The following is a 72,089-nucleotide window of genomic DNA, read 5'->3' on the forward strand; positions in this document are numbered from 1 at the left end:
GATAAGTGAGTGAAATTTACAAGGTACTCTAATGGGTCATACCTTGTGTCAGTGGTGGGAGAAAAGGGTTGGCAATAATGAAGTAGGCACATAGATTAAAATATGTATCTGGGATAAGACAAGTGATATGCAATAATGAATAAAAGCCATCTTATATTGAGTAGATGGAAAGCAGAGCCTTCAGTAGAGTGAACAGGAAAGATCTGAGTTGATAATATTTGGGAAAGCTAAAGTGATGAGAAGTGAAACTCTCTGGGAGAAGAAAATCCTAAGTCCTGTGTTTGTAAAGTCTTTTGTTTTTGTTTTGTTTTGTTTTGTTTGTTTGTTTTTGCTTTTTTTTTTTTTAATATTTTGGAGAACTTCAGCAACTATAAGGCTCTGTGGGGAGATTTTATAAAGATACAGCTAGAGAGATAGCTAGCAGCATTACCTCCAGTAGTAATGACTTTGAATTTTACTACACATGCAAATGGAAGAAAATGAGAGTTTTTGTCAAATAGAGTGGCTTTAACCCATCTCTACTGATCTCAATCTCAAAAAAAGGACTTAATAATATCTATGTTTTGTGAGTTGTTTCGTGGTGGGGTGGGTGGGAATTGCTGACCATCAAGAAGAGGCTGTGTAACCCATTTGGCTCTACTCAAAGACTAAAATAAAATTAGTTTTGTAAGATAGAAAAGGAAGGAGAAAGAACAATACAAGTTAGAAATTTTACTCAGAGCTATTTTGAACTTTTGTTTTCATATTTCTTAGATTTGTGGGGTTCAATTTGACAGATGACACATGCAATACAATGAATATCTTGGTTTTTCTTCTGTTTAAAGGTGCTAGAGATGAGGTGAAGACACAAATGCAAAGTACAAACAAAAAGCTGCTTTAAATTTCTTATGATTATGAATTTTAAGAAAGGAGCCAAAATGTGAAATTAACTAATTCCTTGTACTTAAGAGTTTTAGGACTTGACAGCAAGGAAGCTAACTGGCATCTTTTCATCATGTAAATAACATTGATGATGTTTCAAAGATAGAGGCAAGGATATTCACACTAAGTCTTGTCTTCCATTTGGAGGACAGTTTCAATTATGATACATTTGGGTGCAAGTAACAGAATACCAAATCACAGTGTCTTTAATATTAAGATACATATCCCAGAAAGCAAACAATCTGGAAATAGGTGGTACTGTGAGTGATTACATAAGTCAAAAATCACATAAAAAAACAAGCTCTACCATCTTTCCATCTGCATTTTCAACATGTTACTTCTTTCTTCTTACTCACAAGATAGCTGCCATAGCTCTAGTGAACATATTCTCATAGATCCATTCAGAAAGAAGATAGCCCAAGGAATTTTTCTCTATCTCTATTTTTATCAAGAAACAAAATGTTTTCAAGGCATCATGGACTGCCCCTTACCTCTCTGCTTGAGTAGAACTGAGTGGCAGGATTTCTAGTGCTCCAACCAGAGGCAAAATGGTAACATTTTGCTATGACTTGCTCAGATACTTCCCTGGGGCATGTCATTTTAGCACCTAAGAAAAATTAGAAGTTGGTGAGGAAGGACAGGAAAGCAACTAACAGTGTCTGCCACAGTAAGTAAGAAAATAGCTATATATGAAACAAGAAATTATCTTTTTGCAGAAGGTAAAATCTGATTCCCCAAAGAAAGATTGGGAGACAATTTTCAATAAAGATGACTATCTAATTGAACATAACGTAAAGGGAGAAAACCACAATTATTGCTCTCTTCAGGGAAGAAAGCAATAAGGACATTAAGACCATTCATAGGATATAATCACTGGGAAATTTCTTGGGCAGATCACTGTAATATTTTGATATGTTCATGAAAATCAGGATTTTTGTCATATATTTTATGATTAGACAGGATTGATAAGACAGCTTTTTATGAAGAACAAACCAAAAGAACAGGAAAGTAATAGCAAGACATCAGAAAAACAATGTAATTCAAAAGAGACAACAATATTAGAATGGTTAAGACCCATAATGCTGACAATATCAAATGCTGGCTAAAAGGTAGAGCAGCAGGAACTCATTCACTGCTGGTGGGAATTCAAAATATGATAGCCACTTTGAAAGATAGCTTCATAATTTCTTATAAACAAACTATTATCATAAAGTCAGCAATTGTGCTCCTTGGTATTATCCAAATGAGTAAAAACTTGTGTCTATATAAAAACCTGCACATAGATACATAGCAGTTTATTCCTAATTGCCAAAGCTTAGAAGCCACTAGGACGTCCTTCAGTAGGTAAATAGAAAAAAAATGTGATACATCAGTACAGTGTAATATTATTCAATGTTAGAGAAATGAATTATTGAACCATGAAAAGTCATGGGGGAAATTTAAATGCATAGCACTAAGTGAAAGAAGGCAATCAGAAAAATCTACTTACTGGATCATTCCAACTACATGACATTCTAGAAAAGGCAAAACTATGGAGACAGTAAATACACTAGTGGTTATCAGCAGTTTGTGTGCAGAGAGAAATGAATAGGTAAAGAATAGGGTATTTTTAGGGGAGTAGAATTATTTTCTATGATACTATAATAGGGGTTTTCTTTGATACTATAATAGGGGATACATGTCATAATTGACTTGTCCAAAAAAAACAAAAAACAAAAAACATAGAACATGCAACACCAAGAGTGAATTCTAAGGTAAACTTTGGACTTTGGGTGATGATGATATGTTAATACAGGTATATCAATCAACTATGACAAACGTACCACGCTGGTGAGTGTATGCAGGCAGAAGATATGTTGAACTCCCTGCTTTCCATTTGATTTTGCTGTTAACTTAAAACTGCTTAAAAAATAGAAAAGTTTCACATTTTAAATTTTATGGGAATACACTTTAAAGGCATTACTCTTCAAAACTATTTCAAAATATATGCTGGCTTAAGCTAAGAATTTGGAGCATTTATACATTTAATAGTATGAGGTAGAAACTAAATGTATATATTAGAAATATCACTATTTAACACAATTATTCAATGATGAAAATTAAAAAGCTTTGTAATCCACCAACTTTAGAAATTTATGCAATCTACTATTAAAGTTAAATTAGTATTATTAACCAAAATAATGTATTGAGAATCTGATAAAATCAATGAAATAAAATAAAATATCATAGCAAGTTATTTCTATAATAACCCAAAACTTAAATGGTTGTGTCATTATATGAGTGTATGTACATGAGCTTATGTGTCTATGTATATACATACATAAAGATTACGGAACAAATCAGGTTCTTAGAAACCAAGTCTGACTTTTGCTGTTATTTCAAAAATGGAATCAATGGAAAGTTATTATTCAGTTTATAAAATCAATGAGAAGAACATTAAGCCAAGTTTGGGAAATATATAAGAATGAGGGTCATATCTCAGAGGAATTAGGATATAAAGAAGTAACTATGCTTCAGAAGTGTGCCTTTTGCACTCTGGTACTTGACACTGCCACTAACATAAATTCCAAATAATCCAATTTTATGTGTGTGTGCCTGTGCCACTTGCTCTAGATTTAAAATGCTGAATAAGAATCCAAATGGAAATAATTGAAGAATGACATTTTAACCCCCAGATTAGTTGAAGAGAATTGTACCAAAAAAAAAAAAAAAGATATATTAGAGGTGACACATCATAATAAATTAGAACAAGGGAGTATAGACCAAGAGTCTAATTTCATAGCGTGATTCTCATCAGTTTAAAGTCTTCTGACATATATTACAATGAGAGATTTCAATAAAACTTCCTTCTTTAAAAAAGAATGAGAAGTAGCTATGGTTCATAGTTTATTATATTGAATAATCAACAATACAGACAAGAATATTTCAAATTCAAAATATTATTTTAAAACTAGAAGTACAAACTTCTGCATGGCCTATTCTACCAGAGTCAATATGTTTGAGGACTTCTAGGGCAACTTGGAGTTGCCACAGGAGTCTCAAAGTCATTGGATTGAGGAGCAGAGGGAGCAGGATTCCAGACATCTGTTTTAATTAGAATAGTTCTTTTACATTTTTAGACATTGGAAGTCTCCAGAAAATGATTTTTACAAAAGGATTTTCAGGCCCCAAATTTTGAAAGTCAGTGATGTATAAAATGACACCTTCTAACTAAACTCTTTATCAAAAAATATTTTATTTATCTATTTGACAGATAGAGAGAGAGAGAACACAAGCAGAGGGAGTAGCAACTAGAGGCAGAGGGAGAAGCAGGGCCCCCTATCAAGTGGGGAGCTCAATGTGGGACTCGATCCCAGGACCCCAGGATCACGACTCAAGCCAAAGGCAGATGCTTAACCAACTGAGCCACTCAGGCACCCCTCTAACTAAACTCTGAAGAAACAATTGTGTGTATAAATATATTTTCTTCTTGAAGGAAAATGATCCTTTTTTTTCTCATATGAGCTACTATTGAGCAAGTGCTTATTATGGAACAGATATTTTGCTAGCACTTTCCGTAAGCTATTTAATTGAAATAGAGTTTATTCCTTTTAAAGATAGAAATATATACACACACATACAGACAGAGGGAGAGAGGGACAGAGAGATTGTGAGTCACTTAAAAATTCAATTTAAAAAAAACAAAATTCAGTTTTGTGTTTAGAACCTCATGGGATGTTTTGTTTTTGCCAGTTAATTTTTCTCCAGCCAAACATTCTGGTCTATACTAATCCATAAAAGCCTTGCCACAGTTGGGTTGAAACAGCAGGAGCCTCAATAGACTAGTGGGACCAATATATATTCCCCTACTGTGTTTATACAGGTGAAGTCCCTCATCATAGGACTTGGTCAGCAAGTCTATGTTTTCTTAAAAAAAAGTGTACTTGAATGCTTCATAGTATCTAAGTAGATATTATAATACTAAAAACCCCACATTTACTCCAGCCAAGATAAAAAAAACAAATGTTCACAGTAATCCCCTTATTGGCAACAAATTGCTATCACTTCCCCTTAATAGTTGTGAATTACTCATATCTAGTCTCATTTTCTCACCAAAAGAAATTAAAATGTATATAGAGTGTAAAGAATGTCCTCTTATTTCATGTTTTCTTTCCATGAAAGCTCTATAACCCGCCACAATCTTGATGTTGGTTTCCCAAAGTCTACATTTCTTCTCACTTTAAACCCTGGCATCGATTCTTTTTGGTTTAATCGTTGCTTTCTTCTTTGCCTCATTCCTGATTCCAGATAATAACAAATGCCTGACCCACTCTTTTATCTTTTGTGTGATAGCCCTGTTCATAGTTATAATGAAAAGGTTTCTAACTTTCCCAATTGCTGTCTGTGATCTGACTCTTAATTCCAATCCCTTATGCTTAAATAAAATTAAAATATTTATCATATATTTTTTCACATAAGAAAATCTGCTTTCTCTCTTGCTTTTAGCTTGTCAGAGTTGGCAGACCTATAGAATCATGAGCACCTTTTGATTATCACCTTTCATCTTTCCTCTGTCTTGTACTCTGGGACACGATCATAATAGCTAGAGATGCAGAAGCCATTTTACAAGAATGAGGATGAACACTGCACATGAAGATGGAATAGAAGGCTAAAGAAGGTAGGGTCACTGAGGACATAATGAAACTGCCATATCTTGTCTGAATAGTCTTCCCTTATGCTACTTACGTGAAGAAAGAAATTTCTATTTGATGAAGTCAAATTACTTGTTCACATAGCTTTAATGTAATTCTAGCTGATATGGCTACTATAGATATTTATTGAATTATACACAGAATTAAAAATTGAGATGAAGAAACAGATATGTGAAATGAAATAAGTTTACATTTATTCTTATTCCTACATTGACACAAATTGCTACAAACTTTCCAAACGAAAAAATGCATAGATATTCAGTATTAGATATATTAATAAAATTTTATTTAATGAATTTTTAAAACACATATCAAAATTGATTTTATATGAATTAGATGAACACATAAATGTGTTTTTCCAAGACAAAATTCATCAATATCATTCATTTAGTGAAGATAGGATATGAAAAATACTTCTCCATGTTCATTAAGTCTATATTCAACTTAAAGCAGCTCCCCTGGATTACTGGTAATGATCCAACTTGCTTATTCATCCCTTGTGGAGAAAAAAAAAGATTTTAACATTTTATATAATACATATTTATGTGGGCTTTTAACATAGCGTTAGTTCTGTAAGGATCACCTAACTGGAAATTTTGAAATTTTTCTATGAATACTGTGGAAAACACAGATCCTCTATGAGAGGAGGGAAATACAAAGCAGTGTTTTTTTCTGCTAAAGAAGTCAAACAGGATTTGTACAGTTCATTTATACAACTCATCAGTTCTTAGGTTGCCGAAGATAAGAGGACAAATACAATAATGTCTTTTAAAACTGTTTAAATTGTCACACTGTTGTGAGTCCTCCAATTAAAAACTGCACATACAAGGCTTGCAGAGAAAGACTTTTGCTCCTGCTCTGTGGCTCTGCATCTTGGGAGCGCAGCAGCTGAAATGTGATCCTGGTGGCGCACAGAGGGCAAGCAGTCACTGCATTCAGAGACAGCCACTCCGGACTGGTTGGTGGCAGGTGCAACAAGCAAGAGAACTTGCTTAAGAGGCTTTTCTTAGGCTGCCGCAAGACCAGGGGATCTCCGTGGCTGCTGCCAGCATCTTAAAGGTTTATAAGGAGAGGCCTTAACTGATTCTACAGTAGATACGTGTCCAGAGGGCCTCACACGGTCCAGAGCAACACATGGTCTCTCAAGGCTGCATCCTTGAAACTGCTCCCACCTCTGGAATGGTTGTCTGAAAGCACATTCCAAGGGGAGGGCAAGAGGAGCCTCCAATTGCCCAGATGGGCTTACAGGTCAACTGGTGGTCACGTCCTCTCAGTGACCTCCTTCAACATGCTTACTGAATAAAAATCATTACAAGAAAAAAATTCGTAACCCTGAATATGTATAGTATAAATACTAAATGAGACCTTGGCCATACCTACTTTTTCCTCCCAAGGAGGTGTTTGTTTATTAGGCACAGTTTAGGAATATACATTTTATTTAACACCATTTTTTTAACCATTAAAAATGAAAAAGCCTGAATAATATTTGAAATTGTCAAAGTGCTTATGACTATAGTATTTTTTTCACTATCAGATTACTTATCAAATATAATCATAATTTATACTTCCATAATGAAGTTTAGTCACAGTTAAGCACACACAAATATAGTCACACTATGAATATCATCATTTTTCTTGTGAAGTGTGGATCCTAATTCGTCAGTGTGATGCTAAGATTTGGGGGACCAGAAATGGCATCTTATTCTTGTCAGTTGGTGATATTTAATATTACTCAATGAGTTTACAATTTAATCAAAAGTTTATTTTAGAATTAGACTAATTCTTTTGTACTGATTTTTTTATAATTGTTTTAACATGGTAAAATACATATAATCTAAAATTTACCATTTTAACCATTTTTATAGGTAGTATTTTTATTACATTGTCAGCTGATTCAAATACATTGTTGTAAACAAAAAAGTGAGAAAAGGACATAAAAGAAATAATTAGTAAATAAGCACGGAGAAGTATTTCACATCTTATTTGATAATGAATGTGATGTACATTTATAATTCAGTAGGCACAGAGGATACATAATTAAAATAACCAATGCAGGTGATAATATATTGTTACTAGCACTTCATTTTCTCAAGGCAATAGAGACTAAAACAGTACTTTGTCATATAATTTATGAAAGGTACCTTAAGTTTATGTTCCTTGATTCAATTATTGCATATATGTATATCTAAGGAAATGATCCTATTATGCACAGCAATTCACTGAAGCTTTATCAAACTAACAGAAAAAAAAGAAGTCTCACAAAAGGACCTACAAAATATTCATTAGTAGGATATTCAGCAGCTATTTCTAATGAAGTATGTTCATATAATGTTAATTTGAAACTTGGACAGAATTAAGTGTGGATAAAACTACCTAAGAAGCATGTACAACAGGGATGGCAAAAAAAAAAAAAAAAAAAAGTAGACAGCAGTGTCAGGGTAAGAACATCAAGGTCCTGTGCTTTTACTTTTAAATTTTTTTCTGCAATGTGTTTATCATGGGAAATGTACAATTTAGTGATATTAAATGCATTCATAGTGTTGTGCTACCATCACCACCATCTAACTCCAGAACTCTTTTCAACTTGTAAAATGGAAACACTGTACCTACTAAACAATAATTCTGCAGTCTCCCTTTTCCCCAGCCCCAGTAACTACCATTCTACTTTCTAGCTATATAATTTTGGCTACTCTAGGTATTGCATATAAGTACCTAGAATCATACAATCATACAATAGCTGTTTTTTGTGACTGCCTTTATTCACTTAGCATAATGTCCATAAGTTTTATCCATGTTGTAGCATTTGTCAGAATCTCTGACCTTCTTAAAGCTGAATAATATTCCATTATGTGTATGCAGATTTTATATGTACATATATTTTGCTTATCCATTCATCCATCAAGGGATACTTGATCTGCCTCCACATTCTAGTTCTTGTGAATAATGCTGTTACATATATGAGCATACGAATATCTCCTTGAGACCTTGCTTTCAATTACTTTAGGTATATATACCTAGAAGTGTAACTGCTAGATCACATGGTAATTCTATTTTTAATTTTTGAGAAAATTTCATATTGTTTTCCCAGCTGTACCATTTTATATTCCCATCAGCCGTGCACAAGTATTTCAGTTCCTCCCCACCTTCACCAACACTTGTTATTTTGATGATGGCCATCCTAATGAATGTGCACTGCTTTGTCCTTATTCTTAATTCAAACTATCACTATGTGAGTTAATATTTTTATATAAAATGAAAAATTAGCTTTATATAGAGAATTATATGTAACACTAAAAGGACTTTCATAAGTAACAAAAATAATTATATTGTTGTATTCATTCCTTTTCCTCTGTTGGCATAAATGACCACAAATTTTCCAAGGTATTCTCACAAACATTTTTTTTTTAAGATTTTATTTATTCATTCATGAGAGACACAGAGAGATAGAGAGGCAGAGACACAGGCTGAGGGAGAAGCAGGCTCCATGCAAAGAGCCTGATGCAGGACTCGATCCCAGATCCCGGGATCATGCCCAGAGCCAAAGGCTCAATCGCTGAACCACCCAGGCATCCCTCTCACACACATTCAACATTAGATGTAATACAGAAATAATACTTTCAATTAGTTATTTTTCAGTCCATTAAAGCTCAATATATTAATTATATTGAAATGTCCCCAGGTAAAAAAAAAAAAAAAAAAAAAGTACTTAGAAAAATAGCATGTTATGTATGAATTAAGCAAACTTCAAGAAGAAAATACTTAATTTAAACCTCTGTGAACTATGTGTTCTTTTGATTGAATAGGTGATGTGAAATGCTAAAGAAATGCTTATTAAGAAAAAGATCAAATCCTTGGCTTATGCTATCAATAAGCCCAGAAACAACGTAACAGAGGATGTAGTAAAAGATGAAAGCAGTGCTATTTTTACTAATATTCTATCATAGAAAGTTTAGGTCACTAGTAACAGTATATAATAAAAGAATAAAACGATGCTGAGTTTTCACTGATATATTTTCTGTCATAGGAAGTTTAGACTATTGTTTTTCCAACACCTCAAGTGGGAAAATAAATACCTTCTAGGCAAATAAAAAGTTTCTGTAGGCCAAGGTAATTTAGTATCTGCTCTGGCAGATGACATATGCAATTTTTCATCCTCTCTGAGACCACCTGAACAGCTGTCCTTGTGTGCTTAAATAGTTATTAAAATACCACTTTGGAAGTGTTTACCTGAAGGCTATAGAAAAAGTGAGATGTCTTCTCAATTCTGGAGAAATTCAATTTAATAAAGTTGATTTTAAGCTCTATTACACCTCGACTCTATTTTCTCCATGGTCGTTTCAGATGGAAGGAATGAATGTCTCTGTTGGAAAACAGATCTGTGGTGTCAAAAGATAGTATTTGGATTCCTGTCATCATAACTGTGAAAATAATTCATGGGTAATCTGCAAAACCATCCTAAAAAAAAACCCACAAATACAAAGACTCTTTAGAAAGGGGAGATAACATAAAAATACATCTAGATTCTTGATAATATTTCAACAAAAGTAATTTCTGTTCCTTGAATATATTAGATGTTCTCCTGCTTTTTCTCTGCCTGGAGCAGTTTTCATTTAGAAATTCAAGTGCAAATCAGATTTGTTCTAATCACAGTATATGAGGCCTCTCTTACCCTACTCCCAACGCCAACATCCTTAATCCTTCTTAAGTGGTTCCATTTTTTCTTTTACCTGTAACATTTCTTTCCTTTTAATGAAATGGATGATTTACTTGCATGTTTTATTGTCTGATCTTTTACTATACTATGTAAGTTCCATAATGGCAGGTGTTTAATAAAATCTGTGGAGTTAATGAGTGAATGAATGAATAATTAGTAAATCAGGAAGTGTTTAATTAGTATATAGTATGTGCAGGTCCTGTTCAGGGCCCTAGAGGTAGACATTTTCTCTGTTTTCATGCAGAAATCCTTCTGGTGGCAAATACAGCCATTAGATAAGTTATTTTGAATGTGATCAATAAACTTAAAGCACAATGAGGAGTTATTAAAGAATATAATATCATATCAGTTGAGGTTTCAGAGTTCAACTAAGGAATTGCACTAAAATTCTATTTTTATTGATTAATAACAATTCCCAAGTTTAAGCAAAGCCTTTTGTTTTTAAAAATTATCTGAGTCACCATGTATATTGACCTAATGTTGTTTTCATACTGTAATCCACATCTTTTTTTTTTTTTTTTCAATTCATGAGAGACACACAGAGAGAGAGAGAGAGGGAGGGAGGAAGGCAGAGACACAGGCAGAGGGAGAAGCAGGCTCCATGCAGGGAGCTTGATGTGGAAACTCCATCCTGGGACTCCAGGATCACAAACTGGGCTGAAGGCAGGCACTAAACCGCTGAGCCACCCAGGGATCCCCTCCACATCTATTTTTTTTTTTTATCAGTAACTTGGCTTCATTCTTTTTTTTATGCCTCTTCCATAGTTTTCAAAATAAAAGATGGAATCATTTTATTGGTCAGAAGAGGTAGTCAAGACACTCTTACGAACAAGTGACTATTAACACATGAAATTGAGATATGTCAAATATCTCCTTAATATGCAAGTGAAGGGAAGATGGGACAACATCTTGTACAATACATTTATTATCAACAATAGTTGATTAAACCATACCCAGCAAAACATAACATGTCCCTAACTTAGAAGAAAAGATCTGCTCCTTTTCTTATAATGCTAAAGTGCAAATGTTCCATGGAACAGCAATCAGAGAGAAGGGACACAGAAGAAATGCTGTTTGAGTATCTGGATTCTCATCAGAGAGATTGTTCTTCTTTACACTCCTTTCTTCCCTGGCAGAATGAAGCAAAGGCAAGAAAAGTGAAAATTGTCTGCATTGTAGAGACAAGTACATCAGGCTTCCCGGGTTGCTTTTTAATACGATCAACAAAGGGCAAACAGCCAACCTGTGGATTCCTAGAGCCAGTTCACAGTCACTTACCACCTCTCTGGCATTCCTCACACTCACAGGATAATGTGTTTTTGACAAATATCATAACAGCCTCTCTAGCAAAATCTAGAAGATAGGTCTATGTGTACAACTGCACAGCTAATGTTCTGGTGGGAACTGTTCTGTGTATGTTGTGGAAACAAAGAAGGAGGAGGAGAAGGAGATGAGGAGGGAGGAGGGGGAGAGGAGGAAAAGGAAAAGGAAGAAAAGTCTAATGTATATGTCATTATTTGATAAAATTAAAAGATGAGAGAAGAAAATGAGGAATTCTGCTATTTCTGAGGTTTGGGTCAACTCCAAGCCAAAGGAATATGCATTCTTTATTTTTTATTTGTCTGGCATTGATGTAGGAAGACAAATTAAGAGAGAGGATAGAGGATGCGTGATCCTCCAGAGAACATGCAGAGGGCTGGTGATCCCAGAAATTGGGCATGTGGAATGTCCTTCCCAGTCCTCCATTCAATGTTGTTTAGACTTTACAGGGAGAAGACTCTCAATTAATCACCAAATATTTGGTTGCTTTTTCTCAAGATTTATATGAGACATAATTTAATGTTAAAGCTACAATTAACCCTATTAAATTTATAATATTCAACTATCTTATTCTTTTAGATTTAGGCTTTTCACTTCTATATGATGGAAGACTTGCAGAAATCATTATACATATGTAATATATTTTTTAGCAGGTAGACATCTTCTTCACCATTGAAACTCAGGTAAGTTTACTGTATTTTATTAAGAACAATACATATTTGATCTAAGGTCTGCTAACAGTTACTGTTACTTCTTAGCTGGTTTATTTTTCAACCAGTTTATGTCTGACTATGGTCTTTGTGATTCCCACCAGCTGTACACTGAAACAGCTGTGTCTCCCTCTCTTTCACTCAGAGCAATTTCCAGGGACTCGTATTTAAAGGAGAGTGAAATGTTGTCTCTAATTATAACAGCAATCTGTTCCACAGCAGTTTTCACACTCTACTTACATTCCCTACTGTGTTTTTCCAGTAGTTTTACCCTTTCTTCCATTTCTCTAATTTTGGATTTAAAACCATCAAACTGCTGGTTAACTGAATTAATTTTAAAGTACATGACTCCTAGCATACTTTTTTGAAGTGTATATGATTGCTTACACTGCTATTTAAGATTAAGTTTGAGTTATTTCTCCAAATATCAAGGACAAGGTAAACTGTTGGGTATTAGTGAGGGACAGTTAGTCTTCAGTATTTATTTATCTTCTGCCATTGGTGCTACCTGCTTTATGATGACCAAGGAAGCATGGGTGGAAGAAAAGCAGTGATTTGTGTTAGCAAAGAGGCCTTTTCAAATATGTTCTTCCAATTCTTGTGCACAATTGCCATCTTATAGAAGAAGAAAACACAACATAAAATGTTAACAAGCATCTGCTTTATTTAAGAAATGTGGCAAATTAATTAAATCTCCACTAACTTTTCAACTAAATATGTGTTCAATTCTCAAAATAGAGCAAAATGATATAATTTTGGAATTGGCTTTGTAGTTATTTAAACCTGGTTCTTAATTTTGTGATGGGTTACCAGCTAAAGAAAAAGCATTTAAACAGTCCCTGAACATGACCTAGAGCCACTTTATGCCCTTCATGCTCTGATTTTGATATATTAGTAACATAAAGATTTGAAAATAACAACCTTTGTTGATAGTCACAGGTTTAATACCCCAAACATAAAAATGTCTTATAATCTAAACATGTTTTATTGCCAACCAGATTGTTGTTTAAAAAAGAAATATAAGAATAAAAGTCCATAAATTATTTAAAATTTATTTTATATATTATTGCTTCAATATATATTTTGTTACCTAAGAGTCTAGTTACTTTATCACTCTTACTTTTCAGATTTTCATGGCAAACTGATTCGTTTTACACAAGGAAGTTAGCATATTTTGCCATTAAAAAAAAACTACCTTCTGTGGTTTGTCATTGTTTGAATAGATAATGGAAGAACTGCTGTCTTTATAGTATTTTTTTTGCCATTGAAATAGAGTATTTTCTTACAAAATATTATTTATCTTATGATAGTTTGCATATTAAAAGTTCTTGATTTTTGATTACTAATTTAACCTGCACTCTTACTTAATTTGATTATTGACTCAAAAAATTTTATGTGATTCTTTTAGATTTTCTCCACACATAATCAGGTCAACTGAGAATAATAAATTTCACTCTGCCTTTTTTTCATATTTACATCTTTTACTTCTTTCTTGGCTCTAATAGGTTCTTCCCTTCCTTCCAAAACAATAATAAGGTGATTTTTGGCATTCTTCTCTGTCTCCTAATCTTAAACATATAGAGTAAGAACAGTTGTGGAATCAGAAAGGCAAGGCTGCTTGTCCACCTCTTACATACAACCAGGAGCAAGAATCAATGGAATGGAATGAAAGGATAGAATAAATAACCCTTAATATTCTGTGTGTGTCTGTGTGTGTAAGTGAGTAAAAGTAAATGAAGTATTTGCATTATCTACATATCCTGCTAAGTGTCCATGGAAAAATACTTAAAATTATATCTCATGAACACTAAGCCATGGAAATTCATTCATTCATAAATAAAAGTATTCTCTGTCTACCCCAACCCCAGGCATAGTTACTATGAATAAACTAACAATGGGTACTGTTTCTTTTTAGGTGTAATAATTAAATTCTTCAGTAAGAATTGCTTTAGTCCTGATTCGTCTTTAGCCTATATTGTTAAAACAAACCCTAAGTCTTTATGATAGGCACTTAGGTTAAATATGGATTTACTTATTTCTCTCTAGATTAGTAAACAAGAGCCTATTTTTATGTGAAGCAGAAAGATATCATGTCAACCTCTCCCCTCAACAAGGTGTCTTTGGGTAGAAATAAATAAATCATTTTAAGGAGGGACATTTCTTGTCATGGCACTTGTCTTCTGACAGTTATTCGGTGATGCATAGCTGAAAAGGGCTCTGTGCTTATTTATGGTGAAAAATAATTACCAGGACTTGACAAGAAAGAATGTATTCATTCTAAGCCTACGGCAGAAGTCTGCTGAGATAAACAAAAGAAAGATAGTTAGTGAGCAAATTCATTGAGACCAATACCATATATTTATTCCCCTGGCCTGAAGGCTGATATTGCACACTTCCTATAAGGAACAAACTGTAAAGCCAGCTCTACAAAACAGAAGCACCTGTAAGTCAATGGGAGCACATTTTTGCTCAACAAGAGATCCTGACAACTAACAACTAACAACTGCCTGAGACTCAGGTTGAGTTTTTGAGATACGTCAAGTCCCCCTTCCAGCCTCCAGCTTCATGTCCAATAATGCTTCCAGTGCCTGACATCTTGAGTCATGGAATTATAAACACTTAGAGGTCGTCTGGTGGACAATTATCTGAGGCACTATTCAGACTTTTCCAATAAGGATAATGAGCATAGGCTAATTACATAATGTTCAAGGTCTTACAGCTACTTTGGCAAAATGGTCAGAATAAAATCTGGGTTTAAAACCTTAGTCTAGTGTTCTTTTATTCTATGCAGTCTCCCTTAAGTAATTATTTTTTTAAAGTAAAACTAATGAAGTCAGAGAAAGCCTCTGAATTAACATGCCATTTTAAGGAATATACACTGATTTTTCCAAGTAAGCCTTCTTATCTTCATCCCTAAGCAATCAGCAGTAGTTTTAGTTTTATGATGAATCTTCCATGCTTTTTTGCCAGATCTCCCTGGTGAGTGAGTGGAGAAATCTTTGGGTTGGCAGTACAAGTTTAGGAAAACAATCTGTAGCACTGGAACAGAATGAAGCTAACTGGCACATATGGGGAGTGAAAACACGACCGTGGCCTCATTAGCACCATGTGCTAAAAAACAGAGCTAAGCAGCCAAGTGTGAAGGTGAACCAGTCACAGAGAAGATCTGGGCACCCTAAAATGGACGTGTTTCGCTTCACTGTGGAATTTTTCCTGGATGTAATTAAAGCTTGATCCTTTCCAGCTGTAGTGCCACAGATTGTTTTAAGATAAACTCAATCTATAATTAAAAATCTCATTAATCATTTCCCAAATTATTTGTTGTAATATAAAATGGAAGTTGAAATCATTCCTGCTGTGAAAAACGGTTATAATATTAATAACCGTGGCTGTCACAGATGTTAATGGCAAAGGGACCTCTGTGTTAGTGTTTATACTCTTCCATTTTCACAGCTCCCTCACTAAACAAGCAACTGAATGCTCAAGTAGTCTTTAATCCAATGTGTTTCTTACTTTGTGATACCTTCAACATTTTTTAAATTTTTTACTGTTGAATGATAACAATATTACATGATTATAATTCCAGATTAAATTTATGTGACTCAATGTGCATCAATGTAACTAGATTAAAAATGAGATTATTTACTTTTTTTATAGTGATTGGCAATCCATCCAGATACTTACATTCAGTATTTGTAGCTATCAGACTGAGATTTTTCTGTCCTAGAACTTTAAGGTTCATATCAGCTTTCAGATTACAAAGATAATTATGAAACTCGATTAAAATTATAGAACAGACAACAGAACTCCAACCAAGTGACAATTTCAAATATGGTTCCATGATAAAGAAGTGTCAATATCATGGGTGACCAAATGTTGGTTTTCCTGGGATATGTCCAGTTTACACCTACTATTATTGAGACCCATCTGGTTTATCTACCATTTGTTCATGATTTTTTTTTGTTACTAAAAATTATTATCAATAGTTGCATTCATCTAGGATGGGTATGGCATATTGTCACTTTGTACTTTCATCTTCTGCCTTTGTTCCCATGGTGGTAGAGACTCATGGTAGTGAACTAAGTTCTAACATGCATTTAAATCTGAAAGACAACTAAAACCCTGGTTCTCATTTCCTAACATTTCCAAGACCCAAGGGAACTAACCTCTTTAAAGATAGTATTCTAACTAATAACATGAAGTATGTTCTCTCACTTGGCTGTCTTTGCTGAAGATTTGACAGATAGCTAGCTGTGCCATGCATGGCACCTGATAATGTTTATGAGATACCAAAAGCCACTAGGAGTAAGGAGAAATCATGTGTTAATTATATTGTAAATATATGCATTATGTAGAATTTGAGTAGCCATGCAGTAGAACATATTGATATGGATGTTTTTGTCATACTAATTATTTTGTGTTTTATGGTTCAAACTTACAACTCTACATTTATTGTTTGGTCATGCTTTTATTTGGATGCTTTTGTGTCATTTTTTTAAAATCATTAGGTAGCAATAAACTAAAAAATATATACATTTAATGGAAAGTTGAGTTATATGCTTTATTGTCCAAGAAAGTTGTTATTGATAATGTAGCCACACAGAATGTTGATCAATATTTACTGCCCACCATGGTGACAAGATACAGTACAGGAAGTCAAGGGATCCCTGGGTGGCTCAGCGGTTCAGCGCCTGCCTTTGGCCCAGGGCATGATCCTGCAGTCTCAGGATCGAGCCCCATGTCGGGCTACCTGCATGGAGCCTGCTTCTCCGTCTGCCTGTGTCTCTGCCTCTCTCTCTCTCTCTCTCTCTCTCTCTCATGAATAAATAAATAAATAATCTAAAAAAAGGAAGTCTAAAGTATCAAATCTGCTGAGGAATACTTGATAAAACTAGTTGATATGTGAAGACGTATGTGTTCAAATAAAAAGTTTTAGCAATTAAATCATCATTCTTTACCATAGAACTAAATTTGAAATTGTCACCTGATTGAAGTTCTGTTGTCTATCCCTATTATTTTGGTCAAATTCTATTATTATTTTTATAAACTTAAAGCTGATATGAAAAAGTGGCTACAAAATTTACTCAAAGATTTTTTTAAATTACTTTTGTTCTGGGGATCCGTGGGTAGCTCAGCAGTTTGGCGCCTGCCTTTGGCCCAGGGCACGATCCTGGGGCCTGGGATCGAATCCCGTGTCAGGCTCCCGGCATGGAGCCTGCTTCTCCCTCCTCCTGTGTCTCTGCCTCTCTCTCTCTCTGTGTCTATCATAAATAAATAAATAAATAAATAAATAAATAAATAAATAATAATAATTTAAAAATTACTTTTGTTCTATTTTCATCTTCAATTTTTCTTTTTTTTTTCTTTTAAAGATTTTATTTATTTATTCATGAGACACAGAGAGAGAGAGAGAGAGGCAGAGACACAGGTAGAGAGAGGAGAAGCAGGTTCCATGCACGGAGCCTGATGCGGGACTCGATCCCAGGACTCCAGGATCACACCCTGGGCCAAAGGCAGACGCTCAACCACTGAGCCACTCAGGCGTCCCTAATTTTTCTTATACATCATGAAAAATAGTCAATATGTTAGTTGTGTCATCAGAAAATCCTTCATAGATAATGAAATTATTCCAGTTTTATAGCAATGCCATCAGATACTTTATATAAGAAGTTACCTAACATTTTATATAGCTTGCATATTTTCATCCAATTTATGAAATCAGAATGAAGCTATTAGAAGTTCATTTTGTCAAATATTAAACATCAAACATTAGTTAATGCTACTATAAAGTCAATATTAATGATTAATTTCAGTGGGACAGAGTATCATATTTTAAAAAATGATCCTTAATAAACTTAAAAACATATGGAGTACAAAGTATATTAGAAATAAGTTTCAAGGCATAGACATAATTTATTATTACATTCAAATAAATTCATATTTCAGCAATTGTAATAGAAGCTGTAGCTATCAAAATGTAACATATGCTACATATATATACACACATGCAGGTACACACAGTTTTTTTTTTTTTTTTTAAGGATTTTATTTATTTATTCATGAGAGACAGAGAGAGAGAGAAAGACATAGGCAGAGGGAGAAGCAGGCTCCATGCAGGGAGCCTGATGTGCGACTCGATCCTGGGACTCCAGGATCATGCCCTGGTCCAAAGGCAGATGCTTAACCGCTGAGCCACCCAGGCATCCCCACATAAGGATTTAATGTAACTGATTAATGTTTTTAGTTATGTAGCTCTTGAATTTCTGCATTATATTACATCTTTATCTTCTAGTGCCCATTATCAGTTGTATTTAAGAAATGTCTGACCTTTGGAAAAACTTTTAGAAATCGCCTTTAAGAACCCAGGGTGGTTTTAATTATTTTTTAAAGCACCACTTTATATTTTAGTTAAAATTTATTTGAAATCAGGTAGAAATTTTAGTAAAATATTCAGTGGATGGAGAACTAAAATCTAATCCTTTTAACCTTTTAGGATATTGCAGTTATTTAAAACAAAGCTTGAAACAAGAAAGAGCTAATAGAATGGCTTTTTTCTCATGTAAATATTTACCAAAGAAAAGATACTCTGGAATTCACAGGCAAAGGAGAGTAGTAGCTATTCTATATTTGGGCTGCAATATTTTCATATATGAATAGTGAAAAACATTGATACTATTTTTTTTTAAGATTTTATTTACTTGAGAGAGAGTACATACAACAAGGGAAAGTGGCAGAGGAAGAGGGAGAAGCAGACTCCCCACTGAGCTGGGAGCCCAAAGCGGAGCTGGATTCCAGGACCCTGGGATTATGACCTGAGCCTAAGGCAGCCACTTAACTGACTGAGCCACCCAGGTGCCCAAATACTATTCTTTTCTTACCAGCATTTTACCTGAGCTTTCTCACAATTAAAAATATTCTAATCTAAGATTAAGACTAAATTGAATGTGGCAAATGTTTTTAATTAATTAAGCATACAAATCAATTGTGATAGAGATCATGATCAAATTGATTTAAAAAATTTAAAATGTGGGCAGCCCGGGTGGCTCAGCGGTTGAGCACTGCCTTCAGTCCAGGGTATGATACTCAAGTCCAGGGATCAAGTCCCAGGTCAGGCTCCCTGCATTGAGCCTGCTTCTCCCTCTGCCTGTGTCTCTGCCTCTCTCTCTCTCTCGCTCTCTCTGTGTCTCTCATGAATAAATAAAACTTAAAAAAATTAATGTTAATACTTTGTTGAAAAGATACCATGATTCAAAAATGTATAAATCACTTGATATTAGAGACTCATAGGGCTAGTAAAGTGATTAAAGTATGTAAATATGTGACAAGAATAAGTTTTCTGATTTGCTTATTTTTGTTTAGATAATCAATATAAAATAGTTATTTTTAAAATTTTGCTGACATGTATGTATATATTGCTTTATACTTTTTATAAAGAATTTTATTTTTAAAAGCTAAAAGAAATCGAAAAGTTTTTACAAATACCTATCTAATAAACCAATTTGTTATCGTAAAATTAATATTTTACAGTATTCTTGCTTTACAATTTGTTATAAATTTGTATTTCAATCATTTTTAGCAAATTTTTTACTTTTTTTTAATATTGTAGCCTTTTTTTCTTTTTTTAAAGATTTTATTTTATTTACTCATGAGAGATACAGAGTGAGAGAGAGAGAGAGAGGCAGAGACACAGGCAGAGGGAGAAGCAGGCTCCATGCAGGGAGCCAGATGTGGGACTCGATCCCTGGTCTCCAGGATCACACCGTGGGCTGCAGGCGGCGCTAAACCGCTGTGCCACCGGGACTGCCCAATTTTTTACTTTCAAGTGTCCTAGCTTGGACAGAAAATTACATGTCTAATTTATTGGTAATACATATAGATCTCTTTCAATTTGATTTAAATGTCATATCAACATATTAAAATACCATTCCTTGATTTGAAAATAAGAAACAGAGAAATCAAGAAGAATAAAGTTTCCAAGAGACAAGCAAAGCTCTTAAAAATAACTCATGCCATTCATTGGTAATTACAAAAAGCTGTAAGTGTAAGGGAAAAAAATCGGTTATCTAACATTATAACAATTATTATAAATTAGACTTTCCATGTAGTGCAGTTGCACTAATCAGGATAATTTAACTTCTCTTACAAATAACCAATAATTCCTCATGGCTTATATCAGTAAAGTTTTGTGCCTATCTCATGACATATTACAATGCAGGTAAGGAGTAATTGCTGTTCTATGCAGTCAATCAAGGACACTGGCCCTTTCCATCTCAAAGCTCTGGCATGTTTAAATATTCAGAAATCTCCACTTAATTGTTTGCATTCAGATAAAGAAAGAAAGAATTTGAAAGATGTCAGGGAGACTTTAGAGCCCAAGTCTAGGAAAGGCTTCATCATTTTTTTTTTTTTGTATACCACTGGTGAGAACGCATCACACAGCCCTACCTAACTGCAAAGGATTTTGGAAATGTAAACTAGAAGTCTGTCAAAGAAGAGAAAATACAGATATTGGTGAACAACTGGTTGGTTTCTGCTTGTCTTCCAAGAGAGGTTACCTGTTTATTGAATATCAACTCATTAGTCCATCTATAGCTCCTTAACACAATGCTTCGTAGCTTATTACAAGAATACAGTATCAAATGCCACCACAGAACAGTTAACAAAGAAAATGAGTAGAGCAGCCAAGAAGGTAAGTAATAGGGAGACTGAGATAATAGTGAACAAAGCTCTTACCATAGGAGAAGCAGATACTGCCAACCTGCATGAAAGGTCACCTAGAGTTACTAGCCCGTGGAAATTTACAGAAAAATTAGTCGTACAGACTTCTTATGAGCATATGTCTGATGTATGTTCAAATTCTTTTTCAAATAAAAAACTTTTAAAAAGACTTTATAGTCAGATTCAACATTTACGAGACTCTTTTTAAAATGGGGGAAGGGAGAAGGGATTAAAAGCATTGAACTGCCCAAGTCTTAAATACAAAAAGAAAGGAAGAAGAGAAGGGACTTATAAAGAGGCAATATGTAATATAGTCACAAACATAAGAGCTTTATTTATCTAGAAATGTGGTTTGAGGCAGAACCATAGTACTACCACAGACAATACTATGACTCTAAGGAATGGCTACAGAGTGGGAGACAGGTAAAGGGACAGGCCGATAACCAGGAGGAGAAACTGAAATGGTCAAAGTGCCTCCAAACGAAACAGGGGCCAGTGTCTTGATAGAAGCCTAAAAAACATGGTCAAATTGGTCAATGTCCTAAAGGAGAATGGCTTACTTCTGTTCATTCCATTTTCCTTTTTCTCCTTGCTATTTTATCTCATTTTTGTCATAACCACTTCCACTTATCCGTATACTTAAAGGTTGACTCTTTAGAAAATGTGTTTCATGCTAGAAAGATGCTTCTAATCAAAAAGAGCTGGTTCTAACAAATGCCTGTTTATTCTTCAGTCCTCCTCTTCATTATCCCATTTCCTAAACCTGCCTGAATTAGTTGAGTTAGACTTTCAATAATCTAGTATGGTACCTGACTTAAGCACCAAGGGATATTTAGCTATCATTAATATAAGTAGTGATATAGATTGAGACCTCTCTGTTATGCATTTGGGTGTTAGCCATACATTGAGAACTATATAATAAAGGATTTGTGAACTAAGTCTTCCAGTATTATTTCTGGTAAAATAATTATATTAAAAGCTCTGGAAGATATGAAGAGTTCACTGAATTCATTTCTTATAGTGCAGTCTATTATTACATTACAGCACATCTAATTAAGATCAAAGTAGTATATATATATATATATATATATATAGTACATGATATATATATACTATGTATAATCATGCTCAATTTTATAATGAATTTTCAAATTATTATTTTTTTCTTTTTTTTCAAATCACCATTTTTCAAAATACTTACCTGTGTCGAATCTCGTAGCGTTTTGTAGCAGTATTATCCTGACCAATCATTTACATTTCATGGATCAGAAGAGTTATTTTATATATCAGTAGGAAACTGATACTGTTTTTATAAGTGGAACCAATTGAATAACTGAGACAATGATGGTAGATTTGTCTTGTATTTTCTATTTAGAGACTATATTAAGTGTTACTTAATTGAATTTATTGTTTTTATTTTTCATTGTGAAAAAATGGCTGATAGGGCCTATAAATAGGTAGAAAACTTTTCTTTTTTTTTAAGATTTTATTTATTTATTCATGAGAGACACAGAGAGAGGCAGAGACATAGGCAGAGAGGGAAGCAGGCTCCCTATGGGGAGCTGGATCTGGGGACTCCATCTGGGACCAAGGGTCATGCCCTGAGCCCAAGGCAGACGTTCAACCATTGAGCCACCCAGGCGTCCTGGTAGAAAATTTTTCAAAAAAATGACTTGAAGAAGTAATATGTCCATTGTTGCTTTCAGGGTGCTATAAACTCAGCATTGGCACTACCTATCAGGTGGATGGGATTCCTAGTAAATGTTTCAAAGAACAGAGGGAAGGCAATGGGGGCAGAGGATAATATATACAAGGGAAGAAGTGGTGCTTGGTTGGAGACTGGGAGATATGGATCACTATAAGGTATAAGTCATTTGGAAGGGAAGAAAGAGAATTGTTTCAAATGACTGAATTTCTGGTCCACAGAATTGTCCTGTCAATTCAGTCAGAGCCAGACACTGCTTTGCATACCAGCAACCTCCTCTGTATGTTCCCATTCAGCTAGCATTACAAGATGGTATAGGGAGAAGTACAAAGGTGTCAAAGTCAATCTTTCCTCATTTGATCATTTTTGGCTAGCATTGACATTTTTAAAAAGTCATTTAATAATATAATAATGGCATTGTAAAAGTATTTCTGATAGAGTGGCTTGTCTACTACCTGAGCAAATGGAGTATAGAACTTTTATATATTTTAATATGAATTTATCTCTAGGTCATGCCCTTAAGATGACTACAATAATACCTTTTAGCACATCCTATTATTCATTATCAGTTTGCTCTAAATCTCTCTAAATGTTCCTTTTTCAAGTTTGAGGTTTTTCATTTGGAATCAATTCATCAATATTTTTATCTTTATGTAAATATCTCTAATGAATAATTCAATTCTGAATGATAAATTCAATTTTCTTCATTAATGCTTAGTTTTTAATAATAGATAAATAAGTATATAGGGAGATGATATTTGAGCTAGAGATCTTTCAGTAAATTATAAAAACTCGGGATTTATTCTACTAAATTATATAAAAATAATTTTAATAAATGCAAGAGAGCAAAGTAATATTGGAAATGAATTATAATCTCCAGTTATGTTTTCTTAAACATTAGACTTCAAATTCAACCTCCATATATTTAATTACTTTTCGAGTATATATTATTTTTATAATCTTTGCATTCTAAGTCCAAATTTGGAATACTAAATTCAATAAAGAGTCATTTTATAGAAAAGGGAATTTGTGTTTTAGAATGATTTTAAACATGAATAACCACTGAAAATACTCTCATAACAAAACAAGGCTAAGTTTAGTAATTTAGTATATTCTAAAATTTTCAGAAACAATGTCCATTCTGATCATATACATCATTTCTTTAGTCTGGAAAAGTAGAATAACCTAAGAGACTTACATTGTACAAAATGAAATATACACATATTAAAATGAAAAATTAAATTTCTCTCTATGTATGTATAGATATACATGTATATTGCTTTTATATCACCAAATAGTTATAGGAGATCTAACAGTTGAACATGCTGGAACAATGAGTCACTGAACTGCTTTCCCTTCCTGTTCTCTGATGAGATTATAGTTAGTATCATATAATTAAAGAGCAATAAATACCCATAAGAGATATATTGCACCAAGTGTTTACCTAAGATCAGAGAACTTTTCTTAGGCAAATATAGGACTAGGAAAATGCTCTCCTAACCTCTTGTGAAATGCTACTTTTTTTTTTTTTTTTTGAAACAGACGTTCCTAAAGCCATAATTTATCAGAAATGTTTTATTTATAGAGCTTTTCATGAATTTATATATATTTGTCTGCATATATCAAGAGCTGGATAGAGTAGGCTCAGTGCATGTTTAATTGGATTATTTTCTTAATGTAGCATTTGCATCATCAAACTTTTTATAAAGCTCTGGTTCTTATTATTACAGAAAGGATTATGTAAGAAAAAGATGAAAATGAAGACAAACCATTATGGTTCTTTGTACAACAAAATCTTTGGCCACCAAGCCACTAATTTCTCTATTTTTGTTGACTTCCTTGAGTCTTGCATATGCAAAAGACAATTCAGGCTCTTAGGGATTATAGCATTTTATAGCAGATGCATAAGAAATGTGTGTTTGCAAATGCCCCTTCCCCCTACTGCTAAGTCTTTGTTACTTTTGCCTGATTGGTTTAGCAATTTGAGGAGCTGTTTGTGCTTTGTATTTGGATAATGTTTTAGCAGCAATTTTAGGCTAAAGACTTCATTCAACTGGCTCTTTTGAAACTTATTAATCTTGTGGTGATGGTGGTGAAGGAAGGATAAATTAGGATGCCTTTATTATTGATCTGTCCAAAGCCTTCATGTTACTTGATCATACTCTATTGTTAATACAGCTGAAGGCAATTAATTTTAGAAACAAGACAAGTTGTTAACACAGAACTGTTTGCAAGTCTTCCCATTGAAGGCACTGAACTTTATTGTAAAGTGTTGGATCATTTCAATTAATTTTCTTTCACTTCTAAATTAGCAGAGTATTTAAAAGTGTACTTTCTCTGTTCTGTGAATCTATTTTTTGATAGTTCAAAATCAAGTGTCATTTGGAATTTAAAGTGGAGGGTCAAATGTAAAAGTAACAAGGATCTTAAATAGTTTTGGCAGGCTCCATAGCATTGTATTGCTCACTTTCTTTTCATACTTGTTCATTGGAATATTGAGTAGACTAAGTATACTAATTAAAAACTATTGGTTTCTCTGAACTCTTAGATATTCTTTCCTTAAAGATTGATAATTTCTTCATTTACCTGGACTTTGGATTTCTACCAATATTATAGATTTATGGTTAATATTATAGAAAGGATTTTATCAAAATAACAAAATAAACTAAATAATATTGATTGTACCAGTAAGTTCTATATAGTTTCAACTAGGAAAAAAAAAAGATCTATTTAACTTAAATAGGTTAATGTTTCTTTGACATTTAAAAGTGTGTAATTCTATGAAATTTTTAAAATGAACATGCTTGGGGCACCTGGGTGGTTTAATTGGTTAAGTCTCTGACTCTTAGTTTTGGCTCAGGTGGTGATCTCAGGGTGGTGAGATCAAACCCCGTGTTGGGCTCTGCACTCAACATAGAGTCTGCTTCAGTTTTTCTCTCCTTTTATTTTTCTTAAAACTATTATCTATATCTAGGGAATTTCGTTTAATTCTTGAATAATGGAATTTGATCATCTTACATGAATCCTAAAAATAGAGATACTATTTTAAAACAAATACATGTTCCTTAAACTATAACTAGATGATAAAAGTTATGAGAATATGTATAAAGTGTCAAGAGTAGTAACAAATACATCAAACCCTTACATAGGAACAGAAAATATGTCCAGATTTTAAAAGTAAATAGTTCAAATGTCCAAATTACTTTAAATAGACATGTGTGCTGAAATGTGCATATTTTTGACCCAATGACTTTAAAGGCATGAGGCTAATCACAATGTTTGAATAACATCTGGACTGACAATCTGTTATGGTCTCTAGTATAATTTATGTATCACCACCTGTGAAATATAATAGATAGTTTGATAGATTTTCTTCTGAGACATGGTCATATGTAGAATTCACCTCTTTGTTAAATTGTAGGTGATTGAATGCAAGTAACAATTTCAATATTTCCTCAGAAAATTGCCTTATATGAATATATTGTATTTTATTTTAGAATTAGGATATTTAGGTTTACAAAAAGCAAAAATTATTCATAATCCCACCACCAAAAAATAAACAAGATCAATAATTACAAATTATTTCAGACTTCTGAGTGAATAGATCAGATATTATATTTAATTTATAAAATTGGAATCCTATGATATATGCCATTTTGTAAACTATTATGTCATTTAAATCTTCTGTTGGAAATATATTTTCTAAGTAGTATATAATTTGATACTATAGAATCATTCATGGCCTCCAATTATGTATGCCATTGTACATTTACTTAGCATCACACCTACTCATGGATTTTAGATTGTTTTCAATTTTCACATTATATACAACTAAACACCTTCCAAAAATAGTATAATTCTTTTAAAACCAAAGCTAAATATTATTATTATTAAGAAATGTCCTTCAGGGAATTTGGTACCAATTTATTCTACCTTTAGAAATGTATGAATGTCTTATTTCTAAATACTCATATAATTAGCCTTAAAATATTTTCCAAATTTACATAAAAAAGAGTTACATAAAAAGGGTTGCATCTATAGCCTATCATCAAAATTAAACCTGCTTCAGTTAAGTGCTCTTTGGAGTGATAACATTATGGCTTTCAATAAATCACCATTTCTCCTTATGTTGCAAGATAGTTTATCATAATTCTTTTAAAACTTTAGGTCAGGGACACCTGGGTGGCTCAGTGGTTTAGCACCTGCCTTTGGCTCAGGGCATGATCCTGGAGTCCTGGGATCAAGTTCTACATCGGACTCCCTGCATGGAGCCTGCTTCTCCCTCTGCCTATGTCTGCCTCTCTCTGTGTGTGTCTCTCATGAATAAATAAATAAAATCTTTGGGAAAAAAAAAAAAAAAAACAACTTTAGGTCAAGGAATTAGAGTCATTGTATAACTCTGATGATTATTTTGACTGATACTGTATTTTAATTCTGTCTCTACTTGTTTTTCACTGAAGTAAACAAGTTTTCAACCATGTAGCCAGATGTGCAATCACAAAAACAAAACCAAAAATTGATTTCAAGTAGCTATTGCGCACATGAGATTGACATATATTGAAGATTCTGAATTTTGCCAGAGCCTTGCCTATAAAATGGAAAGTGATCTTATACAGTGTTTCCGATTCTGATAGTCTTCACACCTTTCAAAATTGAAAAAAAAAATCTCAGATCTTTCTCAGCATTATTAGCTCATAGTATGTTTTCAGGACCATCTGGCCTGTTGGCCTATATAAGAGCAGTTTCAGAGTAAAATAAATGTTGGAGCCAGATGGATGAATATACAAAAAAGTGAGAAAGTAAAGTCGGTGAGCATAAAGCATTATTTCTAGAAACTTTACTTGTAAAGTTAGAAGGAGAGCTGTATCATTGTCTAGAATTTAACTCTCAATGGAGAGGTTGGTGGTTTGATGATTTTGTTAGTCTGTTTAGTTTTTGTGATGGAAGAGATTTTAGTATTATTATATATTTGCAATAAAGATTCAGGAGAAAAAAAGTTGGTACCACTAAAGAGAAAGAATGCTGATAGAGCTAGGCCCATTCAAAAACCATAGGACAGGATGAAGCCATGAGCAGAGATAAAACAATTATGTGCAGATTAGAAGAGATACATCAATTCCACTTAAACTGAAGGAAAAGAGGAAAGAGGAAATCTATTAGTGGAGAAAGTAGATAGTTAAGGGAATTGACGACATATAGTCTCAATTATTTCTCAATAGTAGGAGGCTAGGTCATCAAGTCAAAGAATGTTTGAAAGGAGGGGGAAAGTATAGTGCAAAGTTTAATTGCCTCTTATAATAATTAAAAATAAACACTGACTGGGGATATGTTTTCAAACTGTGTTCAAAACTTAATCTGAGGGGAGCCTGGGTGGCACAGTTGGTTAAGCATGCCACTCTTGGTTTCAGCATAAGTGATGGTCTCAGGGTGGTGAGATCAAGCCCCAACTTGGGCTCTGTGCTGAGTGTGGAGCCTGCTTAAAATTCTCTCTCTCTGCAGCATGTGGATGTTTCAGTCACTTAAGTGGCTGCCTGCCACTCAGGTTATAATACTGGGATCCTGGGATAGAGCCCCACGTCGGGCTCCCTGCACACCAGAGAGTCTGCTTTTCCCTCTGCCCCTCCTACTCTGCTCCTGTGCTCTCATTCTCTTGCTTATACTCTCCCTCTCAAATAAATAAAATCTTTAAAAAGGGGGGGGAGGGCAGCCCGGGTGGCTCAGCGGTTTAGCACCGCCTTTGGCCCAGGGCCTGATCCTGGAGACCCAAGATCGAGTCCCACATCAGGCTCCCTGCATGGAGCCTGCTTCTCCCTCTGCCTGTGACTCTGTTTCTCTCTCTCTCTCTCTCTCTCTCATTAATGAATAAATAAAATCTTTAAAAAAACAAAAAAGATTCTCTCTCTTCTTCTCGCTCTACTCTTCCCCACTTGTGCTTAGCATGGAATTTGCTTGAGATTCTTTCTCCCTCCCCAACCCTTGCATTCTCTCTCTCTCAAATAAATAAATGTTAAAAAAATAAATAAAACTTAAAAAAATATGAAAGTAATAAGTGTTGTTTAAGAGCAAACAAGCCAAGCACAACCAAAATCCATCATAAAGGTGGTTGAGAAATATTTGAAAATCGTTAAAATATTTGAGAAATATTTAAGAAATACATGTTTAAAGATATACAAATAAGGGAGTTTTTAAATTTTTTTTTTAAGATTTTAATTATTTATTCATGAGAGACACACAGAGAGAGAGAGAGAGGGGGCAGAGTCACAAGCAGAGGGAGAAGCAGGCTCCATGCCAGGAGCCCGATGCGGGAATCGATCCAGGGACCCCAGCATCACACCCTGGGCTGAAGGCAGACACTTAACCACCTAGCCACCCAGGCATCCTAAAATAAGAGACTTTTTTTTAATGAAAAGGTCTTAATATAATAAAGTTCATGGGTTTTGAAGAAGATAGAGGAAATGGAAAAAGAGATAAGCACATTGAGTGTTCTGCTAGAAAAAATTATTGCAGCCATGAAGCAGGGGTATTAACCCATGCAGAGAAGAAAGTGGATATATTGGATAAATAGAAAGTAAGAAAAGGAGAGATTAAGATATGGTCAAACTTGCTTAAGGGAAAGATTTTTAAAAATCGATGGGAGAGGGCAGCCAGGGTGCCTCAGCAATTTAGCACCCCCTTCAGCCCAGGGCATGATCCTGGAGACCTGGGATCATGTCCCATGTTGGGGTCCCTGCATGGAGCCTGCTTCTCCCTCTGCCTGTGTCTCTGCCTCTCTCTCTCTGTATCTCTCATGAATAAATAAATAAAATCTTAAAAAAAAATGGATGGAGGAATTAGCTAATGAGGAATATTATTACAGTGTGGAAAACTATTTTGATGTATAGCATTATTGATGTGTTGCTGAAATTGATTAGGGTCAATCACTTCCCATATTGTTTTATTTATTAATATATGGGATTTAATGCATGTTTTAAAGGTTTTATTTATTTATTTTAGAGAGAGAAAGAGCCAAGAGGACCAGAGGGAGAGGAGAGAGAAACTCATGTGGGCTCCATGCTGACCTCGAAGCCTGACTTGGGGCTGGATCCCACAATCATTAGATTACTACCTGAAATCAAAACCAAGAGTTGGACATCCAACCGGCTCTACCACCTAGGCACCCATAATGCATTTTTAATTTAAGTATAGTCAACACATAATGTTACATTGATTGCCGGTGTACCACATAGTGATTTGACAAGTTTAAACATTATGCTATGCTTACCACAAGAGTAGCTACCATCTGTCACCATACATTATTACAATATCATTGACTGTGTTCTCTATGCTGCGCCTTTCATCCCCATAATTTATGCATTCCATAACTGGAAACCTATACCTCCCACTTCCATTCACTCATTTTGCCCATCCCCTCACCCCTTCCCTCTTGCTGCACTGTTTTATTTTTTTTTAATTTTTTTTTTTTTTTTTGCTGCACTGTTTTATTTTATTTATTTATTTATTTTTTTTTTTTGCTGCACTGTTTTAAAGAGGAATCCAGGATTGAGGATGGGTTAGCTTTTGTCCATTCCGCAGACGTTAGGAATTCTGGAAAGAAGTTAGAGAAGAAAGAGAATATCTTATAGAAAGGCCTTAATAAATGAAAAGAAATAACCTAAACATTAATAGGCCACACTAATAAATCCAGGGAGGTATAATGTAATAAAATGAACTTCAAAGCAAAAGATATTTTTGCCTGAGGGTAGAGCCTAGCAAAGCCCTGGAGGATTAAAAGAAATGGGGGCAAAGAAATTTATGTGTTTCAAATCACTTTGAATTTTATCTAATTGAATGTTACTTAAAAGTGTGTATAATAACATTAATATTTATCATCATGAAAATAATAATCGGATTGAACACTTAACCTTTGTCAAACTTGTACTGTGTAACCAAATACATTTATACATTAGCTCAACTCCATTTTAAGATAGTGGTGTTATGATCACTTAGAGATTAAAAAAAAATCAGGATTTTGACATTTAAGTAAATTTTTGAAGTCCAAACAGCCAGAAAGAAATAAGGGCCTATATAAAAAACCAGGTCTGTGTGGGAGGTGGGGAAACAGGAAGTTGAAATCAAGAGAATTGAGGATTCAAAGGGTGATTAAAACAATTAAAGTTTCTTTGAAAATATTAGTGAGAAAATTAGTGATAAGGAGTAAGATAACATATATACATTTTAGCAGTGAGATAATACTATAGTGTAAGAAGAATCAGAATGGAATTTGGTTAGTTTCGTATGTTTTTATTTTTATATAATGAACAAACAACTTAGTACATTTGGGAAAAAGGACACCTTTTGTTGAGGAGGGATGGAAAATAAGCCATGGGGATGCCTGGGTGTCTCAGCAGTTGAGCGTCTGCCTTCAGCTCAGGACATGATCCTAGAGTACCGGAATCGAGGCCCGCATCAGGCTCCCTGTGTGGAGCCTGCTTCTCCTCCCTCTGCTTATGTCTCTGCCCCTCTCTGTGTCTCTCATGAATAAATAGATAAAATTAAAAAAAAAGAGGAAGATAAGTCATGATAAATTGGATGAGATAACTTTTCATAAAATGAAAGGAGAGACAAAGAGTATGTAGAGCAAAGTGTCAAAGAAGGAAAGGAAAGAACAGTAACACATGTTAATCTCTTGTCAGTTTTTAAATAAACACACACTTGGCTTTGAAAAGGTATTTTTTTTAATTTGAATAAGTATCACTATTAAAAATTCATTCCCTGCATAGCTCTTTCTATCAGAAGGATTTCAATTAATTCAAAATATATTAAATCATTTTTCTGTCAAGAATGATCAAAGCAGGAATGAAAATTACACAGAAAGGAAAAAAGGATGAAAGAGAAAACAAATGGAATGAGAGAAAAAGGGAGAAAGTGTTGTTTATTAATTTATTATATATTTATATATTACTGATTGTTCAGGATCTTTTCAAATGTATTTATTCTTTGGTGAAATGCATTTTCAAATAACTTACCCACTTCTAACTGCATTTATTTTTTCTTATTGGTGAGTTTATTTAGTTCTTTATACACCTAGAAACAATACTTTTGGGATGTTTAAATTAAAAATATCTCCTCCCAGTCAGTGGTTTGTTTTTTCATTTTTATAACAGTGTTTTCCACAAAGTGACAGTGTTTACTTGTGATGAATTCCAATGTATTAATATCGTTTTTGTTTTAAAACATGGATTTGGTATCATATCAAAAAGTCTTCATCTAATCCAAGGTCAAGAAGATTCTCTCATGTTACCTTCTAAGAGTTTTATAGTCATATATTTTATATTGTAGGGGCCCAGAGCAGGCCACCTCAAGACGGGCAACTTTGGCACAAAGATTATTTTGAGTTAAAATTAATCAAAGTCCAGAAGCTGGAGGAAATGCTGTCTCCCCCTCAACTGCCTGAATTTACACTGGAAGAGCCTGTAATAGGAAGAGATCTATTAACAGAGACTGTCCTTTTCCTAAGGAACTTACCTGCATTAAAGGGCAAGCTGATTTTTCCAAACATCTTTCACCTTCTTGGGAATGAGCTTTCCCTCCTTTGTATCCTCAGGACCCTACCCTCTTCTTATCTCCCACAAGATTCCTGTGACCTAATTGTCTTTGGAATTTTGTGTCTGTGTGGATTCTCCATACATAAGCCTATGAAATCTAATTTTCACCTATCTGTCTCATGGCAACTTAATTCTAAGTCCAGTTAGAAAGACCATAGGGCAGAGGAAGGTCTTCCACCCAGCCAATAATTATTCTATTTATTTTTTCCATCGATCCATTTTGAGTTAATTTTAATATAACATTATAAGGTATAGGTCAAGATTCTTTTTTTCTTTTTTTCTTGATGTGGATATCTAATTATTCCGGCATTATTTCTAGGAAAGACTTTTTCTCCATTGCATATTATTTGCAACTTTTAGAAATCAATTGATCATAGTTTTGTGGGTTTATTTCTGCATTATGTTCCATTGATTTAAGTGTTTATCCTTTCACTGATATGACATTGTTTCATTAGTGCATCCTTACAATAAATCTCAGAACGTATTAGTCTGATTCTTTAAACTTTGTTTTCCTTCTTCTAAACTTTTTGCTGCTTTATTTTTTTTACTTTTCCGTGTAAATTTTAGAATCAGCTTGTCTGTATCTACAAAGATTATTGCTTGAATTTTGACTGGATTTGTGTTTAATTTGTAGATCATTTGGGGGAGAATTGGGACATCTGAGTCTTCCAATTGATGCACATTTTGATTTAACAGTGTTTTCAGCATATAGATCTTGCACACATTTCGTTAAATTTATACCTCACTATTTCACCTTTTTGAAGTTACAGTAAATGGTACTGTTTTGTGTGAGAAAATCATATTTGTTAAAAAAATGAAAATTTTATTTTATATTAGCAAATCAATGTAATTCAACATATTAAATGATTGGGAGAATGGCATTCCATAATTCAGTTAATGTAGGAAAAGAATTTGATAAATATACTGATATATAATTCTTAAAAATTTATTAGCATAATAGAAAAGAACTTCTTTAATCTTATAAGTTGTATTTATGAAACATATAAAGCCAATATTATTAATGTGTAAAATTCAAAAGTAATTCCTCGAAATTCAAGTACAAGATAAACACTTGACTTTGAACTCCATCCAGTTGAGGCAGCTGAGTAAAGCAAAATAGGAAAATCAAAGATATGTAAATTAGAAAGAAACAAACAAAAAAATTTATATGTAGGTGATGCTTCTCAACATGAAAAATCCCAAGGGATCTAATTAATAGTTATAGCTAGTTGCTGATTTCTTTAAAAATCATGTATGAAACTCAATTCTCTGTCTATACACATCTATCAACATTATATACATATTAAAATGCGCACAAAGTATATAATATTAAAATAGCATTTAAAAATCCATAGGCTTAAATGTAACAAAAGACTTCCATGAGTTTTGTGGAGAAAATTATAAGATATCATTGAACAATATCAAAGAAAACTAAAAAAACAGAGAGATCTTGATTAATAGTATCTGGTCCAAAAGCAGATTATTGCTGCTGGTAATATGGTCTTCAGTGTCAATGCCCCTGCTGTATATTAGTAATTTCAGGAAAGCAGTATATAATCTCTTTAAATCAATGTCTTCCTAAAATGATCAGAGAAGTTAAAACTGTTTTTCTTTTTTCTTATTTTCATAAAAACCATGTAACTTGGTTTATGGAATAGGCAGCTGCTGTATCTCCTGCAGACTTCTTTTGTCACTGCTTAGTAACACAATTTTAGATTTTGATAACTATCCTAAAGCAGCACCCTGTTTTCTGGAGAAAACTAACCATAAATTGGTAAACAAATATTTCAAAAAATCATCTCAATTTATAAGAAAAAAATGTGGGTTTTACTTATATAAAAAATTCAAGTTCGCTTATGTAAGACAGTGTCTAGGTACAGCCAGTTTTGTTGAACATATAATCCTAGACTCAAAAAATCAGGATCATTATTTCCATTCTATAATTTGATTCCAAATGACCTGAGAAAGTCAAAACACTTTGCTGTTCATGAGAAATAGGGCTTTGTGTTTGTCATTATACTGAACTGCAAATTATTAAATTGCTTATTAGCAAATATACTAACTTAGCATCTTTGTTATTTCAAGATCGCCTCACTCATGCTTTGCAGCTGATGCTGATCTGTGTGGCTAAAATAAATGACACCTTCAATAGTCCTTTCAATACTAAATAAAAAGAACTTATAAATGAATGCAAAGGATACAAGCAGAATCAAATATTTTGGTTGAGATAAAGACGTTACCAAATTTCTGCTTGTTAGGCATCAGGCCAAAAGAACTTCTATACACTACATTTCTAGCCAGATATTTAAGGTGCTATAGTCAATTACACTTCATCCTTTAGCAGAAGAGACAAGTGACTTCCTTTAAGATCTAAGTTGTGGGCAGCCTGGGTGGCTCAGCAGTTTAGTGCTGCTTTCAGCCCAGAGTGTGATCCTGGGGACCTGGGATCAAGTCCCACGTCAGGCTCCCTGCACTGAGCCTGCTTCTCCCTCTGCCTGTGTCTCTGCCTCTCTCTATCTCCCTGTGTCTCTCATGAATAAATAAATAAAATCTTAAAAAAAAAAAAAAATCTAAGTTGTTTTCATTCCACTTCATTGACTACAGGCCATGACAAAAAGTTAATGATGTAGTAATCTAATAATTACACATATTTTTGTTGTTTGTCATGCATTGACTTTCCATTGACTCAATATTTTCCTAAAGTCATTATTTATATATGGGTGAAATAATTGAAATTGAAAGGAAATTCTATCAAAATCACTTGTGTCCCTTCTGTAAGATTTGCACAATTATTGGCAATAGAATTCTTTACTACTCCATCTTACTCACCTACTCTTCCATCCCTACGGCTAGTAAATCACTTGAACATTATACTTTAATTTTTAATCTTTTTTGGATAGAAATAAAGTAGAGCAAATAAACAGGTTTTCCTCTATTGGATGTAAAAGGATCCCTGTAGTTTTATTCCAGAGGTCTCTAAAGTAAGCTGTTATTTAGAGGTCACATTTTGTTCTCTCAAGATTGTTTCAGTTTTTAATGCAGAAGTTTTGTAGCTGTAGAAAGCTGCTCAATTATCGCAACTGAAAGATGTCTTTCCAAATTAGTTTCTAGAAGATAAGTAAGAAACAGGATGGAAAAGGATTCTTAGGCAATTATGAACAGGTAGCCATGAGTCTATAACAGCTATATGCCAATCCACATTCCTTTCTACCTAAATCGTAATTCTTAAAGACATCAGTTCACACTGTATTTAGACAGTCTATACCTGGGTTATTCTTTTTTTTTTTTTTTTTTTTTTTATTTTTTATGATAGGCACACAGTGAGAGAGAGAGAGGGCAGAGACACAGGCAGAGAGAGAAGCAGGCTCCATGCACCGGGAGCCCGACGTGGGATTCGATCCCGGGTCTCCAGGATCGTGCCCTGGGCCAAAGGCAGGCGCCAAACCTCTGCGCCACCCAGGGATCCCTACCTGGGTTATTCTTAATTAATTATTTTCTCTACTCCTCCCTTTATTTTAGAATCTAATTGTTAGTAATCTAATTAAGAAGCTTGGAACTCATCAGATTTTATTTGCTTTGTCATGCCAGTTTGAAAGGAAATGGGATAACTTTGCAAGAGGAGATTTGAAAACCAAATTTCTATCACAATCACATAAGTATTAAACACTGAGATGTCTAATTCTAAATTATTTTATTTTACAAAAGTGCCATTTCCCTAGTACATTGAAATATTGTTCTATGGTGCAAATATGAAAAGAAAGTACATTGGTGGGGCACCTGGGTGGCTCAGTCAATTAAGCCAAGGACTCTGGGTTTAGGTTCAGGTCCTTATCTCATGCATCTTGAGATTGAGCCCAGTGTGGGGCTCCAACCTCAGCAGGGAGTCTGCTTGAAGAGTCTCTCCCTTCACCCCTCCCCCCACTAGCACAAACGCACACTAAAATAAATAAATCTTATTTTTAAAAAGTACATTGCTTTGTTGTATATTTCCCATTATGATATTAAATAGTAAAGCAGGCATACAAAAAGCTTGAAATAAAAATTGTATATCAGAGTACCCACAAGTACACCCCTCTTTTAAAAATTAGAATACTGTGTTTTTTAGAGCTAGATCGATAGAAGTTAATATATATGTATATATTTATATGATAATTTACACACATACAGGCACAAATGTAATTTACATCTTCTGTAATTTCTTTTATATGGTGTAATTAATTGAATATTGAAAAAGATACATCAATAAGAGTGATAAGTAACAAAAAAAAATCCATGGACACTACCTTCCACTGCATAATCTGTTCCCTAAAATTATCTTAAAATATTTAGTAAAATCTATAAGTTCTTAATAATGAGATATGACTAAACATTCTCCCAACTAAAAGTTCTAGAACTTGTTCAATTCAGCACACTCCACTGGCTGCATTCCTAGAATTTTCCTCTATAATGTCCTCAATGCCTCATCTCATTTACTATACACATTCATCTGCAAGAAGATATCAATGGGTAGATAAGATTATGTTTCTTTTCTTTTCATTCCTTTTCAAATTCCAAGGAACAAGCTGAAATGTCAGTGACACTATTTCTGGTGGCATTAGAGATGTGTAAAAATGTGATATATGTTCTCTATTTCCTCAAGCAAATGAGCAACTACTATGACATTTTGTTCCTGGTTAGTTAAGCCTGAGTTTAAGGGGAAATGATTTAATAACAACATAACGTTTCCTGTATTCTGACTAGAGGATTCTAAGGACAAGTTGTCCATATATTCTAATTCCAGTAACTTTTAAATAGCATTTATGTAAGCCAGTACTGCAGAAAAGAGTCTTAAATTTAAGTTTGACTTCTTATGCCATCTGGGACCAGATAAATTGGTTACAGATCAGTTTTAGAGCCATTTTTAATAAGACCAAATTGATTATTATGCAATGTTGTCAAAACCAGATATTGCTATTCATTGGGAAATATCAATTATCTATTTTTGCAGTTACAAATTCATATAGTTTTCCATTATTGAGATGAACTTCAGGTTACTAATTAGAATAGCACCCCACTAGTGAGTTTTGCTTTGTAATAGCACCCCACTAGTGAGTTTTGCTTTGTAATTTGGCAAAATTCATTTATCTTTGGAGAATATCCTCAATCTTTGGCCCAGAATATTCTATTTTTTTTTCTCCTCAATCTATCCTCACCTCAAAATCTGTCCATTATGCCTCTATCTACTTTTTTTTTTTTTGCTCATCTCAACAGAGGTAATTAACTCCAATTGCTAGCCTAGAATGAGGAGGAAGTCAATGTTTTAGCTATACTCTCCTCAGCATTGTGTTTTACTCCTCCTTTCTCTTGTATTAAATTATTCTGTTCCCCTTGTAAAAACTCATTTGAATGGCATCCAAATGGGTCCATTTATGAGAGGGAATCAATATTCATATTGCTGAGATCTGCTCCATAATAAACCCGAAACACTTGCCCAATAATGGAGAGTAACTAAATTGATTTATAACACCTTTGTCATTGAATATCTCTTAGAATCTACTCCAAATGACTTCTAAACATCTTCCCCCCCATCATGTCAATAGTTCCTGGGAATTCTAATTTGAGATGTGGTGTAGGCATGCTGTCTGAAGTTAGAATCTGTTCTATTCTATGCATCCCTACAGGTCTCTTGGATCTGATCAAAATATAAAAGTGACACTTTCAAATCAAACAAAATTGTGCTCTTTAGTTATTCAGGAAATACTTCTCTGGTGATTACATAAAGCATTTATGAATAGGATTAGGCAAACAAGCCACAAGGGACAGTCATTTTATAAAGCGGTAGAGGCCATGTGTTTGCCTAGAATTATTTAAGCGTAGTGATAATACCTAATGCATTATCTGGGATGATTGTTCTTCAAAATCTTTCTTTCTTTGCTTCCATCTCCAACTCCTTTCAGGGCCCTGCCTGTTTGAAGAAGATTGCAAACTGCCAGAGTGACCTGAAGTGAAGTTATTAGAGAAAGACAGAAGAAAGACTCCCTTTTTCAGAACATTTTCTGTTCGCGGCATATTTTTAGTGCCTTCAGCCCTTTAAGATACCAGAGATGATTTCTTATCACAGTTCGCATTTTTTGCTTTGGGGAAATCACAATTTTAAGAGGTTACTTGGTCACCTGTTTTTTGGTTTACAGGCAGACTTGGGAGATATTACGGGTTTGGTTCCAGACCACCACAATAAAGCAAATATTGCAATAAAGAGAGTCAAAAAACTTTTTGGTTTCCCAGTGCATATAGAAGTTATTTTTACACTATACTGTAGTCTACTAAGTTTACAATAGCATTATGTCTAAGAAAACAATGTACATACCTTAATTTAAAAATACTTTATTGCTAAATAATGCTAACCATCATCTAAACTTTCAGTGAATTGTAATCACTGACCCCAGATCACCATAACAAAATATACAATAGTGGAAAAGTTTGAAATATTGCAAGAATTCCTAAAATGTGACAGAGACATAAAATGACCAAATGCTGTTGGAAAAATGGCACCAAGAGACTTACTGGAATCACAAACCTTCAATTTATAAAAATAAAAAAAATAAAAAAATAAAAAAGCAACATCTGTGAAGCATAACAAAGTGAAGCCCAGTAAGACAAGGTCTGCCTGTGCTATGTCTTTCTGACTTTTTCAGTTAGTAATGGAAAGCCTGAGTAAGAGCATCCATACCCAAATTCCCAAAATGCAACTGGCATGTTTGTAAGACGCTTAGCTGTTGCACTTGCTCCTCTAGCACACTGCCTGTCAGGGTCTGTGCTGGAACTGCCAGCAGGCCCTTCTTCCAAACTGTGCATTACCTCCTCTAAAGAGTAAAAGCTAGTCATTCTCCTCCACTTGCCCAGCTAGTTTATGTAAGCAGAACACACACACACACACACACACACACACACACACAACTAGAGAATGGTCACATTGTGTCAGGGTAAGTTCAGAAAAAGGTTTCAATTAAAGTTAGCACAGCAGGAAACTGTATCAAACTGGTCCACCTGTGTGTCCAAAGTGCTTTGGTCAGAGTTCCCTACACCAAAATCTGTAGCCACATGATATATACAGACATCTCTTTATAAGCCTTCTGATAGATATTCATGTTTTAGCTACTTTATAGCTCACTGGATCCCTCATGCCCATGTATATTTGGACATTTCGACACAGTCATCACAGAGCTATTTCCTTAAAGGACTCAAATGATCTCAGGGGCTGGGCTTTTAACACAACACCAGCCTCCATCATATATCAGACTCTGATACTTGCCATTTTGGCAGCATATAAGTATTGCTCCCACCATGAATAAGTAGCACTTCCTGGATATAGCCCTAGCTTTCCATAACACCATTTCTCAGTTATAAAAAGCATAGTTTCTCTAAGGGTCTGTCCTACTCCATGCTTAATCTTTGATCATTCAGAAGAAACTCTGTACCTGAAAAGGGACTTTATAAATAAAATGTATAATGATACCCTCTAGGAGTCAAACCAGCATTTTAAGGAAAGCTACTTTAAAGCATGTTTTACCTCAATCCTCTCACATTTGCTCTCCAAACAATTCTCGGGGAAACCTATGTGATAGCAACTACTAGTTTTCTATTCCAATATCCTTTCTTCACTATTTTATAAGAAAGCCGTAAATCTACTCCAGTTTGCCTAAGCAGAGTTGTGTTAAATTTCTTGTTTCAGGATTATTCTTAATAGCACCCAATTTCACTATCAATATATTCTAGTTGTACAATAAATTCTGTGGTCCTCCTATTTGTAAACCATAGTTGATCAGAATCAAAACTATAATTCTCAGCCTCCCTTTCAGAAAAGTAGGTGCATGTGACTAAGCTCTGGACAATAAGATACAAATGAAAGAAAGTATTGTGTGGGACTTCAGGAAGTCTCCTTGGGAAAAAAGGCAGTCTCCTTTGCCTTCCTGTTTCCGCTGCCAATATAGAACATAGAGACAATGACTAGCTTTTCAGCTGCCATCTTAGATCTTGAACAAACTTAAGGATAGAAGCCACATGTATTAGTTAAGGTGGATGCTAATAGGTATAATTACTAGGAATCGAATGGGGGTGGTGGGAAGTAGTGGTTTAGAGATATATTAAACTGATTTCTCTTTCACTCAACAATTCTCCAGTGAGTCAATCCAGGACAGTGAAATAATTTTATTCTGCGTGGACATATTGAGATCCAGCTTCCTTTTCCCCTTTTTCACTACTCTGTAGCTCCCTGCCCTCAGAATATGACCTGCAGGCCAGCCTTACTGATATCACTTAGGAGCTTGGTAGAAATCTACACTATCAGATATACAGACTTGCACTATAGCAAAATACCCAGTGATTTGTGTGTCCATTAAACATAAATAAAAATAAATAGCTTCTTTTTTTTTATTTTTTATTTTTTATTTTATTTTTTTTTTAATTTATGATAGGCACACAGTGAGAGAGAGAGGCAGAGACATAGGCAGAGGGAGAAGCAGGCTCCATGCACTGGGAGCCCGATGTGGGATTCGATCCCGGGTCTCCAGGATCACGCCCTGGGCCAAAGGCAGGCGCTAAACCGCTGCGCCACCCAGGGATCCCAAATAGCTTCTTTATAGTAATATTATCTTCTGCATGATCAAAAGTACAGAAAGAAAATATTTTAAGTTCATTGTTTAAAAAATGAAAAATTGAAGCTCTCTTTTCCCACAAACTAGTAACTCCTTAAGCTTATAAGGTAACTCTATCTTAAAGAAAATGTGAAGGTTGGCTGTTAATGGAAATTTTAAAGTTGTGTATTATTCTTGTAAATAGATGCCATAATGCAGGCTGGCAGCTCAGCCATAGATAGAATTGTCACTAGAAATGGATTCATATTACACAGCTAATACCAGGATATGAAGCTTATGCATAAAGAAGGTCTTTAAAGAAGTCTAAAAGGATTCTCTTCTTGGAAAACAAATTCAAGCTTTGTGAGAAAGTTTCCACAAAAGTAGAAACCATCTCAATATGAGGAATATAAGGCTGACAAGATAAAGGAATAAACTCATATATTTTCTCGAAAAGCAACTAATGTTGAATGTGCCTTCCATGATAAAAAAATCAGAAGAGGTAAAAAATGTAATGAACGGCATGGAATGTTTGCCACCAATGTAAATAACCCAGAGAAAAGCCAACCTTGTTTTACTTGACCTGAGGTTCTAGTTCATACATTGTAACATTCACATTAATCCAATTCCCAAAAGTTTTTGAAATATGTAGACATTATACCAAAAGAAAAAAAAAAGTCTTGAGGACACTGTGGAGACTTACACAATATAATGAGAGTTTTCATAATTTTTTTCTCACCTGGCAGCTGCCTCTAAAACTTCATACTTTTTATCTAAAACTTTTCCAATTTTTTTCCAATCTCTAGATACTTAAAATACCTGCCATCTCCTTTCTCCCTATTAATTTTTAAAATAAATTTTAATTTCAAATAGATTTTATAATTAATGTAATTATAAATTTTACACAAATATTTTAAAAGATAAATTTTAAAACAATTTAGTCTTCTCAAAGGTTTTTTTCTCTTACATTTTATCTGTTACTTCAGTAGCTCTAAGGAAACAATGATGAGGAAGTGAAGTGAGAGGTTTATGGTTAAAAAGGCTGTTAAAAATCCTGCTTTGGGATTTGGTCTGTGAAATAGTAACAGCAAAGCAATGTCAGGTAGCACACTAAAAGATTAAAAAACTCATCTCATTTTTTCCCTCCATTAAGGTTTTAAATCAGTGGCTTTCAGTTTCATTTGCTGAATACAGATATCATGTTCCCATATATCATATTAATTTTAAATTAAGTTTAATTAAAATATGAGGCTGCTTAGCATAATGGTTGTAATTCTGCAACTGGAGGTCAAACTAACTTGTTTTTTGAATTATACCTCTTTCACATCTGCTTTCATTATGATCTTGAGCAAGTCTCTTCCCATCTCAGAGTTATAATGTCTTCATCTGTAAATGGAAAAAAATAATAGTGAATTATTAAATGTGGTTAATTTCTAGTGTGCAGCAGAGTTGTTTTGTTTTGTTTTAGATTTCATTTATTTATTTGAGAGAGAGAAATAGCACAAGCTATAGGGAGAGGGAGAGAGAGAATCTAAAGCAGACTCCATATTGAGCACAGAGCTGGATGCTGGGCTCCATCTCACCACCAGGAGATCATGACCAGAGCAGAAACCAAATGCCCCAGTAGCAGAGTTTTGATACAGTTTAAGCTCTTGATAAATGCCAGCAGTTGTTACATAACTAACTCTCTCTTTTCCTCCCCCCCCCCCCTCAGGAGAGAGAGAGAGAGTACATGAAGAGGGAGGAACAGAGAGGGAGAGGGAGAAGCAGACTCCCCAATGAGCAGAAAGCCTGATTCCAGGCTTGATCCCAGGACTCCAAGATCATGACCTGAGCTGAAGGCAGACCTTAACTGACTGAGCTACCAGGCATCCCAAATAACTCTCTTAATATAAATCTATTGAGCAGAGGTTGGCAAAAACTTTGGCCATTATTTTTTTCAAATATTTTTTCCTTCTGACCCCCCTTTCTTTTAGGAACCTCAATAATATATACATTAAGCTACCTGAATTTGCTCCACAGATCCTTGTTTCTCTGATCATTTTGTTTCTATTATTTTTTTCTGCATTTAATTTTGGATGGTGTCTACTGTTATGCCTTCAAGTTTACTAATTGTTTCTTCTGTGCTGGCTAATATTTGGCTTATGTATTTTTTATTTTACAGTGAATTTTTATGTCTAGAGCTTTGATCTATAATTCATATAGATAGATAATTCAGATATATATGAATAATTGAGGTAATTGAGATAAAATAGATACTTCAGCATATATATGAATTATACATATGTAATTTTATTTATGTGTTATTATAAATATATACATTTATTTTATATGTATTATATACTTATTAAATGTAATATATATTTATTAAAATATATGTGTATAATTTTGCATGCCTGATAATTTCTGATGGATACTTGGTCTTATGATTTTAAATTTTTTTTTTTTTATTTATGATAGGAACACAGTGAGAGAGAGAGAGAGAGGCAGAGACATAGGCAGAGGGAAAAGCAGGCTCCATGCACCGGGAGCCCGACGTGAGATTCGATCCCGGGTCTCCAGGATCGCGCCCTGGGCCAAAGGCAGGCGCTAAACCGTTGCGCCACCCAGGGATCCCTTATGATTTTAAATTGATGGTAGTATATATATTTTTTATCCCTATAAACATTCTTGAGTATCATTCTGGGATACATCTAAATTACTTGGTAATAGTTTGATTCCTTCAAGCTTGCATTTAAGTTTTGTTAGGCAATATTAAAAACAGCCTTCAGGCCAGGTCCAATTTTGCCCCACTTCCCTTCCGAGTATACTAAACAAAGAATTAGGAGGTTTTTGTTTGGTTGGTTGGTTTCTGTTTTTGTTTTTTTCATGCTGTCTAGGTCAAACAAAAACTATTCCTGGTCACACATAAACTATGAGGCTTGCTACCTTAAATTCATTAAGTTTTTCATATCTGAGCCCTGGCTGGTTTCCTCACGTACATGCACAGATCAGTACTCAGCTAAAGACTCAAAGGGAATACCTGTAGATAATCAGAGTTCCTTCTCGGGGCAGACTTGTCTTCTATGGTTATCCGTTCTACAAACTCTTGTCACCTTGTTTTCTCCAGTCTCCCAGCATCATCTCTCAATTCAGAAAGAAGACAGATTCTTTCTCCTAAATCAGCAAGATGTTAGGCTGACTCTTCCTGAAGAACCATTGGCCATTTGCTGTTTCCCAGGTTTCACAGCCTTGAATTTTGATACCTGATGCATGAAAACCATTCCGTCTTTACTTTGTGTTTTAATTGTTTTAGTCAGGAAGATATGTCTGATCTATGATTCTTCCTTCACTAGTCTCAGAAATGCTACCACAATTATCTTTTGAATTTATTTTTAATACTACTTTTAAAATTTTAGAGGATTACCCTAAGACTAGTTCATTGCTTTAGAGCATAGCTAGGGGTTATTTCTCCTCTTCTTACTTATGCATTAGTAACATAGTTTGGCACAGATTGCTTATAAATACTGTTTTTGAAATTTTGCATCACTGATGACAGACTGTGGTGCTCTTTACTTACTAAAATAAATTTCTTTCCCTTTTCATTCTGCTTGGTTTTGCTATTAGTTTTAGTTCATTAGTAAATATCTTTCTAACTCAAAAGTTTTAAATCTTTGAAAATGTCCATTCCTTACTACCTGATTTAATAAATTCAAACATTGTTGACTGAGCTATATAGTTGTAAGCAATAGAAACCTATGCACACAAGAATTTTCACCCACTGCATCACTCACCTTGCTCCTTAAAGTTTAGGTTATTATGTTTCCATCATTAGGTTAATCATATTTGGATTATGATTTACAACCATAATTATCTTTTGTTTTTTGGTCTGTCTATTGATCCTGAAAACAGATAAACATTTTCTTTTTCTATTATGATTAAGTAACTATTATTCACTTTAATTCCATATATCATGATTAGTCCACAGAGAATTTAATAGAATTCCATATATATCACTAAAACTACCAAACTTTGTCAGCTTTTAAAGCTCAGCTGCACAGTAGAATTATTTTAAAGTGTTTAAAAAATACAAATGGTCGGGTCGAGTTATTGTTTTTTTCTTCAAAACTCCCTATGCTATTCTAATGACCAGCCACATTTAAAAACAACTAGACTGTATGATGCTCTTTTAATTTTTTTCGAGTTCATTTCACTTTCTGTTTTTATATTCATATATTTTATTCTATATAAATATATATCATATAATATATAAATAATATATATGCATTTTGGAAAACTTTAGGATTTTTGCTCAGCTAAATTTTTTTTAAGATTTTATTTATTTATTCATGAGAGACAGAGAGAGAGAGGCAGAGACACAAGCAGAGACAGGAGAAGCAGACTTCATGCAGGGAGCCCGATGTGGGACTCCATCACGATATTCCAGGATCATGCCCTGAGCCGAAGGCAAATGCTCCACCGCTAAGCCACCCAGGCGTCCCAACTCAGCTAAAATTTTTATGGCTTTTGAATAGGTATGAACAGAATGCTAATCTTCTAATTTTACTTTTCAAAACTTTGATATTGTTCCATTTACTCTGGCATCCTGTGTTACTGCTCAAAGTCTTAAAAGCTTGTTATTTAGTGTCTTTCTAAAAATCTTGAATGAGATTTGAAACTGCTAATCCAATTCTGAGAATATAAAGAAATATTAAGTGGTTAATAAAGAAGTTTAAGCCTTTTTCTTTTCCTAAAATTTCCACACATATTATTCTCTTGGTGTTAGTTGAACAAAGACAATAAATTTGCTTTTAATGTTAATTTTCATTTGCTTTGAGAGAAACCACATTCTTGCAGTATAAAGTAAAAGCATCACTTTCATATTGCACAAAGGAAATATAATATGCCCCTGTGAAAAAGGGTTTGTCTTTGCTTTTCTTCACACACTATTAAACTCAGTCTCTAAGTTTAGATTAAAAACACACCTGAATGAGACCTGTAACATAAAAACTGATTTATGACACTAGGCAGTTTAACGTTCAGTCATTCATCGGTGATTACATGGCATCAATCTCTGGACTGCAGATTACTACAATTTAATAGTCAAATAGATTGCCTGGTAAAGCATTTCATCCTCAACTATGTATGACTTTTGGAATACAACTAAATATGTTCTCTGTAAATAAACAATTTAAAAATAATTATTGCAAGTAATGATTTGCCTCTTTATGTAGGTAACAGAGAAATTGATAACGTTCCATCAGAGAAGGATTCCTCTATATATCAGGAACTGTCGAAAGCAGCCCCTTTGCTCCCTCAATTCCCTTCTATGCATAAATAGAGTGTCTATTGGTATCGATGAACACTTTTCCTTTTCCACTTTTGTTTTTGGTGTCTCCATGCATTTATGAGGATCTAATTTTATTTCTCCAAAACCTTTCAATAGAGATGAATGTCACCTTACTGCCTGGGTCCTGTAAAAATGATTTCCTGACCCTTTGTACCACCATATCCAAACCTAAGTGTGATACCACTCTCTGAGTCCCTGCCTTCCTTACTGGACCTCCAATTCTCATTGACCCCTATGTACACTGTGCTATAGTTCATTAATTAGACTTACCAGGATATTTGGAGATACATAACATTGACCTCATGTTCAGTGTTAACTCGGACTTACTGCTGCTTCAACGCAAACTTATGTATTGGAGTTTTTTTTGTTTTGTTTTTTTGTTTTTTTTTAATAAATTTATTTTTTATTGGTGTTCAATTTACCAACATACAGAATAACACCCAGTGCTCATCCCATCAAGTGCCCCCTCAGTGCCCTTCCCCCCACTCCCCGCCCTCCTCCCCTTCCACCACCCCTAGTTTGTTTCCCAGAGTTAGGAGTCTTTATGTTCTGTCTCCTTTCTGATATTTCCCACACATTTCTTCTCCCTTCCCTTATATTCCCTTTCACTATTGTTTATATTCCCCAAATGAATGAGAACATACACTGTTTGTCCTTCTCCGATTGACTTACTTCACTCAGCATAATACCCTCCAGTTCCATCCACATTGAAGCAAATGGTGGGTATTTGTCGTTTCTAATGGCTGAGTAATATTCCATTGTATACATAGACCACATCTTCTTTATCCATTCATCTTTCGATGGACACCGAGGCTCCTTCCACAGTTTGGCTATTGTGGCCGTTGCTGCTATAAACATCAGGGTGCAGGTGTCCCGGCGTTTCATTGCATCTGAATCTTTGGGGTAAATCCCCAACAGTGCAATTGCTGGGTCCTAGGGCAGGTCTATTTTTAACTCTTTGAGGAACCTCCACACAGTTTTCCAGAGTGGCTGCACCAGTTCACATTCCCACCAACAGTGTAACAGGGTTCCCTTTTCTCTGCATCCTCTCCAACATTTGTGGTTTCCTGCCTTGTTAATTTTCCCATTCTCACTGGTGTGAGGTGGTATCTCATTGTGGTTTTGATTTGTATTTCCCTGATGGCAAGTGATGCAGAGCATTTTCTCATGTGCGTGTTGGCCATGTCTATGTCTTCCTCTGTGAGATTTCTCTTCATGTCTTTTGCCCATTTCATGATTGGATTGTTTGTTTCTTTGGTGTTGAGTTTAATAAGTTCTTTATAGATCTTGGATACTAGCCCTTTATCTGATGTCATTTGCAAATATCTTCTCCCGTTCTGTAGGTTGTCTTTTAGTTTTGTTGACTGTAACCTTTGCTGTGCAAAAGCTTCTTATCTTGATGAAGTCCCGATAGTTCATTTTTGCTTTTGTTTCTTTTGCCTTCGTGGATGTATCTTGCAAGAAGTTACTGTGGCCGAGTTCAAAAAGGGGGTTGCCTGTGTTCTCCTCTAGGATTTTGATGGAATCTTGTCTCACATTTAGATCTTTCATCCATTTTGAGTTTATCTTTGTGTATGGTGCAAGAGAGTGGTCTAGTTTCATTCTTCTGCATGTGGATGTCCAATTTTCCCAGAACCATTTATTGAAGAGACTGTCTTTCTTCCAATGGATAGTCTTTCCTCCTTTATCGAATATTAGTTGGACATAAAGTTCAGGGTCCATGTATTGAAGTTAATGACAGGAGACTTCTTTGTCTCAGTGTTCAAACCCATTCTCTCACTAAGCTCCAGCTACATGTACATCTGTTCATTTTTTTTCAATTGTGCCAAGTAGCGGTGAATCTAGAGATTGAAAAGGTATGCAATACGATGAGAAAATGGTCCAATTTACAAAAAATATATACCCATTTCCCAGAGCAGTGGTACTCATTCAAATTTCCAATAGCTGTATGTATGCAGAGTTATCGTTGAATCACTCATCAGATCTTTGGTATTGTCTAATTTTTTAATGTAAATTGGTATCTCATTGTGGTCTGGGTTTACCTTTCTCTAATTAAGAATGAAGTTGAGGGGATCCCTGGGTGGCGCAGCGGTTTGGTGCCTGCCTTTGGCCCAGGGCGCGATCCTGGGGACCCGGGATCGAATCCCACGTCGGGCTCCCGGTGCATGGAGCCTGCTTCTCTCTCTGCCTATGTCTCTGCCTCTCTCTCTCTGTGTGACTATCATAAATAAATAAAAATTTTAAAAAAAATTTTAAAAAAAAGAAAACTTTGAAGATCAGAAAAGAAAACAAGATAAATTAAAAAGCTTTAATTCAAAAGAGAATTTGATCAATTTAAAATTTTGTTGAAAATAGAATATAAATGTCACATAGTAGTAAATATTAAAGAGTAATATGCAGAAAGTTTGTCTAATTATAGATATAACTTTATCAAGTTAGAACTTATATATAAGTATTTCTAACTCTGTAATAAGTCACAATGTAGATAAACAGTTGCAAAATGAAATTCTTCTTTTTAATGATTTTATTTATTTATTTATTTATTTATTTGAGAAAGAGAGCGAGAGAGACAATCAAGTGGCAGGGGTGGTGAGGAGCTGACAAAGTGGGAGAAACAGACTCCTTGCTGAGTTGAGAGCCCGAGCTGTGGCTTGATCCTAACACCTAGAATCATGACTCGAGCTGAAGGCAGATGCTTAATGACTGAGCCACTCAGGTACCCCAAAATGAAATTCTTTTACAGAATTTTTGGGATTAACATGCTGGAATTTCCTTATCATCTTGAAGTATACTAGTAGGGGGAGTTCTTGTTTCTCTTCCAGTTGCTGAATATGATCACCAAGTAAAACCCAATGACCTCAAGTGGAAAGAAAATTAGAGAAGTTGACTAAACAGTCTATCAGATAAGCACTTACAGAGTCACAGAGAATGATGATTAATGAGACATTTAAAAAGCATAAATTGACTGTGCACACATATCCAGGTGCATCAACAAAACAAAACAAAACAAAACAGGAAATATAGATAGACCCTAGAGTTTATTCAGTACTGTCGTTACTCACATTAGTATCAAATTGTTATCCTCTATTTCCTTCTCACATAAACAAGGAAGTTTGTCATTTTCATTAGGAATGAAGTTACCAAGTGTAAGATAGAAACAGAAAAATGAAAGAAAAAAATATAGAGGTGCTTTTACATATTTTCTTAAAATGATCTATCTCCTAAAAGGCCTCTCTAGATCTGTCATTGCAATGTATTCAGATCAAGTCAGCCTATACTTAGATCTTGTTTTCTAATACTAATTTTTAGTTGAAAGTAACCAGGGATTTCTGTAGAACTGGTTTATTCCATGTCTGGAGCAAGAATGTACAAACAGAATCAATTATTTTAATGTTTAACAAAACATTAATTATTTTAAAAATTCTGTTTAAAATTTTTTACATAATATTTTTTGAGTCAAAAGAAAAGAACATTTCTAAGTAGTAATAGACTCATGCCAAGGCACAAAGAAGCCAAGCAGAAAAAAATCATGAAAATTTGAGCATCAAAATGAAAATAATGGGGATGCCTGGGTGGCTCAGCAGTTGGGCTCCTGCCTTCGGCTCGGGTCATTATCCTGGAATCTGGGATCGAGTCCCGCTTGGGCTCCCTGCGAGGAGCCTGCTATCCCTCTGCCTGTGTCTCTGCCACTCTCACTCTCTGTGTGTCTCTCATGAATAAATAAATAAATCTTTAAAAAGGAAAATAATGGCTATATTTAATTAAAACACTTTGAATCTATATAAACTCCATAATAACCAAATATAGGGGAAGTTAACACAGAAAATTTAATAAGATTAGTAGAGGGAAAAATATTATTATTTTGAGCCCTCTTACTTATGTGATATTATTGGCAAACTTATCAATGGAGTATATAGAAATTAGTTAACATTATAAACAAAAGTTGGAAGATTTTCTCTGACTCAAGGAAGGATATCAGCTTAATAATCATATTTGTCAAATAAAAACCATGCAAAATAGTTGAAATTCAATTGAATATCATTTTAATTATCTTTAACTGTTCCATGAGACTAATAATACAAAAAAAAAAAAAGCAAGAACTTATCAGGGCTAAATGTCGTTAATTTAAATATACGTAGTTAGAGATTCTATTAATTTTAAAGTCTTCAGAGTTAAAAAGATATTTATGTAACTTAATTTGCTAATTAAATAGTGAAGCTGGAGTGGAGCTGCATATTTCTATAAATAGACAGATGATTAAGGAATAGGTGTAACTTAAGTCCAACATGTATGCTAAGTGATTGCATACTTCCTGGAGTAATGAATTTATCCATATGACCATAAAAACTATGGTTTACAGTGGCACATCCAGTTACTACATCTAGCCTAAACCTCCTGTAGTAAGTATTCTAAATTAATTGAGTTGGTAATAAGCTTCTCCCTTAATGGATAAGCATTTTTTAAGCCTGAGAAGATTTTGCACTAAGCAGAGAAATATTTATGAGTATCAAGTCCCTACTATTAATGCTATTGCATTAAGAAAGAAGTTTTGCAGGATGCCTGGGTGACTTAGTGGTTGAGCATCTGCCTTTGATTCAGGGTGTGATCCTGACTCCAGGGACTGAGTCCCACATCAGGTTCCTGCAGGGAGCCTGCTTTTCTCTCTGCCTATGTCTCTGCCTCTCTCTATCATGAATAAATAAATAAAATATTTAAATAAAAAGAAAAAAAAAGAGAGAAAGAAGAAAGAAAAAGAAAGAAAGAGAAAGAAAAAGAAAGAAAGAAGAAAGAAAGAAAGAAAAAGAAAGAGAGAAAGAAAGAAAGAAAGAAAGAAAGAAAGAAAGAAAGAAAGAAAGAAAAAAAGAAGAAAGAAAGAAGTTTTGCATATTTGCAAATTTATATGCTTTTAATGCATAAAAGATTTTGGCTTTTTACAAAGATAGTATTGTAACTTTAATTTGAAAAGTATATTTAGGTAACTAAACAAATTTTCTATGAAATGAATACAAAATCAGACTTACCAGCTGAATGTAAAAGTATTTACCTTATGGAGGCTTTAGCTCAGAGAGGAAAGTGATTATCCTATATAATAACTCACAACAAATTGAAGACCATGATGAAACCTTGAGAAACTTCTATGAATATGTGCATCAACCACTCTCAGGGTTTATGGTAGAGAACTGGAAAACTCTAGGCTAATCACTGTAGTAGTAAATTCTTTCCAATGCCTTAACAATAGCTATTGTAGTTACAATGATTTCTGAAAAGCACTTTAATATGAGAATATATACATTTGTGGAAGGTATAGCCATAAAGGGAAGAAAGAAGAAATCAATGCTGTCATAATAAAACAGGAATATGTATTGATAGAAAGTTTCCATCTGCCCAAACATTGTGAGGGTTTCCAAAGATTTCATCAGTACTTTCAGATTACCTTGAGTTTCATCAGAAGGAGATAAAGATGGACTTAAGTTGTAGAAAGAAAATGGAATGTGATCTCAAGATGAGAATTCTCATCCTTCTTTCCTGTGATGTACTTTAGCTGATGATAGAAGATTTTTTGAAAGTATTTTAAAACTAATTTTAAGTCTGGGCTTTTAATTTCTACCACAAGAGATTTGTTGATTATTTTACTTTTAATGTAAGAATAACAGGATTCCAATTAAATGTAACATTAGGAAGTGGCATATTAAAATTTTTTTAATTAATGAATTTATTTAGAAAGAAAGTGCAAGCAGAAGGAGGGGCAAAGGAAGAGGCAGAGAGAGAATCCCAAGCAGACTCTGTGCTGAGCATGGAGCCTGCCTTGGGGCTCCATCCTGTAACCCAAGCCAAAATCAAGAGTTGGATGCTCAACCAATTGAGTCACCCTGGTGCCCCATGCATATATTTTTTGAGTATAATAAATACTCTGTTGGAACATTGGGGAATAGAAAGAAAGGATCCTTGTAGATTTGGACAGACCAGTTATAGTGGCAACCAGGAAGAAGTTGTGATGGACTGAATGTTTGTGTACTCTCCAAATTCATATGTTGAAGCCTTAATTTGATCACATTTGGAGATGAGACCTCTGGGAAGTAGAGTTAATTTACTTAAGAGATTAAATGAATTCAACATTGATCCAGATAAATATTAAAATTTATTTGTATAAAGCTGAGAAAATGTATGATCAATCATATATAATCAAATCTCAACCTTTAAAGTGTAATTTAATTATTTGTTGAGTTTAATGAAACTGTATTCCTTACAAAGCATTTTACATGTGAGAGCTACTCATATGACAGAAGTAAGAAAAAAGTTACTAACCAGATTTATAAAGTGTTGGTTTGTTATGTTAATTAATGCCCAACTCAAGTCTCTAAGATAGTTTACCTTTTTTCTAAAGTGACCATAGACATGAATCACAATGTAATATGACTTTCTTCTGAAGAATCAACTTCTACATTTTGTCAACAATATTTTCTTCTATTTAAAAATATTATTTCTGGGAACCTGGGTGCTGGGTGGCTCAGTGGTTGAGCATCTGCCTTTGGCTCAGATTGTGAATCTGGGGTCCTGGGATTGAGTCTAGCATCCCCTATGGGGAGCCTGCTTCCCTCTCTGCCTGTCTCTGCCTCTCTGTGTGTGTCACTCATGAATAAATAAATAAAATCTTTTAAAAAATTTTAAAAATAAAAATATTACTTCCTATTTTATGTTATAAATTTATTATTTCATACTCTTTCTATTTTATATCTGTCTGAGCCAGGAAGATTCACAAAATACTGTAAGGTTCATTCTGAAAGTTATTTTCAGTTGATCCCCCTTAGCAACTGGTCACCACTTGATAAGCTCCATAAGAGGAAAAACAGTAATTTCTCCCAGGCATCACCCAGAATGAATTTACACACATGTTTTTGAGGTTTTGAGCCAGGTCACATCATATGACGCAAATCAGACTATAGCTTATCTTCCATTGGAGATGTCTACTCTCACTCCATCAGTTAAGGTCAAGGTGATTGGATTCCACATAAGTTTACAGAATTACCAAATGCATCTCTCTGGAAAGGAGTCATTCATGTGGAAATTTCATTAAAAGAGGCTGAGAAATAGGGGCACCGGGTGGCTCAGTTGGTAGAATATGCCACTCTTGATCTTGGGGTCATGAGTCCAAGCTCCACATGGGGTATAGTGATTACTTAAAAAAAAAAAAAAAAAAAAAAGAGAGAGGCTGAGAAATGACAAACCTGCACAGAATCATAAGCCTTTTATAGAATATACATGTACTCTCTCACACACACATGACAATAATCCTGTACATGGAAAAGTATAATCTCCACAACTAGAGGAATAATGACTCCATTGTACGCTCCACTTGGCAGCCTATATTAGAGAATTCAGTTACCACTGAGTACCTGATCTGTGACAAGTGCTGCCACTGGGCCCAGTAGAGCAGTGTACAAGACAGGCAGGCTTCCTGCCAGCAGAAGCTTACATTCTAACTGTATTATGCAGGCAATAAAAAAATAAATAAATGATGAAGCCAATTTTACTTATTGAAAAGAACTCTAGAAAAGCAAAAATAATGTAATATGATGAAAAGCCCTTCTCGTACAACACCCGCAAAATCAATTTCTTCATGTTTTTCCTTTTATCCTGCCAAACATGTTAGCCAGATCCCATAATTCATTTAGTGAAGACAATATTTTCTCACTAAGCAAGATTTATTTTTTCTGCTAGGCCTGTTCTGAAAACGGACTCTAAGTCATTGATCTAGAGGCAATAAAGAGTAAATAATGAGTTGATAAAGTAAGATTCCTTGTGCTCATCTTCAGTAGTAATCGGGTAAGGAAAATTTTTAACCAAAATGAGATACTACCAGCTGGCAAAAATGAAAAGGGTGGACAGAATTAAGTGCCTATAAAGATGTAGAGCAAACAGAATTTGCCTTAACTGATGGCCAAAGTGTGAATGGCAAAAATACTTTGGAAAATAGGCATTACTTAGTAAATTTAAAAATATGCAAACATGATGATGCAGTATTTTTGCTCCTGGGTATATAGCCTAGAGGAAACCATGTACATATGTGCCAGAATACATGTACAAGAAAGTTCATAGCACTCACTATGGCCCCAAACTGGGAACAAAGCAAATGTCTCTGTATAATAAATAAATGAGTACATTATTTTAATGAAATGAAAATATAAAATATATGACGTACAAAAACAAAAAACAATAACTACCTTCCATTTCTATAAAGTTCACAAACAGACAAAACAACTCTTTTACTAAGAAAGGCAAGAATAGTAGGTAGTAATAGTAATAGGTAGTAAACTATTAAGAAAAGCAAGAAAATGATAACTATAAAAGTTCAAGAATCTTGGGTAGGAAAGGAGAGTTTTACTGGAAGAGAGACACAATGCAAGGAATATATTAGGATTTTGAGTGCCCCATTTGGAAAGGGCCAATTCTTTTCAATCAGATGGATTTTTTTTTTTCTGTATTAACCAAAATCTCAAAACCTTATCAGAGGTTGTCCCCAGCAGTGCAGAGAGAAGTATGTCTTTTCCATATCATAAGTATATTTTATTATACTAATAAAATTCAAATATATCAATTATTGACATAATTACCACCAAGCCTCCTTTAAAACACTTAACAGGGATGCCCAGGGGGCTCAACAGTTGAGCATCTACCTTCAGCTCAGGGAGTGATCCTAGAGTTCCAGGATGAAGTCCCTCATGGGGCTCCCTATGGGGAGCCTGCTTCTCCCTCTGTTTGTGCTTTTCCTATCTCTATGTCTCTCATGACTAAATAAATGAAATCTAAAAAAATAAAATAAAATACAAATAAATAAATAAAACACTTAACAGCCACAATTATTGCATCCATTGACCACTCATCACAGTTGGCTGAAAGTTCTGGTTCCATGAAACTCAACAGTCCTGAGCAAACTGAGGAAGATACTTCAGCATTGAAATTACATTGTTTATAGCTATCAAGACTAGTAGGGACTTACCAAAGTTCTCTCCAGGGAAAACATTCCAGATTTCCCTGCTGTGGAAATGGGTTGAGCCATAGGAGATGTTAAAAGTCGAGAGACTAAAAACTCCTCTCACATATTTAATTCGATGAATGAATGCTTCAAGGTTCTGTTTATTCCTTCCTCTCTAAGAATTTCTAAAAAATCATTCTAATGGAAAGTTTCATATTACAATAATTATAACTATTTTTGTCCTTTTAGTTAACTATGAAAACCAGCTAATCATTTAAAAGTTTGGACATAGCAGTCAAGTAAGTAGAACCTGTCTCTATAAATAAAACAGCATCAATGACTGAAACCTTGAAAGCTCAGAGCCATCAGTGTTTTGATGGTAATTTTTGGTATAGATCCAATGTTACTACCTCTGGGTTATCCATTGTCTGGTATGTTGACAAAAAAAACCCAAGAAGCCGCAAAAAGAAATGCAGGGGTTAGTAGCACTATTAGAAGAAATACACTCAAATACACTTAACAAAGGTGAAAAAAGAGAGAGAGATGACAATGATAAGATTAACATATTTGAGAAATATGTATAGAGTTTCTGATTAATGCTGTCTGAATACACTAATTAACTTTCAAACATATAAAACAACACATACTTTAATTAAAACTGCTTAACATTTTATAATAATGTATAAAAGCCTAGAACATAGATTGAAAAAAATAAGTAATTTAACTTTGAATGTGAATGAAAATTCACCCAGTAAAACATCCATCTCTTTGCATTAATGGCTATACCTTTTCCTCTTTGATTCAGCTTTTCAATATTATGAAGAATCCTAACCAGAGAACAGTTCAAGCTAATATGTTTAAAAACATGTACTTTTATTGAATAATTAATCATTCCTGATCTGATCGTAATATTTTATTATTGATTTAGAATGTGAACCAATGGGGGATCCCTGGGTGGCTCAGTGGTTTAGCGCCTGCCTTTGGCCCAGGGCATGATCCTGGAGTCCTGGGATCAAGCCCCGAGTCCCGGCTCCTGGCATGGAGCCTGCTTCTCCCTCTGCCTGTGTCTCTGCCCCTCTCTCTCTCTTTCTGTGTTTATCATGAATAAATAAATAAAATCTTTAAAAAAAAAAATGTGAACCAATAAACGGGATAATTTTATGAGACCAAGTTCAAATATCATCCCAATCCTTAAATCTGTCCTCTGATTAGATCTGATTAGATCTTTGCCTTCTAGATCTACCAATGGTCTAATCTATTTTCTGCTCTAGTGGATTTTATTCATTCTGGCCTCCTGAAGGATTTTATACTTGAAATTATTACTTTTTTTCTTTCTTCACTTGTATCAACAGCTTTTCTTTTCTTCATCTTCACAAGGTAATTCCCAATAGTACTTGAAAAATCTATAGGATCTCTTAGTCATAATAAGCATACAACTAAACAAATCATAAATAAATAACAAAATAAAATAAAAATAATGCCCTCAAATCCTCAAGAGATTGCAAATTGGGACATATTGATGTTGGAAAAATGAAATTATGCCTCAAATTAATTATGATATTTTCCTTTTAATAAGATCAACTAAAATTGTTTTTGTTAAGTAGATTTGGTCAAGATTTCTGGGCCATTTTCTGTTGGCCTATGTTGAAGGGAAATTAATAACACCTATTACTCCACTGGATAATCCTTTTGTTTAGGAATCTTCTTCCCTAGCATCCCACTTAAAAAAAAAAAAAATGGTGAGAAAAATGTCTTTTATTTTCCCTAAACAGAAAGAAACTTGTAATGGGGTTTCAACTTAGGCCCAATTCTGCACTAGGAAATATCATTAGTTAGAACCGTCTCTCTCACACTTCCTGGCATGTTAGCCTCAGCAGACTACAGTAACAATTTCTCATTTGCCCTCAGTCATTAAATAACAACCATAGCTTTGTGGCACAGACGTTGTTGGTGGTCATCTGAACAGAGTAGAGATGATGTTTGAATTCTACCTGTCAGCGCATCTGAAGGAAAATGAAGCGAACAAGAAAATTTTGGCTGGCTTTTTTCCATATAGTGGTTGAAAATTTTATCTTATTTTGCTTATTAAAAATATTGTCTTGTCTGCCTATTCTATTCCATTCCATCTTATTCTATTGAATTATGTTCATCCTATTCAAATTAAATTATACTGACTTGAGTTAAATACATTTCCATACACAAAATGCAACATTGTTAATTATTGGGTGGGTAGAGTATAGTATAATGGCTATAAAAGTGCTTTTTTGTTTAATGATTCTCCTAGATCTGAAGATAAAAAAGTCATGGTTCTTTGCATTTACCAAATAAAAAGAGTGAGTGATAAGGGAACTGATTGTAAACTTTATTAAAGAATTTTCTATGTATTTCTTCAGTCAGCTATCATTTTAAAAAATTACCCAATGAATATAGCACAGAAAGAAAAAGAGGAAAATTTCTGCATTATAGCACTGAATCTGAATTCTTGTTGAAACATATCAGGAGATCATAAACAGTCCATCTTTAAATTGTTGGGTTTATGAATAAATGACCATAAAATCGGAACTTTGAAAACCCATTTTTTTTTTTCTATAATGGAAACTTAGAACTGTAGTTTACTCTTCAGAGCATTTGGATATTCATTTACATCTTGGATATGTCTATTAACGTGGTGCAATGTTGAACAATGTACTTAAATTTGGCATGAAAGAATCAAACTCATGGAGTGTTTGGATTAAATGACCAAAACATCTAGAAACTCCTTAGCCTTACACTTGGCTAATCTCATTACTAATAATTATACTCTTGATATTTGTAAGAAACTCAGAATATGAGAAAATCCATTGTGTAATGTAACAGTGAAAAACCTGTTTACACTTTTTTTTCCTTTGAAGCAAAGAAAGAACTAAAGTATTCAGCATTATCTGTTTGATTTTTGGTTCATTTTTTCAATTGAATAAAATCAACAGATAGTATGAAAATACAAAATAAATAGCCTCCAGAAAGAAAAGTTCAGTTCCATATGTTGAGAATAATTATTTGTAAAACAATTTACTACTCTCATTTTTAAATTTTGACTCTTAGATGAAAATGTAAATATTTTGCAAAATTACATAATAATTAAAATATCATTCCATTCTACTTATCATAATGTGGAAGAAAATCAAGGTAAAACCATCATGCAGAGCTTAAAGTTTAAATCTTACTAATAAACCAGGCCAATGGGCTATTAAGATGTACTTATTAAGTGGCTCTATTAAGACAAACTATACTAATATGGTTCTTAAATTAGCTCAAAATTTACATAATAAGCAAATAATTATAAATACGAAGGATCCTATCTATCGTTTCATTACCAACACCTTCTTTGCTTATAGTAACCGAGGTTAAGAAGGGCAAATTCAAAATATAATAATCATGCAAATTGTCTCCTTGGCAAGCTAATCTCTTCTAATAAAGTACAAAGGTACAGACACAAATCTGCTTTGAGAACAAATAATTACTTCCTTTATGCTTTTATTTTAATATTAAGCTTTTCTTCTAAAGAGTTTAGGAAATGCCTAAGGACAGAATCCAGCATCATAATTAAATTTATCTAACAAACTTCACACAAAGCCCATGTTTTCATCACAAAGTAGAACCCCAGGAGATCACTCTCTACTGTACAATTTAATTTTGTTAATAATTAAAGAAATCCAACTAATAAGTGGCTAATCAACTGGCATTGAATTGTAACAAGAAAGAATAGTTATTAAAAGGTGTGTAGGGTCTCTATGCATTCTTTACACTGAGTCCTATTTATAAAGGGGGAGGGAAGGAAGAGACAAGAGGAGAGAGAGAAAGAAAAAGAAAGTAAACGTTCCTCGCTCTTTTGTAATCAAGTCTAAAATAAGTCACACAGAGAAAAACAAATACCATATGATCTCAGTTGTATGTGGAATCATTAAAAACAACAATAATCAAACTTATAGATACAGAAGACAGATTGGTGGTTGCCAGATGCAGGGGAGGAAGTGGGTAAAATAGGAGAGGGGGGTCAAAAGGTAGAAACTTTTGGTTGCAAAATAAATAAGACCTGGTGAGTATAGCTAGCAATACTCTATTTATATTTGAAAATTGCTAAGAGAATAGATATTAAAAATTCTCATCAAAAGAAAAAAGTTATAACTATATGTAGTGATGAATGCTGACTAGACTCACTGTGGTGATACTTTTGCAATGTATCAAATAATTATGTTGTACACCTAAAAATAATATAATGCTTTATATCAATTATATCTCAATAAAGACATCTTTTTTAAAAGTCAAGAATGGCAAAAATAAAAGAAAGGAAAAGAAATGCCTTGGTTATTTTTATGACATTTCCTAGGACTAAATTCAAAATGGTCTTGCAGTTTGTCTTAAAGTTAAGAAGGAGACAGTTATTTTACATCACAATAAGGTTCAAAAATTATACCAGATCTATGGGGGGGATATAATACTTGCTTGTAGATCTCATGATAGTTGCTTATTGGAAAATGATCTGCAATTACATGTGTCCGATTTTAATTTTTTTTAAATATGGTAGGCTGTGGCAAAAGAAAACAAGAAGGAGAAGGGAATGAGGGAGCAAGAGTAGGAAAAGATCAGAAGAAGGATAGATGGGCCACCCAAAAGAGTTACTGTTCTCCCTCCACATCTCTTTCCACAGAGTAAACAGGTGGAATTCTATAGTGGTTGGTAAGCAATTTTACTTAGTAGTGACCAAAACATTTAGAAAAATTATGTTCACTGTTACACAGTTTAGACTGCCATCTAACAAGTTTAATCATGAGTTTAAATACTCTCAAAGTACATAATTCCTAACATATTACATTATCTTTGACATATAAAGACTAAATTTAGATTTTACATGTATATTATGTAGTATAATGACATGATATCTGATAATAATATCCATTCATTTAAAAAAATACATGAACAAGCACATCTTTAACAGGTGTTAATTTTTGATTAATTTTTTGATATCTCCTTTTTTGTTATCTCTGTGCTAACATTTGATTGCCATAACAGAATTTTATGCCAGCATCTCTCACTAATCCCCATATCATACATCCCTAAAATGAATAACCCTTCATCACACTCCATATTACACTTGAAATACAATTTTTATTTCTATGATTAGAAGCCCCCAAGTTTTAAAAGATATGTAAATTGAGTTTTCATTTCAATTACTACTAGTAGATTAATAAAGAACAACATAAAATGCTATACATTTTGTTAATGACTAATCATTGGAAATGTTTTTCTTAATGACAGGAAAAATCTAATACTTATTGCTAGAATGACACCCAAGTACAATTTTACAGCAATATATTTTTTAAATGCCAGTACTGAGAAAACATGTTAATGTAATTGAGAATGGAAGGTGTTTCATTATAATATTCCATTCAAGAATTTCAACAACTTTGGAGTTTTAGGCTAGATCACACAATGACTGATCATTGCACGTTAATTTTTATTAATTTATTTGCTGACAATTTCATTTGCCACTCCTTTCAGTTTTGTAGAGGCAAAGACATGTAAAAAGATTTCTTCCCCAATTATTAATCACATTTTTAGCTTCTTGGAAGTATACTATACCTGTTAGTTTTCCCCAAGAAAGAATATTTGTTCAAAATATTTAAATAATTTGGAAAATCAAATTATTTTTAATCCCAATACATAATTTCTAAGGTTTATTTTTCACAATTTCTAAGTTTATATTTTTTAATTAAAAGGTATATATTTTATCACATGCTTTAAATATATTTTCTGGAAAACTTTGGAGCTGCAGATTTAGCTCAATTAATATCAAATATATCTACCATATAGGCTAATTGGCAAACCCAGTCTTTATGGTCTCACCAAGAAGCCAAGTTAGAATTGTTTTCTACCATGAAAAGACTGAATACATTTTTCAATTTAAATATTTGTATTAATATTTGTATTAATATACCAGTGGTTCTCTTTTAGTTTCCAATCAAGGAGAGAGAAAATTTACTCTCTCTCAAAAGATGGGAAATAGGTCTTACTGAAATGAAAAAGACTTGGAATTATCCCTTTATTAAATGCCTTGGGGAATTTTACACACATAAACAAGAAGCATATGAAGACTCAGGGTGGCCAAGAGGTCTATATGTCTTTTGTAAAGTGAGAGAGAGCAACTGCAAGAGTAAGATGAGAGAGAAAACCAGTGGGAAGGACTTCATATGGAAACTAGGTATCTCAGGTGTCCAAGTTCATGCACCCTTTGGGAAATCTTGTATACCTCCCAGATGTAGGTATATCCAAGGTCAAAGCCAGTGGGAAAAGGAAAAAGCTTAGCTTATTTCCCACAATGTAATTGTGAAGACTGTCAAGATCCAAGAGGTGCTGGAAATGGAAGAGAAGTAGAGATTTCAGGTACAGCAGGGAAGTTAAAAGAACCAGAGAACCAAATGCAGTAACTGTGAAGTGAGAAAGGAAGTTTCTTGAGGGGATATCACTGCCTGAGGGCACAACTTGTGTTGATGTCCCCACATTCTGAACAGAAAGCTCCATATCCACATATATTCCACTGGCATGAGTTAACTTATTCTCATCTTTCGGTGATGTTTTCCAGAAACAACCCTTGCTGATAGTGAAGGCACGCTGGGGTTCTTTATACATTCATGATTTCTATTTTCATTGACTCACTTACACTGAAAATGGTCAATGAATCTTTGCACTTGCTGAAATAATATGAAGAATGCCATCACAGAAATTTTACCAATAAATTGATGATTTTTTGCTTAAACAAGGTTATTTTAGAAAGAATGAGACTGTTATCATTGTGTAAAATTTAGATATATATTCAAACCAAAGGGATGTAATGTTCTTTAAGCACTAGCCTTTGACTCCGAGTTAAAATGCATTGAATGACTTTTGCCCTGCAGATGTTCATGTGAGTCCTGAAGGGGTTTCCTGATTTTAGGGTATAAATTAATATCTAGGTTGAATGGTAATCAGAGAGCTGTGAATATATAATTGAAAACTTTGAAAATTAATTTGATTAAAAGGATAAAAAGATAAAAATTTGCAATACCTCAAATTCATTGCTAATCAGTGGGTTTTTGTAAGTTTGGAGTTGTTCTGCAGTAGTAATTTATGACTTTATATAAATTCTTTGAAAACGTGGTATTCATTTTATGTGACTAAATAGGCCAGGAATGTAATTTGTCCTCATGAAATTGAATAATATTATCTTCCCACATCGGAAAGGAATCCAGGTCTTGGCTTATTATCTACGATCTATGGGACCACAAGTAAAGGGACTGGAGTTACTTTTTCACAAACAATATCTTCATTATTTTCAGTCATTTTACAAAAGGATGTTAACATCCAAAAGAAATTTGGTTAGCATTCATAGTATTTCACATAAAATAATTAGGTCATATTAGTTGTTTTAAAGGGGGGCATTCTGGATACAAGAACAGTACTAAAGCAACTTTAGTAGTAAATTACCACATATCTTTCATTTCAAAAAAAGTTATCTAAGGATTTCGATTTTATATGTTATGACATGATTTTCAACGTCCACATTTTTAATGTTTTCTTAAGATGTTGGCATGGATTTTGATAAGGAATATGAAAAACTTAAATACTTTTTTAAAAAAGATTTTTTTAATTCATAAGAAACACAGAGAGAGAGGCAGAGGGAGAAGCAGGCTTCTCTCAAGGAGCCCGATGCAGGACTCGATCCCTGAAATCGGGATCATGCCCTGAGCTGAAGGCAGACACTCAATTGCTGATTCACCCAGGTGTCCCTAAATATTTTTCTATAAACAAGTAGTCAGTGAGTGATAATTCTGCACATATTTAGTTGTTATTAAGTATGATTTTAGAATTAAAATTTTCTATAGCATCAATTCTTAATATGTCCTTTAGAGTTCTAGAAAGAAAGCAAGACTTTTTTTTTTTATGAAATAAGACTTTGTGGTAATAATAATCTCATATGAAACCATCCAAATTTTAATCAATACATGAAGAATAATAGCAAGGTGAAGTTATAGTAATTCTTTTTTTCTGGACTTCTAGCATACAGTACTGAAATTCTATATTCATTTTCATTAATTAGGCATAACCTATAAAACAATCTAAGAAAAATGATAACCTATAAAACAATCTAAGAAAAATGATTAATCAGAAACTCAAGTTGTGTGTTAATTATGATCCATTGAAACATTTTATATCACAGCATAAGCTTTTTATATTATCTTCAGCTTGCAAAGCTAATGTTAATTACTGTATGGATTAATAGCTGTCAAGTGTGTCCTACTTTCAGTATAAATGAATATAAATTAGCTTCATATTTTGGCAATAAATAGAGTACATCACTTTTGGAATTCTTTTAACTCTTATAATGCATATATCCTCATAGAATTTAGAGTAGTGGTTATGTATTTCTCTGAAAATAAAACTGTTCTCAATTCTGAAGCAAGAAGAAATAACCTTGATTCTGTTTCTTCCTTTAATTGAGATTGCTGATTGAGCAGACAGCAGGGTATCAGGCCACTGAGGAGCAAGCACTGTGGAGAATGAACCAGGCCTAAGGCAATGACCCTGAGCTGCCACCATTAAAAACCCTTTATGTAATTTTCCCCTAACACACTGTTTTGCTCATTAAAAATGAATAGGTATTAAGACATTTTATTTTTCCCATTAGTTATTCAAGATTTAAAAACCCAGTTCATTTCATTTAAGATAAAACCAAATAAACCTAAAAATTTTATTTTATTTTATTTTATTTTTTTTTAAACCTAAAAATTTTAAAACAGCTTATCAATCCTATCATGAGTAAATGTTAAGCATCTCTCTCTCTTTTTTCATTACATCAAAAATAGTTCATGGATCCTCCAGTACTAAATTTGTGTTCTCTATAAATTAGATAGCCTATAGCTTCTTTCCTATAGATTATGGTTCTCATTTTATGCCACTGGGGCCTTGTAAAAACAATCTAAGTGTTTGTTTCCTCAATTCCATTGTCTCTAAACTCTCATTTATTCTGTAGTTCACTGCCAGAACAGTTTTTATTTTGTTAAGTATCATTTCATGCAGTATCCTTTTATTTCCTTACCTTTTCAGTATTATTAGTAAACAAATAAAATCTAGAAAACTGAAGAGATACTGCAAACCTCAAACAGTGAAAAGTTACCTTTGATCATGGTTATTTTCCATCAGACCAACAAGATGGAAACCTAGAAAGATATTGCCTCTTGGGTCTGAGCTCTAGGTTCCACTACCCAGCTTTCTTCTCTGAAGGCTTAGACTGCTCCAGTACTTGAGACAAGCCATTTAAGGCCAACTTCAGAAATAAAAAAGCCCCCAGTTAGACTTATAGACGATGTCCCTAGCCAATGACCTCTTGATGATGATATCAGATTGCAATGTCATAGATCTAATTTTTGAAGACAAGAGCCCAAAGTACTGTAGCAATAGAGTTGTTTTGCTCATGAATAATATTTTGACCCTGTTTTAGATTCCCACAATAATCTTCCAAAACAAATGACCACAATAGCTGGCTTTAAACAGAAATGTGTTTGTTTGTTTGTTTGTTTGTTTGTTTGTTTGTTTGTTTTTAAAGCAGGCTGTACAGCCAGCATGAAGCCCAATGTGGGGCTTGAACTCACAACCCTGAGATCAAGACCTGAGCTGAGATTAAGAGTCATATGCCTCGCCAACGAAACCACCCAGGTGCCCCTTAAAACAAAAATTTAATCTCTTCTAGTTGTGAAATTTAGATCTCTCAATTCAAGGTGGTATCATGGCCCCACTTTCTCCAAAGCCCCTAGGAGAGTATCTTTCCTTGTTTCTTCCAGCTTCTATTAACCCTAGGTGTTTCTTGGCTGTCGGATGCTTCTCACTCTAGTCTCTGCCTCTGTTTTCACATGATTGTCTCCCTGTGCATCTGTATCCAAAATTTCCTCTTATTATAAAAATGCCAGTTATATTGAATTAGCTCCCCTACTAATGACTTCATATTAATTCAAGTATATCTGCAAAGGCCCTATTTCCAAATAAGGTCAAATTCACAGGTACTGGGGTTCAGACTTCATTTATTTTTCAGGGATATGATTCTGTTCATAACAGACCCTATTCTTGGAAAAGCAGCTTCAAAGAAACATCCACTGTAGCTTTAGGAGAGATATAATTCTGGATGATGAGCTACAAAATAGAACCACTGGAATAGTTATTCTGCGTTGAATAAAAGCTATTTATTTATTTGTTTGTTTGTTTGTTTGTTTGTTTTTATTACTTAAGCCCTACCTATCCTTTTCACTTATAACATAATCATACATGTTCTTTTTTTTTTTAAGATTTTATTTATTTATTCATGAGAGACACAGAGAGAGAGGCAGAGACATAGGCAGAGGGAGAAGCAGGCTCCATGCGGGGAACCCGACGTGGGACTCAATCCTGTCACTCCAGGATCACACCCTGAGCTGAAGGCAGATGCTTAACCGCTGAGCCATCCAGGCATCCTCATATATGTTCTTAATATACTTTCAGAAGAGTTTTCAGAAATGTATCCCTTTTACTATAGGAGGTGCTACTGTAAAATATATATATATATATAATCATAAATTTTAATATAACTGAAAAAGAAGTTAAATAATGAGGGCTCTTGAAAGCATTATAACTGGAGAAAAATCTAAGAAATCAAAGAGTTAAAAAAGAAGTCATTTGGTAACTGTCTTTGAATAGATCTTGCATGGGGGTAATTTGAGAGGGGATTAGAGTAACTTTGTTTATCTTTAGGAGGCATAAATAGCACAGAAGGGTCAAGGGCATGAAGAGACAAATTTCAGTACAGTGTAAAGAATGATGCATTTTATGATATCCAGGCTCAAAATCAAATATGTGTTACAGTAATCTTATTAGAAGAAATCTTCAGATGTGGATAATCCTTTCCATTAGATTCAAAATAACATTTAATAAGCACAGGCTACGTGACAAGTTCTGGGGATATGGCCAACCTGAAACCTGAGGATGTAAGTTTTGCTTGGATAAGTGGGTGGACTGGGCTGGACCTGGTCCCCTAAAGAGTCTTCTCATCTCTAGGATTATGGCTTTGATATACTACTAAACCTTTAAGGATAGGCCTGTAATGTCACTGAATTTGTAATACAAATGAAATAAACACAAAATGATTTTGATTATAAAATACAGTACAGTACAGAGAAACTGTCGTAGTGTATGAAACCATTTTCTGACCAGTTATATCTCCTTTCTGCTGAGGACCCAAAGACATGGTGATTTTTTTCCCCACCATAGCCTCAGCTTCATCGGGAATCCTGTAAAGTATTATAAGCTGTAAAGTACTGTCTTCCCAGCCTAAAGGGGAGATACATACTAACACATAGGGTAATAGGAGATGAACTAATTATTTCTAACTTAATTATCAGAAATTCTTGTACAGTTTATGCTGGTATCAATTTAGCTCTGAAAAGCAAATATGTAAATACAACGCAAATCACAATAATCAGTAAGCTAAATTATTTGTAATAAATGTAGATATTTTACATTTTCTCTTGGCTCATCAGAAATGATTGGAGAATATAAACTCTCATTGGAATTAAAGCAGGCTCTCCACTGCCATTAGTATTACTTCACTCTTTTAGGAACTGAAATCATCAGGCATTAAAATGGAAAAACAGTGCTCTTTTAAGATGTAATTATCCACTATAGCACATTAACACTTTCAAGCTTCGGATTTATAATTAAAGACCAAGAGAACCACCTAAGGCTTCCATAACCACCTGCCAATCTGGCCTTATTGTTGAAGGATATGAATAAATCGAGACTTTATTTCATTTTGAATTTGGTGAAAACAGCTCAGTATAACAGATTAACTTCCAGCTATAGTGACAAAGAAAAAAAGTGAGAAAACACAGATAACAAGTTTCTGAAATGAAAGTGATATCATCACTGAAGACTGACATTAAAAGACGATAACAGAACGTTAAAAAATAGTTTATACCCATAAAATTGACAACTTAGATGAATTGACAAATACTTTGAAATGTACAAACTATTAAATATTCCTCAAGAAGAGATAACTTGAATAATCCGGTACCTATTAATGAAATCCTATTCATAGTTAAAAACTTTCAATCAAAGAAAACTCCAGATCCAGAGAGCTTTACTTAAAACTTATACAAAAAACTTAAGGAAGAAAGAAAACTGATTCTATACACACTGTTCAAGAATACAGAAAAGCAGAGAATTCTTCCCAATTCACCTCATGAGGCCATTATCATCCAGATACCAAAAGTAGACCAAATACAAGAAAACCACACTATCCTTCATGAATAAAGATGCCAAACTCTTCACAATATTAATAGACAGGATCCAACAGTATGTGAAAATGATAATACATCAAGACCAAGTGGGGTTTATCTAAAAAATATAAGCCTGGCTTGATGCTTAAAAACCTTGCAATATAATTCAGCACATCAACTAAGTATGGATGGAGGGGGATATTTGACATTAGCATTATTTGCAAAAAAACACATTTAACAAAACTGAACATTCCACTCATGCTGCAGATTCTCAGTGGATAAGAATGGATGGGAACTTCCTTGAATGGGTTAGCAGCATGTACAGAAAAATCAGAGCTAATACAGTATTCCAGTTAACAGTAAAAGAATGATTGCTTTCCTCATAAGATTATGACCTAGGCAAAGATGTTCACTGTTACAGTACTTATTGAATATCTGACTGAAATACCTGGCTAATATAATAATGCAAACTAAATAAATAAAACATGTAACAGGCAAAATATCAGAAACAAAAAATAAATTGCTCCTATTTTCAAATGACACGATTGCTTATACAGAAAATCCCAAGCACTATTGAAAACACTGTTAACAAATTTAAGACAATGATCTCAAAGAACATGGAAAAACATGATCATGTATGATTCAGTAAGACAGCTTTAAAATAGATAATTGTCAGAATTATAAGAATAATTTTACAAATCTTAAATCAGATCTGGAGAAACTTACCACATGCCTCTACTGATAATTATTAGGCTGGGGCAGCCTAAAAAAGAGTAATGATTTAGAAATGTTGAATAATAGCTTTAAGAAGTATTATCTTACCTAAGAGATAAACAAAAAGTTTACACTTACCCATTCGAAATATATATTCTTAAAACATACCTTAAGTATTTTTCAATATCAACCATCTGATAAGGCACAAAGTAAATTTTAACAAATGTGAAAAAATTGGTTTCATACACTCCACAAGCCTTTAAGTACAATGCAAATCAGAGATTCTAAAAAATAATTCATATATAACTACATAAATGGATTTAAACATATTTTAATATTCTATTAGTTACAGAGGAAATCAAATGTGAAATGAAGAATTCTTTAGAACTGAACAGTAGTAGAAGTATTCTTTTAAAAAAATGTGGGATAAAAAAAACTGTGGGATATATATATATTCATATATATTTGGATATATATGCAGAGCTTAGAAATTTCTAGTCTTAAATCATGACATTTATAAATAGAAGAAAGGACAAAATTCATAAGCTAATATTTCAACGTAAGAAGTTAGGGAGACAAAAGTAGAATAAGGACACTATAGGCAGAAGGATGGAAATAATAAAATCATAGGTTAATGAACTGGAAATTACAGGTGACTTAGAAAAGAGCCAAAAAAAAAAAAATCTAGTGATTTGTTATGATTAATAATAATCCTCTGGTAATATTGATTCAGAAAATAAAAAGAATGAATTTTACTTCAATTTGACACATTAAGTGCATATTTTAATCTCTAATCCCTTAAAACTCCAAAAATATCACAAAGAAGGAGTAAACACACAAAAACAAAGAGAAAGAACAAGCAAAGAAACAGACAAGTGATGTCATAATTTTGAGCACAGCTGGGGCACCTGGGTGGCTCAGTGGTTGAGTATCTGCCATTGGTTCAGATGGTGATTCCGGGGTCCTGAGATGGAATCCCGCATTGGGATCCCCATGAGGTGCCTGCTTCTCCCTCTGCCTATGTCTCTGCCTCTCTCTCTGTGTCTCTTATGAATAAATAAATAAAGTCTTAAAAAAGGTTTTTTTTAATACAGCTAACAGATAAGCAAAGAGTAACGGCAACAGAAGTGAAAAGGAAAGATGGAATTTCAGCTAAGGATAAACCATCTTGAATTGGCTAATTTACATTCCAGAATTCTAGGAAGGCTCCAGAACTGAGGACATCAGATTCATCTCTGTTCAGGATGAGGTGGAAAATGGGTTAGCCCTTCCCCAGAACCAGACATAGCAGCCTTCACTTTCATCCAAGTCTGAGTTGCATTAGAGCTCTGGACTCTGAAAAGCAGGCAAAATTAATACAAGATGGCAAATTCACGGTCTGTATGTATATATATATATATATATATATATATATATATATATTCCTACATAAATATATATACACACTAATGATGTACTATATGTTGGCTAATTGAATTTAAATTAAAATATATATATATATACAAATATACACCATTTTCTAGATAGGAAATTCAATAGTCAATTAACTTAGTTATTTATTTTTTTTAAATGGGAGGGATTTACAAAAGCAAATATTTCAAAGATTCTTTTATGGCAAGGAATGTGCTTGCTATTCACTATCTCTAGCTAATATTTCACTCCTAATTCTTGTCAGTACAGGTTTCTGCTGACTCATCGCACAGGAGGTGTTTCTTTATGTGGACTTTATCTTTCATTGAAAGCTCATTTTCAGTGTCCTATCAATCATCATCCAACCGTATGTTTGGCGTACTGGATAAATCAAGAAAAAAAAATGATGTTTGTTCCTGCTGGGCTCTTCAATGGTATTATCAAACCAGTGTCAGTTTTTATATTAATTTCTGGGCTTGTCATTCACCTTAACATGTGACTAATTTAAATTTGTTGTTCATATCTATGCAAGGGGAGGCTTGAGATTTGTATTTTTCATGAAAGTCTTTTTTCCTATTTTCCAACCAAAGTCAGAAATATTTTCTGTATAAGCAAGAGACAAGCTTCATTGTTTTCTTTGGGTTAATAAGTAGAATATTTTGCTTTCTTTAAGAAGACAATGAGCTTTCCAAAGTGACAACTCCAACCTTAGGTTCTTGTAGTGAACACTCCAGTTCCCCTCCAGATACCTTTTACCCCACCAGGATATTAATCCCCCAGCTGCTGTGCATATGGAATAATGAAGACTTAATGTTGTCCTCTTTTCTTAACAAATTACCTTTGATTGAGGGGAGCCATCTGATCCTAGGGTACCTGACTGCCATGCCCCAGGCCACAGCTAATGCCCCAGTGAAATCAGGCTACAAAAGCAAAAACCCTAGCCCCAATGGGTGGATTATTCTGTGATATGCTTTATATTCCAGAATCTTCCCTGTGGGTTCTATAAAAGCTTTTCCTGCCTTGCTTTCATTGTTCTTTACAGGTTTTTCATAAGAGCATTCTTGAATAAATCATCTACACCTGAACCCCTGTCTTCAGCTCTGTCTAGAGACCTAGACCATAGGCCCATTTCCAAGAAAAATTCCTACTCTTCTCTCTCTCTACTCAAAGCTGCTATGGTAGCAGCTCAGGAGTTTCTGCAAAATAGAATCACTTTTTTCCTTCAAGATCAAGTTTGAATTTAACTTTGTTTTGTTGTTACATTTTTATCTAGGGGTCCCAGCTGTTTGTACTAGGCCGGGTAGTTTTTATGAACTCATCCTGCTATGCTGTTGTTTTCAAACTACAAAAAAGATGCTTCTATATCTAATCTTATTCTTAGGTCCTCTGGACATAGTTATACTTGTACTATATACTTCCATTCATCTGTAAATTAGAATTAAAAATACTTTCTGTATAAGCATTCTGACACTGTAATCTGAATCTCAGAGTTTGGGGAGGGGTTAGTTGACCCCTGTAAAGCACTTCTGACTGAGACAGGGGGACAGAGAAAGAAGCATAATTACCTTTATGTTGGTAGTGGAAATTAGAACAGTGTTTTTGGAAAGCAATTTGGCAGTGTGTACCATGGATATTAAAGCTATTCACACAATTTGACACAATTGTACTTCTTTCCTAAGGAAAACTTTTAAGGAAAAAAAAAATTAAAATAGAAGGAGGAACATGCATAAAATGGCAATGATATTTAGTGTTACTATGGAGAGTAATTGAAAACAAGTAAATGTTGCCCAACAAATGAGTGTAAAATAAACATAAAAATGAATCACTGAAAATGAACCCAATAGGGTTCTTTAAGGACTTTTACAGATTTCAACAAGTCTCTGAGCTAGGCAGTCTCTGCTCTATATTCAGATACAAAAACAGCTAAGCTTTTCTGTAATCAATCTGATAAAAACAAATTGAACAAGTAATATTATGGTTGAAGAGGCCAAAGCCACTTGAGCAATGGCCTTTGATTGATCAGTCCTATAAAAGCATCCTCAGAATTGAAAATTTGGGTTTGATAAATGCACGAATAAAAAAAAAAGTCATCATAACAAGTCATCACCATTTATCTTACAGGATTAAATAATAAATGTGTTCTAGGAGATAAAATATAGCTGGAGATGAATCCGAAGATCTGTTTTCACTCTTTGAGTAGGCCATAGTTGTTATTAGCTAACATGAAGAGAAGTCCTGTTACTTATCTGAAACTTGATACCTTTCTTGCTATTTTTCTCCTCTCTGGAATTTTTTTCTTCTATTCTTTATATTCAAAATTTTATTTACTGTTTAGGGACTAACTAAATGGTAGCTTGTCTTATTAATAAT

General features: G+C 33.9%; 1 long non-coding RNA gene across 1 annotated transcript; it reads right to left on the reverse strand.

Annotated features, from left to right (window-relative positions):
• Positions 1–5,876: 5,876 nt before the first annotated feature.
• LOC112656084 (uncharacterized) lies at positions 5,877–32,401 on the reverse strand. The gene is made up of 3 exons (XR_003134092.3): positions 32,284–32,401; positions 9,840–9,972; positions 5,877–6,108 (listed from the first exon to the last, which is right to left on the reverse strand). It is a non-coding gene; the product is annotated as an uncharacterized LOC112656084 (long non-coding RNA).
• Positions 32,402–72,089: the final 39,688 nt, after the last annotated feature.

Source organism: Canis lupus, chromosome 22, assembly GCF_003254725.2.
Source record: "Canis lupus dingo isolate Sandy chromosome 22, ASM325472v2, whole genome shotgun sequence".
NCBI lineage: Eukaryota > Metazoa > Chordata > Mammalia > Carnivora > Canidae > Canis > Canis lupus.